Source organism: Myxocyprinus asiaticus, chromosome 16, assembly GCF_019703515.2.
Source record: "Myxocyprinus asiaticus isolate MX2 ecotype Aquarium Trade chromosome 16, UBuf_Myxa_2, whole genome shotgun sequence".
NCBI lineage: Eukaryota > Metazoa > Chordata > Actinopteri > Cypriniformes > Catostomidae > Myxocyprinus > Myxocyprinus asiaticus.
The window spans coordinates 22,409,633-22,475,172 of record NC_059359.1 but is presented as its reverse complement, the minus strand read 5'-3'; the positions used below and the strand labels follow the sequence as shown (position 1 = coordinate 22,475,172).

Below are 65,540 nucleotides of genomic sequence, written 5' to 3'. Positions count from 1 at the left end.
TGCGTAAATATTAGCCAAAATAAGATTTTGCCCCAGAATTTCTGCTAAAACAATAACGACTTCCTAATTTATCATTAATCTGTTTGAGACATTTGAATTCTAGATGCTTACTTATCAATGTAATGACCCCCCTGCTCACACTTGAGCCAGCACAAAAGAAAACATGTCCACCCCATATCATCCTAAATTTTTCTGCTTCCTGCAAGGAAAGATGCATTTCTTGAAGAAAGACTATATCATATTTCTTACGTTTCAGAAAAGAAATAACCTTCCTTCTTTTTATGGGGTGCCCCAACAAAATCAAATCAAATCAAATCACTTTATTGTCACACAGCCATATACACAAGTGCAATGGTGTGTGAAATTCTTGGGTGCAGTTCCAATCAACATAGCAGTCGTGACAGTGATGAGACATATACCAATTTACAATAACATCAAATTAACACAACACAATTTAAACATCTGTTATACACATAATTACACTCAACAATATACAAATAATAACATACACTGTACAGTATACAATACGCTGTTTTTTTTTTTTTTTTTACTATATAGATACACATTATTCAATAAAAATTAAAAATTAAAATATATATATAAAAAAAAGTATATATATATATATATATATATATATATATATATATATAGAATGTACAGTATTGTACTGTATTGACATTCAGGCTGTCGGTTGATAGTCAGTTGTTAAGAGAGACATAATATAATAATAATAATATAATTTATGACAGTCCGGTGTGAGATATAAGAGTAAGGGTAATAAAGTGCAGTGCTGATGTATATTGATCATGAGAGATCAAGAGTTCAGAAGTCTGATTGCTTGGGGGAAGAAGCTATCATGGAGTCGGCTGGTGCGGGTCCTGATGCTGCAATACCGCCTACCTGATGGTAGCAGTGAGAACAGCCCATGGCTCGGGTGGCTGGAGTCTCTGATGATCCTCCGAGCTTTTTTCACACACCGCCTTGTATATATTTCCTGGAGGGAGGGAAGCTCACCTCCGATGATGTGTTTGGCAGTTCGCACCACCCTTTGCAGTGCTTTGCGGTTGTGGGCGGTGCTATTGCCGTACCAGGCGGAGATACAGCCAGTCAGGATGCTCTCCACAGTGCAGGTGTAGAACCGTGTGAGGTTGTGGCGGTTCATTCCAAACTTCCTCAGCCGTCTCAGGAAGAAGAGGCGCTGATGAGCCTTCTTCACAACGACTTCAGTGTGGACGGACCATGTGAGTTCCTCAGTGATGTGGACACCCAGGAACTTGAAGCTGCTGACTCTCTCCACTGGTGCTCCATTGATGGTGATGGGACTGTGTTCTCTGTCTTTTCTTCTGAAGTCCACCACAAGCTCCTTTGTCTTACTGACGTTGAGGGAGAGGTTGTGCTCCTGACACCAGTGTGTCAGAGTGTGCACCTCCTCTCTGTAGGCTGTTTCATCATTGTCAGTGATCAGACCTACCACCGTCGTGTCATCAGCAAACTTAATGATGGCATTGGAGCTATGTGTTGCCACACAGTCATGTGTGTACAAGGAATACAGTAGTGGGCTGAGAACACAGCCCTGTGGGGCTCCAGTGTTGAGGATCAGTGATGAGGAGATGTTGCTGCCTATTCTAACCACCTGGCGTCTGCTTGACAGGAAGTCCAGGATCCAGCTGCACAGCGAGCTGTTTAAGCCCAGAGCCCGGAGTTTCTCATCTAGCTTGGAGGGCACTATGGTGTTGAATGCTGAGCTGTAGTCTACAAACAGCATTCTCACATAAGTGTTCTTTTTTTCCAGGTGGGAGAGAGCAGTGTGTATTGTAGATGCAATGGCATCATCGGTTGTTGCGGTAAGCAAACTGCAGTGGGTCAAGATTGAGTGGCAATACAGTGCAGATGTAATCTCTGATTAGTCTCTCAAAGCATTTGCTGATGATGGGGGTCAGAGCAACAGGACGCCAGTCATTTAAACAAGTTATTTTTGATTGTTTTGGAACAGGCACAATGGTGGATGTTTTAAAGCATGTGGGGACTACAGACAAAGAGAGGGAAAGGTTGAAAATGTCCGTAAAAACACCAGCCAGCTGGTTCGCGCACGCTCTGATGACGCAGCCCAGAATGCCGTCTGGGCCCGCGGCTTTGCGGATATTCACCCGTCGGAAGGATCGGGTTACATCCGCTACAGAGACGGAGAGTGAACTAACCTCTGTAGCTTCAGCCGCGAGAGCTCTCTCCGCGAGGGCGGTGTTATTTCCCTCGAAACGAGCATAAAAAGTATTTAGCTCATCCGGTAGAGAGGCAGCGGTGTTCATGGCGGAGTTTTTATTCCCTTTAAAGTCCGTGATGATGTTAATTCCCTGCCACATGCTTCTAGAGTTGGTGGTGTTAAACTGTCCTTCAATCTTGCTCCTGTACTGGCGTTTTGCTGTTTTGATAGTTTTTCGTAGGGCATAACTGGCTTGTTTATGCTCCTCCGCGTTCCCGGAATTAAAAGCGGAGGTCCGCACATTAAGTGCCGCGCGAACATCGCTATTGATCCACGGCTTCTGATTCGGATAGATTCGTACAGTTCTGGTCGGAATCACTTCCTCTACACACGTTCTGATGAAACACATTACGCTATCAGCGTAAAGCTCGATGTCGTCATCAGAGGCGGACCGGAACATCTCCCAGTCCGTGTGATCAAAACAGTCTTTTAGCATAGAATCTGATTGGTCTGACCAGCACTGGATCGTTCTGAGGGTGGGTGCTTCCTGTTTCAGTTTCTGCCTGTAAGCGGGCAGAAGCAGAATGGAAGAGTGGTCCGATTTGCCAAATGGTGGGCAGGGGAGGGATTTGTAGCCATCCCGGAACGGAGAGTAGCAATGATCCAAAACCTGGTCCCCTCGTGTGTTGAAACTAATGTGCTGGTGATATTTTGGTGCAACTGATTTTAAACTGGCTTTATTAAAGTCCCCGGTCACAATGAACACGGCCTCAGGGTGCGCGGTTTCTTGCTCACTTATACTCCCATACAGTTCCTTGAGTGCCCGGTCTGTGTCGGCTTGTGGGGGAATGTACACAGCAGTGATAATGACCGCTGTGAATTCCCTCGGTAGCCAGAATGGTCGACACAGAAGCATAAGAAATTCCAGATCAGGAGAACAGAAAGACTTGATAGAATGTACGTTCCTCTGATCACACCAGGATTTGTTGATCATAAAACATACACCACCTCCTCTAGTTTTACCTGAGAGGTCTTTCGCTCTGTCCGCTCGGTGCATGGAGAACCCCCAACATATTCACATTCCACGTGGAGAGAGACAATCCAATCATATTAACATTGAACATTTTGACATATTAGAAAAAATAGATTGTATAATAAAAATTTAATTATAATGACCACATTCCAACATTAGAGCAACAATCAAATCCAAAACATCCCTCAGAACCAAACAAACAGAAAAAAGAAAAATGTGTGAATTAACCCAGTGCACAACAGCGCCAACTGGCGTCCATCACTCTAAACTCAAACAGTCCATGTACGCCTACGAGAACCCCCGCGACAACTTTGCCATCGGATTGCTCAAGTCCGGTGCTTCCATACAAATGTTGTGAGACAGAATTACAAACAGAAAATATTCTATAAAAAAAACTCCAGCCAATAAGCAGAAAAAACACAAAAAAACTTGTAGATTGCCCTGAAGGTGTGTTCCTCCACAAAACAAACTCCAGCCGCTAGCGGAACCGGCACAAAAACAAAACAAAAAGGGGGCCGTTCAGTTCCTCGGGCAGTCAAACGAATGTTCAGTGAGCCGGTGCATTCGGTCATTACACGAGTGCAACACATGCCCTAATCACTCCAATGTACTGCAAGAAATATTCCACAAAACAAACTCCAGGCGATAGGAATCATAAGCACCAAGAACGAGCAGATTCCTCCACAACTGTCCTGAAGAAATTATTCTACACAAAACAACCTCCAGCTGCTAGGCGGAACCAGCACAAAGCGAAACGAAAAAGGCACTCTGTTTCTTTGGACAGTCAAGTGTATGTTCAGCAAGACAGGTCAACTAGGCGGCAACATGAAAATCACCAAATGGCTTACTCACACCAGTGTCTTTATGAAAGACATTGCTTGCTGTGGGCATGTCAATTCTCTACGGCCATCCTTAGTATCTATTCTCAGTTTGGCTGGAAACATCAGTGCAAAAGCGATTGCACCGATGATGTAAGAGTTTCTTGCATTCCTTGAATCAATCACAGTTCCCTCTTGTTGAATTCGCAAAGTCTGGGAACAAGATGTTGTTGTGGTTCTTCCAAGAAAGCCTTCCTTTACTCCTCGCTCATGCTCAGGAATTCCAGCAGTTCGGACGTTGATTTGGCGATTACGATTCTCCAAATCCTCCAGTTTTTCCCAAACACGTTGCAAGTCTATCTTGGTCGCAAGCGGGTTAGCATCTAATTCCCTCTCCGATGACTCCAGATAATCAATCCGTTTCTCGACATACACAGCTCTTGTAACCACCACCATGAGAGTGATCGATCAATGTATTACAGCAAGATCATCCAAGTCTGCGACGACCTTCATCAGCATTGCCGACACATTCATCAATTCACTCTGGATTTCTTTCAGTTCACCATCCGAATTGTGTCAGGGGCTTCCTGCCTGCTGCTGAGGGGAATCAGTCCGAGCACGGAAGTGTCTTTTAATATCTCCAGAGCCCGAGGATTTTGAATTCTTTGACATATTGTCTTCCCAAAAAATTAAGAATCAGGGTGTATTGAATCTTACCGATTTGTGACACACATATTATTAAAACTAGCAAAGTGCACAGAGCTCGCTGTTCACATGTCCGACCCTCGCATGATGCCCATGAGACCAGAAAGCTAAGTATTAAAGCGCTTGTGTTTATTATTATCTGATTTATACCATGCCATAAGCTCAGCACCACAGCAAACCAAAGGTGTCTGTTCATAAAGTCTTACGTCATTGTAACTGATAGGAAAATAAATTAAAACCAGTTTCACATTTTGCTCATTATAAAAAACAATTGGAGACATTAAACAAAACAGCATGACTGCAGACTGACTGCCAACAGAAAACTTCTGGCAAAATACAGCACTGAGTCACCATATGGTCTTTGATGACAACATAAGATTAATTTTACTGATACCACACACTGATGGGCATGAGGTAAATGTATAAATGGAAATTTCCATTCTCTGCACTCCCTCAAAAATTAATGAGGAAGGTCTATTCTCCACTAAAGACCACAGGAAGGACCTCGAGTTTGACTTGACAGCAAATAACAGGAGAGCAATACTAACAACAGGTCTTCAACTCCCCTGAGGTCTGAATGTACCAGAGCTGGGTAATGGTTATTTCCTGAATAAATATTTAATAGAATTGTATTTCCTCTGATTCTATATTTGTTTGTAAACTTTAGCCTATTCTTCATGAAATAACACAGGCACATCCATAAATGCACAAATAACAGGTAAGTCAAGAAGAGTTTTTAATCATATATTATTAAAGGGACAGATCACACAAATATGAAAATACTGTCAGCATTTACTTACCCTTATGTTGTTCCAAAACCAAATAAATTACTTTTTTATGTGAAACACAAAAAGACGTTAGGCAGAATTTTAGGGAATGACAGCCTCAGTCACCATTCACTTTCATTGAATCTTTTTTACATGCATTGCAAGTGAATGGTGACTAAGCATGTCAGTCCCTAACGTTCTGCCTAACATCCTCAGAGTTCCACGGAAGAAATAAGTTATATAGCTTTGGAACAACATGAGGTAAATGACAGAATTTAAATTTTTTAGAAGAACTATCTCTTTAACATTATTTTTCACCTTTACTACAGTAATTAATAGGAAAAGTAGAGAGGTACTCTGTAATAAAAGCATCTTTTAAGTACTGAACTCTCAGTTTCTGAGCGATCAACTTTAACAACTGTCTCCTTGGAAACAAGGAAAGCCCTAGTTGTCGTCTAGGCAACTGCATCAACAACAGGTTTCGTATGTATTTATTGTTAGTGGTAGTAAAAAGATGTTGTCCAGTCGTTTTTGAGGACAACAATGTACAATGTTTTAGACAATAGAAGCAAAGATATGATAATTTAATGTGGTTGTGAGGAATGGTTTCCCCTGCGGTGAAAATCACTTTTGTCACTCTTCAATCACTTGTTGCTTTTAAGCATCTGCTGATTTCTGGAGGTTCTGTGCTCTCTGCATACAGAGATCACAGCTCCCAGACACACGTTTCATTTCACTCCTTTATTCAAATCTGATGTTCAGATTTTTGCACCATGGAACGTATGGACACCAACATTCCTTTCATAGTTATACATGTGTGCATAGTATGTGTGGTAGTACTTATTATCCTTCCCTCATCTGTAATGTTTTGCCTGGGTCTGTAGATTTATTTTAGCAGCTTGTGCCACACCACTGTTTGTGTGAAAGCATTTAAAGATATTGATAGGTTTGATGAAACGCTGGTCCATCGTCTCACTTCGCCATGTCCTCAGCCACTGCCTTCCCTAACTTGTCCTTTAGGTAAGCCACTTTCTGCCAATCAGACTTCAGCTCCAGCCATTCAAAGTACGGCACCTGCAGGGGAGGACACTGACAATCAATAGGCTGGAGAGTGAGAACCACTAGATTTCAAACCAGAAGCATATTCAATTACAGTGAACAAAAAAAATAGAAGAACTGAATGCTGCTCAATTATAATAGCTGCCTCATCTTTTCACGACAACTATGAAATGCAACAATTTTTAAGTCTGCCATGTAGTCAGCCAAATGAAACTCTACCCCAGGATGTAGAGGGCTAACAGGATTGGCCTACATGCTGCAGACAGAGCCACAGTCCTGTTCAGCAGTTCTGTCTTACTACTGCTATTTATACCCCAAAGCCTGAGGGGACTGCCTGCCATGTAACTGCTAAGACAACAGGAAAAGAGCTTATCAGGCTAACTGCACTGGCACTATAAAATCTTAGTTTCCTGGAGAAAATAAGATGTACACTGTCATTATGAGTTAGAAAGTCCTCATTAATCCTTCAGTCTAACCCCTAATGCCCACGTAACTGATCCTAATTTAATGGAATAGTTCACAAAAATGCGTCCCTTATACTTTCATGACAGAAGCTTGTTCACAGTGGCTTGTGTGTTCATGCTAAAACTTGCATTTGTTCAGCACTAAAAACAAAACAGTTCTCACATGAACATGCGTTCCAACGGGAACAAGCTTCTCTCATAGCGACCATTAATGTGCAATGGATGACAAGGCTCTGGCTGAAAAATGACTTGAATTTGGGTTGTTTCTAACCAAAATGTATTTTATACCTTCAGAAGACTTATATTTAATGCACAAGTCACATAGTCTAATTTTATGATACTTCTGGGTCATTTAAGCTTTAAAGTGAGGCACTATTAGAGCTAAAAGTTTATGACAAATCATAATTGTCGACTATTGCCCTTGATATTGTAATCGTGATGATTAATAGGGCTGAAACAATTAGTCGACGTTATCGACAACACTGACAATAAAAAAATGACGAGACATGAGATCAGATATGAAACTATGATGACACGCAAGAGCAGCACTGCAGCTCGTGCCTGACTGAGGAGAGGGAGAAAACAGCTCACAGTCCAGATGCACTCCAGATTTTCCAAACAGCTTCAGGGGATCTAGATCACAAAGTATGAGGGAATTATACAAAAATACCAAATAAATAAATATAGGAGCACTCTCGTTGTGAAATACAGCGGAGCCGGTGCTGCCATTGCCTTAAGCACAACTTGCATGTCAGAGCATTTTTAAAGGAAACACCTCACCGTTATATCTTTAACGCATCCTTTATTAAAGTTCAAATAATAAGGAAGCAGGCCATGTAAATAAGTATAAACTCCACACTGGCATTTCACTGTGCGGTCAGCGTCGCTTCTATGAGTCGCATGAAGGGGGAGAGATTGAGACTGCACCCGGCTGATGTACAATCTGGCACAGGGACGCTTGTCACTTTCTAAACACTTGATTACAACAGGATTGTTTGCAGTGAACTTTTTTTACTGAATTATACTTAAGTCATTTCTTTTCCCCTTTAATTCAATGAATGTCATTTTAAAAGATGATTTTGTCCTCTTTATTATTAGTAAGCACGTTTATCACAACCTTTTAAGTCAAGGTACAAGCTGAATACTCGGTTAAATGCTAATGATTAGGGGCCTGGGTAACTCAGTGAGTAAAGACACTGACTACCACCCCTGGAATTGCGAGTTTGAATCCAGGGCATGCTGAGTGACTCCAGCCAGGTCTCCTAAGCAACCAAATTGGCCTGGTTGCTAGGGAGGGTAGAGTCACATGGGGTAACCTCCTCGTGGTCACTATAATGTGGTTCGCTCTCGGTGGGGCGCGTGGTGAGTTGTGCAAGGATGCTGTCAATCCGCGCATCTTATCACTTGGCTTGTCGAGCGCGTTACCGCGGAGACATAGCGCGTGTGGAGGCTTCACACTATTCTCCGCGGTAACGCGCTCAACAAGCCACGTGATAAGATGCGCGGATTGACGTCTAGGACGTGGAGGCAACTGAGATTCGTCCTCCGCCACCCGGATTGAGGCGAGTCACTACGCCACCACGAGGACTTAGAGCGCATTGGAAATTAGGCATTCCAAATTGGGGAGAAAAAAAAAAAAAGGGGAGAAAAAAACCCCCCTAATGATTAATCGTTGCAATAATCACCCGAGTAGTCGAATAATCGTTCAATTAGTCGATTATCAAAATAACTGTTAGAAATTTACGTTCACTAAGTTAACTGTGCCTTTAAGCAGCTTGGAAAATTCCAGAAAATGATGTCAAGCCAAAAAAATTTCTGACCCACTGGAATTGTGATATAGTCAATTAAAAGTGAAATGACCTGTCTGTAAACAATTGTTGGAAAAATGTCCAAAATGACTTGCCAAAACTCTAGTTTGCTAATATTAAATCTGTGGAGTGGTTAAAAAAAATTAGTTTTAAATGATTTCAACCTAAGTGTATGTAAACTGCTGACTTCAACTGTACATTTAATACACACCAAAACAAAAGATTTCTAAAAACAATACATACAGTACACACACACAACAAAATACAAAATAATATTTTATATATATATATATATATATATATATATATATACACACACACACACACACACACACACGTTCAAACTAGGAGACTGGTTGCCAGGGATGATGGCTAATTTAATTGTCTCTGATTCACCATTAACATTTCATTGTGCAATAAACATGTCTGTGATTGGTTAGAATACTCAACTGCTACAAACATGTTGTAAATTAGAATCTTTGACGCAACCGGAGTAGATTATACGGAATGCTGTAATCTTCATTTTTCACAATGACAATTTCGGCAGCCATAATTTGATAAACTGTGCATTCTTAGGCTCCATCCAATACCACTGCATTGAAAAGACAGCCCCACAACATTCATTAAAACATCTCCTTCTGGGAGTAAATTATGAAATAATTTTCATTTTTAGGTGAACTATTCCTTTACATTAGCTAACTAAATTAGCTTAGATCTATTCAAATGCTGCTAATAATTTATTACAAACATGTTTAAACATTATTACATGGCTCTCTATAATACTTGCTTCTAACAAAACATTTTGTGAATATTTGTCCATCATCCCTGGCAACCAATCTCCTGATTTTAACTGAAAAGATCCATAAATTGCATGCATGCATTAAAAACTGCTGACCTTGCAGCTCATAATACTTCCATTAGCTAAGATTGGTTTTCATCCCTTCTCCTCTTCCTTCACTTTGTATATCTCACCTCCACCACTATAAACCCAGCCAGCTGTAGGTGGCGTTTCTGCATCACAAAGCGCCCTAGAAGATCCTTGCTCCTGAGACAAAAGTTAGGAAACTCCAAAGCCACAAATGCTATCCTGCAATACACACAAACACATTCACAGTCAGAAACCATGCATCTTAATTTGTGAACTTGTGGAAAAATCATTCAAATCATTCTTCATACATTTGTGTTGTGCTCAAAAGTTTGCATACCCTGGCAGAAATGGTGAAATTTTGGCATTGATTTTGAAAATATGACTGATCATGCAAAAAACTGTCTTTTATTTAAGGATAGTGATCATATGAAGCCATTTACTATCACATAGTTGTTTGGCTCCTTTTTAAATCATAATGATAACCGAAATCATCCAAATGGCCCTGATCATAAGTTTACATACCCTTGAATGTTTGGCCTTGTTACAGACACACAAGGTGACACACACAGGATTAAATGGCAATTAAAGGTTAATTTCCCACACATGTGGCTTTTTAAATTGCAATTAGTGTCTGTGTATAAATAGTCAATGAGTTTGTCAGCTCTCACGTGGATGCACTGAGCAGGCTAGATACTGAGCCATGGGGAGCAGAAAAGAACTGTCAAAATACCTGTGTAACAAGGTAAATGGAACTTTATAAAGATGGAAAAGGATATAAAAAGATATCCAAAGCCTTGAAAATGCCAGTCAGTACTGTTCAATCACTTATTAAGAAGTGGAAAATTCGGGGATCTCTTGATACCAAGCCAAGGTCAGGTAGACCAAGAAAGATTTCTGCCACAACTGCCAGAAGAATTGTTCGGGATACAAAGAAAAACCCACAGGTAACCTCAGGAGAAATACAGGCTGCTCTGGAAAAAGACGGTGTGGTTGTTTCAAGGAGCACAATACGACGATACTTGAACAAAAATGAGCTGCATGATCGAGTTGCCAGAAAGAAGCCTTTACTGCGCCAGTGCCACAAAAAAGCCCGGGTACAATATGCCCGACAAAACCTTAACACGCCTCACAGCTTCTGGCACACTGTAATTTGGAGTGACGAGACCAAAATAGAGCTTTATGGTCATAACTATAAGCGCTATGTTTGGAGAGGCCTATAGTGAAAAGAATACCATCCCCACTGTGAAGCATGGTGGTGGCTCACTGATGTTTTGGGGGTGTGTGAGCTCTAAAGGCATGGGGGATCTTGTGAAAATTGATGGCAAGATGAATGAAGCATGTTATCAGAAAATACTGGCAGACAATTTGCATTCTTCTGCACAAAAGCTGCGCATAGGACACTCTCGGACTTTCCAGCATGACAATAACCCTAAGCACAAGGCCAAGTTGACCCTCCAGTGGTTACAGCAGAAAAAGGTGAAGGTTCTGGAGTGGCCTCCTGGCCTTAATATCATCGAGCCACTCTGGGGAGATCTCAAACGTGTGGTTCATGCAAGATGACCAAAGACTTTGCATGACCTGGAGGCATTTTGCCAAGACGAATGGGCAGCTATACCACCTGCAAGAATTTGGGGCCTCATAGACAACTATTACAAAAGACTGCACGCTGTCATTGATGCTAAAGGGGGCAATACACTGTATTAAGAACTAAGGGTATGCAGACTTTTGAACAGGGGTCATTTCATTTTTTTCTTTGATGCCATGTTTTGTTTTATGATTGTGCCATTCTGTTATAACCTACAGTTGAATATGAATCCCATAAGAAATAAAAGAAGTGTTTTGCCTGTTAACTCATGTTTTCTTTAAAAATGGTACATATATTACCAATTCTCCAAGGGTATGCAAACTTTTCAGCACAACTGTACATGAGACTATACATATTCTTTAACACTCACCGTCTTGTCCCTGCAGGTAAGGCATCAGTCCCACCTCCTCCAGGTAAATGAGGAGCTTTTATGTTCTCTAAATCAATAGACCTATTTTCTGAATCTACTACAAGCTCTCCATCTGTGGTGAACACATCAATCAACATATTCGCAGATTACCAGGGGGTGCTAATGAACTGGAATCAAACACATGACCTTCATGCTCGAGCATAATAAACATGCAGTTTCTGACTTGAAAAGTCCATACTCACCAATAGTCCAGCCGTATACTGTTTTTACAGCAGTGCGGAGGGCCTGTGTCCGACTGTTGGTCAGGTTCTGAAGGGCTGTGTGTAGGCCGCTCTGAAGAGGAGTGTTGGACTCCACTTTGCTCTGAAGAACTGGCAGCAGCACAATGGGGGATGCAGCGACAGTGGCTCCAAGAGGCTCCAGCTGAGCATAGGCAGAGATATGTAATAATTTCTGTCGATAGTTCTCGGTCCGGCCGGCACTGCCACCTGCTGGAAAGGTCAGGAAAAGATATGAAATTCAGTTTGAATGGCCTGCAAATCTTCACTGAAAAGTAAAGCTATACTGCCATCTTCTGATTCAAAAGAGACCAGCAAAGAACATTAAACTTGTATTCTAGTGTTACATAGGAACATCAGAAATGCAGATTTAGCAATATACCAAGAGAGAATTTTCTCAGAATTTTATTATTACTTTCAATCTAACATACCTGATAGTTTCTTCTGAAAGGCAGGCTTTGTAACAGAGGTGATGTAATCAGGCTTGGCCTGGTTCAGTACACACAGTGACCAAACCACATCTGTTTTCAGAAAGGGCTCTAAATTTTGAAAGGCACTTTCCAAAGCTGTATGCACCTACACCCACAAAATAAAATACACTTATTACATATATGTAAAGACAAACACATTCATACACAAAATGTATAGGCCCTTTCCCACCAACAGTCCTGGTACTTTTTCCTTGGTATCAGATGAGAGGAGCTGCACACCCTAGGAGACTTTTCCTTTCACGCATTTGTACTCACAAAGTAACCCCCTTAATGATGTCATCTAGTATCAACCATTTTTCTTGTGACGTTGTTTGAACAAGTGATTCAATTAAAAAAAAAAAAAAAAAAAAAACTGATTGAGGATGCAAGGATCGGAGCTACACTTTTGTCAGGGCTGTTTTACACAAACTTTGGCTGCATTGGAAAATGTAGGCAGCTGCCTAATCAGTTAATGCAGTGACTCTCAACCTTTTTTTGATGAATGCCCCTACTTCAGTCTCACCCCTCCCCCATATATTTGAGATAATCTGAAAGCGGAGACTTAGCTGTACCAAAAAAACAAAAAACAAAAACATAAAAACACAAAACTCAATATTTGTGAAATTTACTCAATGAAACTTCGATGCACTGCATAATTTTAGAGTTTTGTTAATATATTCAGTAGGCTTATGAGTCATAAATGTGAGACCAAACCGTGCGTTTCTTGAATTCAAGCAGATAGAGGGCTATATCTGGGGCCTATAAAATGAAAATGCGAAGAAAGAAACTAATAATAAAAGTGACATTGTTAATATATTTTACATTTGCCTTTTTGAAAATTTACATTTATTCATTATTTATTTTCATAGTTTTAACAGTGTTATTTGTAACAAGACCATAGTAAACACATGGAAGGTTGGATCTTCTTCACTACCACAGTTGGATGTAACATAATTTCTATAAAACAAACTATAGCATTTTTGTAATTATAAACAGTAGACCTACCCTTAACACATGTAAAAACACTAATACAAAAATATATAGGTTTTAACAAAAATTAATTATATTCCCTCACTCCCCAAATGTAGCCTATGACAAATGTAATAGAGCTGAATTACTGATATGAAAATATTTATTATCAATCTAAACTCAGCAAAAAAGAAACGTCCTCTCACTTTCAACTGCTTTTATTTTCAGCAAACTTAGTGTAAATATTTGTATGAACATAAATAGATTCAACAACTAAGAAATAAACTGAACGAACCTGAACCGAAGTTTCTGTGACTAACAGAAACTGAATAATGTGTCCCTGAACAAAGGTGGGGGGGGGTCAAAAGTAACAGTCAATATCTGGTGTGGCCACCAGCTGCATTAAGTACTGCAGTGCATCTCCTCCTCATGGACTGCACCAGATTTGCCAGTTCTTGCTGTGAGATGTTACCCCACTCTTCCACCAAGGTACTTGCAAGTTCCCGGACATTTCTGGGGGGAATGGCCCTAGCCCTCACCCTCCGATCCAACAGGTCCCAGACGTGCTCAATGGGATTGAGATCCGGGCTCTTCGCTGGCCATGGCAGAACACTGACATTCCTGTCTTGCAAGAAATCTTGCACAGAACGTGCAGTATGGCTGGTGGCATTGTCATGCTGGAGGGTCATGACAGGATGGGCTTGCAGGGAGGGTACCACATGAGGGAGGAGGATGTCTTCCCTGTAACGCACAGCGTTGAGACTGCCTGCAATGACAACAAGTTCAGTCCAATGATGCTGTGACACACCACCCCAGACCATGACGGACCCTCCAAATCGATCCCGCTCCAGAGTACAGGCCTCGGTGTAACGCTCATTCCTTTGACAATAAACGCGAGTCAAACCATCACCCCTGGTGAGACAAAACCGCGACTCGTCAGTGAAGAGCACTTTTTGCTAGTCCTGTCTGGTCCAGCGAACGTGGGTTTGTGCCCATAGGTGACGTTGTTGCCAGTGATGTCTGGTGAGGACCTGCCTTACAACACGCCTACAAGCCCTCATTACAGCCTATCTGAGCCTATTGCAGACAGTCTGAGCACTGATGGAGGGATTGTGCATTCCTGGTGTAACTCGGGCAGTTGTTGTTGTTGCCATCCTGTCCCTGTCCCGCAGGTGTGATATTTAGATCCTGTGCAGGTGGTCTTACACATGGTCTGCCACTGCGAGGACGATCAGCTGTCCTTCCTGTCTCCCTGTAGTTCTGTCTTAGGCATCTCACAGTACGGACATTGCAATTTATTGCCCTGGCCACATCTGCAGTCTTCATGCCTCCATGCAGCATGCCTAAGGCACGTTCACTCAGATGAGCAGGGACCCTGGGCATCTTTCTTTTGGTGTTTTTCAGAGTCAGCAGAAAGGTCTCTTTAGTGTCCTAAGTTTTTATGACTGTGACCTTAATTGCCTACCGTCTGTAAGCTGTTAGTGTCTTAACGACCGTTCCACAGGTGCATGTTCATTAATTGTTTATGGTTCATTGAACAAGCATGGAAACATTGTTTAAACACTTTACAATAAAGATCTGTAAAGTTATTTGGATTTTATAATTACTAATTCATATAGTAAATTCAAGTGTGGCAATGTAGAATTCTGTGCCGAATTCAAATGGTTTCCGCTTGGGGGCCTGGGTAGCTCAGCGAGTAAAGACGCAGACTACCACCCCTGGAGTCGCGAGTTTGAATCCAGGGCGTGCTGAGTGTCTCCAGCCAGGTCCCCTAAGCAACCAAATTGGCCCGGTTGCTAGGGTGGGTAGAGTCACATGGGGTAACCTCCTCGTGGTCGCTATAATGTGGTTTGCTCTCGGTGGGGCACATGGTGAGTTGTGCATGGATGCTGCGGAGAATAGCATGAAACCTCCACACATGCCATGTCTCTGCGGTAATGCGCTCAACAAGCCACGTGAAATCTGCGGATTAACGGTCTCAGACACGGAGGCAACTGAGATTTGTCCTCCGCCACCCAGATTGAGGCGAGTCACTACGCCACCATGAGGACCTAGAGCGCATTGGGAATTGGGCATTCCAAATTGTGGAGAAAAGGGGAGAAAAAAAAATACATAAAATGGTTTCCGCTTCTCACTGATTTTCGCAAAGCTGCGAGTTTAAGAGCTCGAGCTTTAAGAGCTTTGCGCTGGCCCTGCTCTGTCCATTGAGCCATATCCATCTACAGAGACATACAGGTGTGCCTCCACCTGTGTATTTGATGCTGCTAAACGAGATACTTCAGCTGCGTCGCTAGACTTCAAAATCAGATGAACCGCGGTAAAAATGCGTACCCACCCGTATAATCGAGAACCAACTGATATACACCTAAGTCTAGATAAACATTTTAATGCAAGGAGAAACATGACTATAGATTTGATTATTATGACTGATAAATGCCCCCCATTTGTAACCTAACACCCCCCTCTCTACTATTTTGCCCCCAGCGAGGAGTGTGCACGTGCCACTAAAAGAGAAGCTTCACGTCCTTTCAAGGGCGGTCGAAGAGCTTTGTCTCAAGTAATCTCCAGAGAAACCTGAAAAATCTCGCCTTGATGAATTGTTCGTGCAGTACAGATGCTGTCAAGCGACCGCAATCTGCAGATCTGCCCCGCTCTTCCCAGAAGTTCATAACGACCTGAAAAAAAATCCTGGATGCACCCTATTCAGCTCTCTAGCACAACGATTCCACTCTTCTCAATAAAGTGGACCATGGGGAAGACAACAGTTATGCCCAACTACCCCCCTGAAAGAGGAGGTAGCGGCACATCTCTGACGGCGAGTAGCAGGGCGTGGAACTCATTCCCCGTTCATCTTTCTAAGCCATGTCGACTAATGTCCGCACTGGCTGGAAGAGCATACTCAGAAGCAGGCCAAACTGGTTCAGCACTCCACGCGATGACGGTGCTCCAAGTTTTCCAAGCTAAGCTCCTCAAACAAATGGATGAGCAAGGCAACGATCCAGAGACTTTCAAAAGCTCCGCACCACTATGGACTTAGCGCTGCGAAAGTCAATGCACAGGCCATTGGCAAGTCAATGAGCAACCTGGTGTTTTCGGATCGTCTCATCTGGCTGACCCTCGTGGAAATGCGTGACACAGGAAAAGCCGCTCTATTTGATGCTCCGGTGTCTCCAGTTGGCTTTTTCGGGGGCTCTGTGGATGGATTTGCTGAGCACTACGTAACGACTCCGCAACAATCACAGGTTTCACACTTCAAAGCCCACACATTTAGCACAACCGCTTCCCAATGGTGAGCGGCACATTATATCTTGTAATGAATTACAAATATTACAAAAAGATTACAGCGCTTGCTGCACATGCATGAGACGCTCACACTTTTTCAATAAAGAGCTTTCCTATTTAAAAGCTCACACATTATGCGCAACCGCTTCCCAATGGTTAGCAGTGCATTATATCATGTTATGAACATACCAAATTGCCCTCTGTCTCGTTACGTGTGGTGAGGTCTTACTGGCATTCCGACTGGGTGCTAAAACTGAAAATGAATGGTGTGCATTTTTTAAATTACCTCAGCAATTGGTTATTACTAGCCAATCAGAGGGACTACTGAGTGAACATGGAGAGACTTGCTGCTTTGCCATATGGAAAATCTGGTCTAATGTCAACAAAGAACACTTTTTCCCCAGCCAGTAAATCTTCTTTTTAGGAGTTCAGGCAAGTGCACCTCATGAACGAGTGCATACAGACCATTCTTCGGTGTCTGTTTCAGTTCAAACTGAAAAAATATTACCACTGAAGTCATTTAATTTTCATGTGCTTTGCGGTGACTCGCCACTGTCTGGCTGCTCTAGCACCATGGACAGCGCCAGCCTTCTACCAACAGGATGTTATGCTGGGTCAAGTTTTCAGAAGGAAAGTGCAGACCACTAATGCATCTAACACAGGTTAGGGCGCGATGTGTAATGGACGCCCGAATTTCGACACCTGTACAGGTGCGAAAAGGCCGTGACATGTCAACCGCTTAGAGCTACTGGCTGTCATTCTAGCTTATTGTGAATCACCACATTCTGATTCATTCGGACAACACACCAATAGCGCCATACATATGTCGCCATGACACGCTGGCCCATGTATGGCCGGCGAAACTAAAGTATGTGTTTCCCCCAGTGCACCTCCATTCTGTCATGAGCGAAGTCCGAGTGGACATGGAAAAAATTCTGTTAATGGCGCCGAAATGGCCTAATTAAACCTGGTATCTGGAGAAGGTAGAAATAATGGATGGGCCTCCATGGGAAACACCGCTGAAGAAAGATCTTCTCTCTCAAACACAAGGCATGGTTTGGCATCCCCAGTCAAAGCTGCAAAGCCTACACGTGTGGCCTTTGAACGGAGCACAGTGGACGAGCCAGAACTGGCTCGTCGATTATGAACACCGTATTACAGGCTAGAGCGCCATCCACGAGACGCCTTTACACACTGAAATGGAATGTGTTCACTAATTGGTGCTTTTCACATGGCAAACACCCAGTGAACTGCCTCATACCTGAAATTCATACATTTCTTAAGAGCGATTGGACGCAGGGCTCACTCAGTCGATGCTCAAAGTTTGTGTGTCGACTATATCTGCATATCATGCACCTGAAACCGGCACTTCTATAGGAAAACATGATTTAATCATAATTCCTAGGGGGCAGGGGAGCTAAATCCCCCTTGCCCGGCTACAGCCCCGACTTGGGACCTAACTTGCGGGAGGACTTTACGGGTCAGGAGCTTCTGTTAATGTTCACATCAACCATCAGAATGGGGAAAAAATGTGATCTCAGTGATTTCGATCGTGGCATGACTGTTTGTGCCAGACGGGCTAGTTTGAGTTTTTCTGTAACTGCTGATCTCCAGGGATATTCAAACTGACAGAAAGGCTTTGGTAACTCAGATATCCACTCTGTACAATTGTAGGGAGCAGAATAACATCTCAGATTGCACAACATGTCAAACCTTTTAGCGGATGGGCTACAGCAGCAGAAGACCATGTCGGTTTCCACTTCTGTCAGTTAAGAACAGAACGCTGAAGCTGCAGTGGGCACAGGCTCACCAAAACAGGACAGTTAAAGATTCGGAAAAACAGAACCTGGTCTGATGAATCTTGATTTCTGCCGAGGTACAGAGATGTTAGGCTCACTGCAGGCTCAGCTTTCTGTTCTTGGCTGACATGAGTGGAACCCAACCTGGTCTTCTACTGTTGTAGCCCATTCGCCTCAAGGTTTGACATGTTGTGCATTCTGAGATGCTTTTCTGCTCATTACAATTTGACAGAGGGTTATCGGAGTAACTGTAGCCTTTCTGTTAGCTTGAACCAGTCTGGCCATTCTCCATTGACATCTCTCATCAACAAGACGTTTTCAATCCCAAAACTTTTTTTTTTTGTTGCCACCATTCTGAGTAAACTCTAGAGACTGTTGTGCATGAAAATTCCTGTAGATCAGCAGTTACAGAAATACAAACCAGCCCGTCTGGCACCAAAAATCATGCCACGGTCAAAATCAGTGAGATCACATTTTTTCCCCCATTCTGATGGTTGATGAGAACATTAACAGAAGCTCCTGAACTGTATCAGCATGATTTTATGCACTGCACTGCTACCACATGATTGGCTGATTAAATAAATTGCATGAATAAATAGGTGTAACTAATAAAGTGGCTGGTGTGTATATGAAACAGGTGATTCTCTTTGAATACGGTGTTGGTTTTACACTGCCTGGCCAAAAAAAAATAATCGCCATTTGGATTTAAATAAGCAGATACTTAAGAGCATGTGATTGGGTCATTATTGCAGTGATTAAATGTGATTCATTATTGCATTTCTTAAACAACCATGTCGGAATACGCATCCCTTGGTCGTGGAAAAGATGTTACTGTTTCAGAAGGGGCAAATTATTGGCCTGCATCAAGCAAAGAAAACAACTAAGGAGGAGATTGCTGAAATCACTGGAATTGGGTTAAGAACTGTCCAACCCATTGTTAAAACCTGGAAGGATAGCGGTGAACCATCAGCTTCGTGGAAGAAATGTGGTCGGAAAAAAATCTTGAATGACTGGAGATCACTAAAACGTTTGGAAGTCACATAGTAAAAAAATGACAGTAGAACTCAGGGCTATGTTTAATAATGAAAGTAAGAGCATTTCCACACGCACAATGCACTAACAATTTACAGGATTGGGACTAAACAGTTGTGTGGCCACAAGAAAGACACTTGTTAGTGAGGAAAACGACTTCAATTTGCTAGGGAGCATAAAGATTGGACTGTGGAGCAATGGGAAAAGGTCATGTGGTCTGATGAGTCCAGATGTACCCTTTTCCAAAGTGATGGGCTCGTCATTGTAAGAAGGAAAGCGCATGAAGCGATGTACCCGTTATGCATAGTGCCCACTGTACAAGCCTCTGAAGGCGGTGTTATGATCTGGGTTTGCTACAGTTGGTCAGGTCTAGGCTCAGCAAAGTTGTGCTGCAATAAAATGAAGTCAGCTGACTACCTGAATGTACTGAATGACCTTATCCCATCAATGGATTTTTTTCCCCCCCTGACGGCACGGGAATATTCCAGGATGACAATGCCAAGATTCATCGGGCTCAAATTGTGAAAGAGTGGTTCAGGGAGCATGAAGAATCATTTTCAAACACATGAATTGGCCACCACAGAGTCCTGACCTTAACCCCATTGAAAGTCTTTGGGATGTGCTGGAGAAGACTTTACGGAGTGGTTTGACTCTCCCGTCATTAATACAAGATCTTGGCCAAACATTAATGCAACTCTGGACTGAAATAAATGTTGTGACACTGCATAAGGTTGTTGAAACTATGCCATGATGAATACACGCCGTAATCGAAGCTAAAGGCAGTCCAACGAAATACTAGAATATGCAACTTTTTTTTTGGCCAGGCAGTATATGTTATTTCTGTTAAGGGAATAATAAAATTACCGCAATACTCTGAGTAGCAGGCTAGCAGCTACAAGTTTGTTTACAAATGGTGGCGGACTCCTCGCAACTCTCATTGCTTTGTGCGTTATAGGCTTTTGACCAATCACAGGTTGCAGCACCTCCCACAATCCCACTATGCCCCCAGAAGTTCCTACCAAAAAGTACTATAGTTCCTCAGGTGCGAAAACAACAAAGTACTAGTCCCGGGTAAAAGTACCTTAAACGGGCTATAGTCTCTGCAGTGCGAAAGGGCCTAATGCAGTTACTTAAATACAGATATTACATAGACATACCCTTTAAACACAAAAATGCATCGGATTAATGCAGATTAAAACAATGATAAAATAATCCTATAATTTATGTAGACCAGTTCTATTTTCCCCCTTATTGGTTACCTTTGGGAAGAACTCCGCCCTTTTGCTGAGATGGAAGTTGAGTTTGGCGAAAGACATGAGGAGATTACACACTTGCAGAGTGCTGTACTTTTCACTATTACTCAAGTAGTGCTGAAAAAGGAAATACAATGCAACAAATACATTTTCATGAAAACAAGTTGCATTATGTGCAGTGTCAGCGCATAAAGATGTGGAAAGATGTGGAAATCTCTAAGAACTAGGCTCTAACCTGAGCAAAGCCTTCAAACAGAGGAAGGTGTAGCCACTTGAGGAAGGCCAGAGACTTGGCACAGCGTGTGACGTCAAGTGAACTCAGTTCTGATAACCTAGGCAATAACTCTGCAGCTATTCTCTGGAGTACCTGTGTCTGGTGAAAATTCAGCTTACCTTTTTTTGAGAGAAAATATGAGAAAACACAATTAGGTAGGCATTCTTTATATTTTCTTGGATATAAATTCTATATTCAGTCTGTGGACTAAGTTCAAAACTAAACATTTATATCTGTTTTAGTTATTATATTTACAGTTATAATATATTCTAGGGGTGGGTGGTATGACCAAAATCACAGAGCAATTTTGTATTTATATTAGGGTGTAACAATTCAGTCATCTCACAATTTGGTTCGGTTCATGATACTGAACTCACGGTTCAGTTCGTTTCACAATTCTTTAAACTAAGCTTGAATCAAGAAAAGTTAAAATAGAATGTTTTATTTTTATTACTTTATAGACATATGCAAAACAGTTTGTTTCCTTAAAAATGTCGGTAAAAGTACTGTTCTTAAAAGTGCTAAAAAGTCCAACAGAGATGTACTTGGACTAAAAACAGCCCAGAACAGGGCAATATTGACACCAAATGGAAATATGAACTAATAACCATAACTGTCACTGTGAAATCAAATCAGACATGACATTTGACGTTAGGATTATATTCCCCCATAGCATAATTATACATAATATTCAGCATTATATATAGTAGATTTAGTATCTCTCTTAATCACTCTTGTGCTTCAAACGGACATCTCTCTCCCGCTACTGGTTTCACTTTCAGTTTCCGCAGCTTCAGCCATAAACTCATCATACAACACCTGTGACTGTTAGTGTGCAATTGTATTTTAGAGCTTCCTGTGTCCAATGAAGCGATTTCCATTTGTATGCCTGCGTATGCTCAGGACATCACGCGTATTGGATAGAACAGACACAAATATAATAATACATTTTTTAATTTAATATTATTATTTTGATTAGAAGTCTAATCAATAACTCAAATTAGAACCAAATAAGAGCAAATAAAAACCTGCTGACCATAAGCATATGCAACATCAAGCAGCAGTGGTGTTTTTAGTTCCAAGGAGGGTTTCTGGTTCAGGTGATATGAGAGTGCCCGCAACAAAGGAACGGCTCTCCTGTTTTGAGCAGCCAATGCAAACGCCACCCTGCTGATATCCTCTGCACTGAAGTTCTCAGACAACTCCAGGGCCTGGACAGCACAAGGTACAGCTAGGTGTTAGACAAGCCCCATAGAACATAATGTTAAATATAAAAGGAGTGTATTCACCTTGTCCTCTAGTTTGTCCATGAGAGATGGGGAGAGGAGTGAGGCACGGCTCATGAGAATGGTGATGGTACGAGGATCACACAGCTCAGTCCAGCGCAGCTCAAGCTGTTTCAGCAGGGTTTTGGTAAGAGCTTCATTTTCCTGCCTATCAAAATCCAAACCCCAATATTACCAGAACATAAAAGAAACTGACAAAACCTACTGGCCAAACCTCAGTCTCATGATCCACAAGTTTTTTTTTTTTTTGCCTATTTAGTCAACGGTTTAGTCAAAAGAACATTGATGTCAGTATCCTGACACACTCCAAGGAAGGCTCCATTGGCCAAAATGCATCAGCGTGCAAGTGAATGTTGGGCAGAACTTTGAAGGTCCAAAAAGCATATAAAGGCAGCATAAAAGTAATCCATACGACTGAAGTTGTTAAATCCATATCTTCAGAAGCAATATGATAGGTGTGGATGAGAAACCCCATTTTACTATAAATTCTCCTCCTTGCCCAGTAGGTGGCGATATGCATGAATGAAAACCAAAGAAGAAGAATGTGGAAGTGAAAGTATATGATTTATAGTAAAAATTTACCTGTTTTTGTCCACTTTGTGATAGGGTCTCAGCCCACTATTCATCATCATTATTTTTGGAACCCAGTCAACTTGAATACTATATTATTGTTATATTATAACATTATACTGTTTATAATTATTAATATTATTGTACAATAGTAATATAATTCTGTAATATTATGTAGTATTACTGTAAAAGAATCTTAACTTACACAGGGCATGCTGTGTGGTTCAGTTATACCAATAAGTTCTAAACAGTCAAGCTTTTATTTAGGCGAAATAATGTATGAAAAGTCTGTGTAGCTTAGTTCATATTTACAACAGCTGTATAATGTGCTTCTCATTTTAACATCTCTTCCTCTGTCCACAAATAACCAGTGCCATGGTAAGTATTATTTGTATTTGTATATTAACTTGTAGCAGCCAAACATATTTGGAATTAAGCACAAGTTAAATTAAAGTGAATCTGGATCGCTTTAAATATAACGTGCTGAGTGCTCATAGGCAAACGGAACGGAAATCAAAGCACATCTGTTACTCAAAACACAAGACAGAGTTGTGGAGTACAGAACTGCTCTGAAAACACTAATAATTCACTAACATAATACAGGACAGAGCAGTGCACATAAACTTTGAAGCAAGCAGCACAATCAGACTATTTATTTAATTAAATCGCAGTCCTCTGCGGTTAAATGACCACACAAGGTCGTATCGCGATTTCGATTAATTGTTCAGCCCTAATGTGACTGTGAACCCTACCCTTTACTGCGCTGAAACGCTACCCAGTCCACCAGGTAGGCAAGGTGACGGTAAGTGAGGCGTCGAATCCTCCAAAGCACTTCATTCTGGAGAGAGTGGAGCAGAGGGGCATCAGAAGGGAGACCCAACATAGTGAGAGCACGCAGGAGAGCCACTAGAGACCCATTCCATACTGAAGACACCTGATAGAGAAGGGTAGGAAGAAGACAAAGATTATTCACCACTGTCTCCATCTCATCTTGTTCACTGACAAGTGGATCAGACCTGGTTGTCATAGCTACCTGAGAGTTTACTGTCTCCAGCATGTTTTCACAGCATGGGTCCTGCAGAATTCCGTCTCCACCCTTCTCCATGACCCTCAGACTTAGCTGGATCAGACACCTGGCTGCATCACCAGCAGATCCACCTTGCTCTGCCCACAACTGAAGCACTTCCTGTGGAGTGGCTGCCTTTTCAACAAGTCCGACTATTTCTGAGCGTTCATATGGAATTGGGGACTCCTCCACCTTGGCCAGTTCACTGCTCTGACAGAGGTGTCTAGAAGCAGACTGGATCCAAGAAATGGTCAACGAGCACGCTGGCCCTGTGGAGTGAACTGTGGGCATCTGTAGTCGGGCTGACGCTGCAGCAGCCTGAGGGCAGTGAGGAAAATGTCGTGCCCATCTGCACAGCAGCCTGGTGGTCATTTTGGAGACGGGACTTCCGGTGTTCAATAAAACAATCAAAGCATTTGCACCCACATCTCACCTGGCCACCTGAGAACGAATGACATAACATGTTAAAAAAGCCTAAATTCTGAGTAAATCTATTCTTACAGCTCATATTACCCTAGATAAAAATAACACCAGTAAAATATAAATATGTGCTGTTGTGTTGCGGTTCTGCAATTTTACAATCAATTATATTTAACAAATTCTATTTTTACACGAATACTGTTGTTTTCAACAGAAGATTACTGAGCTTCCTCACTTATCGATTATACTGCATACAAACACCTTATACAGATATATAAGAATTACCTGACAGTCTGTCACTGAGCTGAAGTCTATTCTGACCTTGCCGATTTGAGGAGGCGCCGCAATGAGCTTACGAAACTGTCAACATTACCAACAAGAACATTTGATGACCTAGAATACATTTATACACTTTAATAAACATTTTAACGCAGCTGAACACAATTTGAGATGTCACTACCTACAGAACAAATACTGCTCTCTTACCTTGTCATATGAGTTTTTATAAGACACCGGTGACGACATTCACATGGGCGAAGGGATCAGCAGGAGTCGCGTAGTTTTTGCGTCAGTGAACCTGCAACACGTGGTTTCAACAGCACATCTTAATTTATTTATTTTTTAATTTATTTTATTTATTTATTTATTTATTTTTTCATGGAAACACATACAGTTGTTTATTCTGAGGCAACAGCACATCTTAATAGACCTTTTTCACAGACTGTGATGACGCTCAGACGCACAGTTTTTTTATATTATAGTTTTTTTTTTTTTTTAAATATTGAGTGTAAATTTATACATAATGCTTTGTGTTATATTACCCTATTACGAATAATGTGAATCGCCAAAAAAAAAAATAAAAAATAAAAAAAAATGTGAAAGTGAAAATGGAGATTCACAGTAAAAAAAAGGACTTAAATATTGATCTGTTTCTCACCCACACTTGTAAATACATGGATTTAACCACTGTAATTTAATCATGCTTTATTTGCTTTTGGAGCTTCAAAGTTTTAGTACCCATTTACTTGCATTGTATAGACCTACAGAGCTGAAATATTCTTCTAAAAATCTTCGTATGTGTTCAGCAGAAGAAGGAAAGTAATACACATCTGGGATGGCATGAGGGTGAGTAAATGATGAGAGGATTTTCAGTTTTGGGTAAACTATTCCTTTTAGCAGAATTGGATACGAGTTAAAGCAATGAGTTTAAGCAAAGAATTTAAAATGTTCAATTAAAAATGCACTTTACACAAACGTTACCTACAGGAACCACCCTCTAATGTTTTTTTTTTTTTTTTTTTTTTTTGCAGGAAACAATCACGCAAATAACTTGCACTGTATGAGAGACTGAAGCGACACGTGAAAATGATTACTAGCTTGCCTCCATATAAACTTATAAGACATGATAACTTGTAAGATCTATGCTAGCTCATGTAGTGGACACTAGATGTAGTGGACACGAAGATGGGGAAAGATATTTCTCAAAATTGTATAAGGCTAATATATTTTACCTTTCAAAACAAAACCTTAACCATATGGAATTAAAGCTCGGTGACCAATAGGGTCTGTAATTTTTTTTGTTCTCTGGGTAGTATGACTTTGTGCAAAAGAACAGCTTTCCTCAGCACAATTAGAGGGGTGATCTATGTTGTCACGAGGAAATGATTGTGAGTTCTGAACCGCACTAAATATGCAGTTTTAGAGACAACATAAGTGACATTCCACACGCTTTGGTTGGACAAGTTTTTAATTATTTCTGACCCATGTACAGGTAAAGGAGTATAAGGAGCTCACCCTGTCATGTCTGCACTTAAAGACGAAGATTTGCCCGAGCCCCAAGGTAAATTTTAAGGTTATAAGACGAAAATAAGTAGGTATTCATTAAGAGCACCAGCAGGTGGCGACATTGACTAGTTTATAGTGCAGTTCTCGCCTGTTCAGTGAAATCACTATTGGCCAGCGAAGTCTGTTGTTCCAAATGAAATTTTACATTATTATTGTGTGATGAAAATAGACATAGAGCAATTACTTTATCAAAAAGCAGTCTTTATTGAAATCATATTTGGGAAAGTCTACTGATTTGTAAGCTCAGCCACAAAGCTCAATTTTTTTTCCTGTACTGAACAATATACAGTAACTGATTGAAAAGATCAAATCTTTCGTTAACCGCTCCAGTAGTGTTATTCCTAATCAGAACAGGATGCACATGCACAATAGAGGTCTATTTTGAGTTCAGTAATAGACTGAAAGCAGCGAAAAGTGAAATCCACATTTTGCATCATTTTGCGAAACATAATTTCCAAGAACATAGAGAATTATACAATCTGTTCACTCAGAAAGATGTCCTAAAAATACGTTGTTTCCGAAGGTAGTTAGACTCATTTATTTATTTATTCTACATTTAATTGATTATTAGGTCTCATTAGGTGATTATTATGGGATATTTTGGTTGTGTAATACAGGGTTTTTAGATATAGTTATAGTAAGTATAATTTCCTCCGGTACAGTGAAGAAGTTATAGTCTTTTCAGATGGTGCTGTATGAAAAGGTCAAAGTGGATTTTGACATAGTGCTTTCAAACTGTAGGATCATTTAGGAAAATGTAGTGTGTTGTAGGTCTAAGGTGAGATATTCACAGTGATTTGACTGCATCAGGGGCCAGAATACAGGAATTTGGGATCTGGTAAATTCCCTGTGGAATGTATAATGTTAAGTTAGATGCTACAATATGTCAGCATCGTAACATCTTAAGGAAGTTCAGATTTGGAGTGATCACAAAAGAAAGAGCATTAAATATTGCCAGCTTTCTTGTTTAAACGGGTCATATGACAGACAAGGAAGGAGGAAAATGGTTACATTTCTTACAGGGCTGTTCTTTTTTTAATGAATTTTAAGAGAATGAAAAGGGCAAGTGAAAACATTTTCAGCAATGAGAAGGCTCAATCGGAGGTGAATGGAGAAGGTAAACTTTTAGAGGCAGTGCAGTGTGCAGCAGCTCTGTTAACTACTTTATTCTTGTAAGTGGCACTTTCTTCAGAGAGAGAGAGAGAGAGAGAGAGAGAGAGAGAGACAAAAAGAAGAGAGAGTTACAGTCATAGATTGAACCTTTATGTTATGATTTACACACCATTCCATCAGCTCTACTCAGCGCACATACTCATCTGGTTAATGGTGTGCTTTACATTAATGACAGCCCCTTTTTTATTATCTTAAATGCACACATCAGAACTTTGGCATGCTTCATGGTAAGTCAAGTCAGATTTGATTTGCGTAGGCTGAACATCATCTACGGATATGTACCTCAAGGTGCTTCAAAGACAGCTAACTCAGAAGCCCTTAAGATACAATTTGTGTAATGTCTCATGCTGTTTGAAAAAAGGGCTATTTTGGACAACCTTTTAAAACTCTTTTTATATATCAAGACTGAGCTAAGTTCATACCAAAGGGACTCTGACATACTGATTTAACTGAGAGGGTAAATCTGTAAAAGGCTTTAAAGATCACAGTCAATGGAATACTAAATCCATTTAAGAGTCTTTCACCCCTGGAGACAGGCTAGGTCCACACTTAATATTAGCCCACTGACCTCTGCATCGTTTGGCTTAAATTAAATTAACCAATTTATACCGTAAGTATGAAACAATTGTTTGTGTGTGTGTGTGTGTGTGTGTGTGTGTGTGAGAGAGAGAGAGAGAAGAGCAAGTGCTTGTGATCGTAAACTCTTTACCTAAGAAAGACACACAGTTCTGTCAACACTTTTTCAAAAATATTAATAACATAACTTAAAATCTATTTATTGATTTATTATAAGTATGAATCAATTTAAACATTTAATCATACGTGATCATATAACTTTTTGATGACTGTGTTGAATTTCACTTGGACTTTGTGCAATATAATTAAATTCTCATTTCTCCCTTTGTGATCAACAGAAGAAAGAAAGTCATACTGTTTTGGAATGACACGAGGGAGAGTAAATGAAGACAGAATTTTCATTTTTGGGTGAACTATCTCTTTAAGTCAAGAAGTGTACTGGTTTAGTATTTCCAATAAATAAATAAATCTGTAAAAAATTTCCAATAAATATTTTTTTAATAACTCACCAGTCGGATGTCCTGCAGATGTTTTGTTTGGTCACTCTCTGCAGTGTACAAAGGCTTTTGCATTTTGCAGTATAGCTGGTGTGTATGTGATTGTGTATGTGTGCATTTACGCTGTATTTTTTGTGTTTCGCATTGTCCTTTTGGTTATGGTGACCAAACACACTCTTACACCCCCAGATTGCTTTTCTTGGGTAATGTGAAAGCAATGTATAGGCTTCATCTCCACTGGAGCGAATCAGACCCCATTCTTTTATTCATCCTCTTTTTGCTCTATCTCTCTTTTTTCAACTCTCACTCCCTGTATTGTTGTATCACCACCTCTAACTGTAAGGTTTCTGTTCCCTCACCTCATCTCCTGTCTATCTCAGTCTGGCATTGACAAGTTCCATTATACTGTGATGATGGCTCTGAGAGCCTTCTGAATTGGCATTCAAAAGTTTGTCGTTTTTGTGTATCTTTTATTTTTCTTTCATCACAACTTTATTTTTCTGTCCCTAGATGGCATGGCTCTTTGTGACCTGTTTGGTGAGAATTCAGACAGGAAGATGTCAGCCCTGAATTTCAATTACTCTGCAATGGCATGCCTTGTTGAAAAGGCAATGATTGAAAAGAATGATTTCACTAGAATATGTTGTGTTTTGGATGCTGGTCCCCAGTATGGGATGCTGGTGTGCTGGTGTCGCAAATAGGCTCTAGGAATAGTTCACCCAAAAACTAAAATTCTTTCATCATTTCCCACCTTCATGTTGTTCTGAACCCGTATGACTTTCTTTCTTCTGTGGAACACAAAAGAAGATGTTAGGCAGAATGTTAACCTCAGTTATTATCAGCTAGACCAGCACAAACCAGCATTAATTTCCATGCTTGTCCAAGCTGGTATTTCCAGCAGGGTACTCACTCAAAATATGTGTTGAGAAATATTTTCACCGTACTGTATGTTCTCTCTAATCAGGATTTATTACTGCTGTTTATCATTTTCTGCTGTCAAGCTGAAAGTAACAGTAGTGATAAAACAAAGTTTTGTGCATGTTCCACCTGCAGTCCATTACATATCTGCTGTTTTTCCTCACATCATTGGAAGAATTCATTGGTGTCTACTGTCTATGAATGAGCCAGTATGGCAGGAGTTGATTTAGACACTGTGGCTGTTCCCAAGGAAATCATTCTTTTTAAGCCAGAGGTTTTAAAAAGAGTGACTCTTAAAGTCATTGTATTTAAGTGGATCTACTAAAGTGAAGCCAAAACTCTATTAATACTGTGTAACTGTGGTGTTTTATAATGCTGTTCCGGAATATAAGTGGGTTGCTTCTAATTACTCAAATCATGTTTTGTTTTGTTGTTTTTTTTTAGATTAATGACTTACTACTTTTATGCAACCAGGAGCTTTACTCAGTCTATAAATAAATTAAAAAGATCTACAGTACTATGCAAATGTTTTAGGCAGTTGTGAAAAATGTTGTCATTTTCAAAAATAATTCCATGAATAATTTTTATTTATCAATTAACTTCATACAAAGTGCAGTGAACATAAAATTATTATTATTATTTTTTTTCATGGTTATTGGCAGATAGGTTGTTCCAAGCATCTTGAAGAACTTGCTACAGTTCTATTTATTTAGGCTGTCTCAGTTATTTCTGTCTCTTCATGCAATCTCAGACTGACTCGATGTTGAGATTAGGGCTCTGTGGGGGCCATACCATCTCATCTGTTGCAAGACTCCTTATTCTACTTCTATTTTATTATTTTTTGGCAAAAGGAATTTGGGACTATAAAATTGATATTCCCTATATTGACACACTAAAGCAAAAGATGTAAAATAACCATCTTAAGACAAATGTTTTTGTGAAACATCTAATAAGCATTAGCCTTTTGCACACACTATGTAGGCCTATTTAAAATATAAGTCATGCACCTATTTTTTGAGGGGGCCCCAGTGGCAGTCTACTGTGTACTTGCTTTTTGGGGGCCTTAAGTAAAACTTTGTGATAGGGGCCCCATCAGAGTGTTTGTAACCTCCAAAACGATTCCCCCACCCCTTAAGCCTTTCTTGCAGATAATTGTTTAAGTAAATCAACATACAGGGAACAGGGAATATTAAGAAACATTAATATAATTATATAATTATAATATATATTAACATAATCTTTACTTTTTATACTGACAACAAGCCAGTGGTATCCATGGTTTCAAATTTCAATAAATTAAAGGAAAAGGAACATAAGGCCAGTTTATTCTGGCTGTACTTACCGGGGTCTGTGCTATCTTACTGATGAATGTGAGAATTTTCCCTTAGGGCAGATAAAAAAACAATTTGATTCTTCATTTAAAATGGCCTAACATTAATGTCAACAAAAACAACTATTGATTTTAAAAATATATTACTAAAGTATATATTGAAATTAACATTAACTAAGATTAATAAATGCTTAAAAAGTATTGTTTATTGTTAGTTCATGTTAACTAATGTTGTTAACTAATTTGAACAAATGGAACCTTATTGTGAAGTGTTACCGCTAAGGTTACATTAATGACAAAGTATTTTGACTTTTTATAAACTATAAACTTTTTTATTTTATTTTCTAAAACATAAAAAAGATCAAACATAATAAAACAATGAACAAGAGTAAATAAATACAGGCTTAAAGACAGATAGAAACATATTAAAATAGCTGTAAAACAAATGAACAATAAAATAAATGAAATCAAATTTTGATTGACAGCTAAATGCTTGCAGAAAATAACGCACTAGCACCATCTAGCTTTCTGAAAAATGATAACATGCATATTAGAGATTTTCACAACTGAATGCTTTTCCAATGGTATAATTTACCGAAAAACATGAAATATATTTTTTGTCTCTGGAAATATGAAGTAAACATATGAGAATACATCAATATTTCACTAAATGTGCAAACTCTGGACTAAATGTTCTAATAGATATTGTTTGTTGAAGCACTGACATTACATTCAGCAGAGCTTGCATGATTGAACAGGTATGTGCGTCACCGGTCCTACTCGACCCACCTGAGTGGGATTCGAACTGGCGATTCCCGGCATGGGAGTCGAACTCGCTAGCAACGAGGCTTTAAAAGCCATGGCCTTTAGCCCCTCTCGTCTCTTAATGCTAAGAGAGTGAGGTTTACACACTGCACAGCTTTTACGTACCAGCTGGTTATCATTACATGTGCTTCTTTATTACATTCTAAATAAAAATGTCACGTTTTGATTTTGCATGCTTTGATGTGTACTCCTGATACAAATGGAAATGGAAATCATGCCTTAATAATGATTAAAATTGCCTTAAAAATAGTACATAAGCAAACTGTTATTTTCTATTATTATTGAATGAGGGATGTCTGCCACAGAGTTTTAAACAAACACTTTTTAACCTAAATTATACAACTTAATTATCAAAGATACAAACTTAACTAGTAATTGCATTCAAAATCAACATGGCTCAAAAATCTGAAAGGGCATGTTTCCCCTCAGTTAGAATGGGTTCTTATTTGACCTCTGTACCTTTTTTCCACCTCTGGATCTCTTAGGGTTTGATCTTACCCCTTTTATTTTTTACTGTGGTGACAATGGTCTTATATTGAACAAAATAAGCTCTGGAAGAACATCATGTGGATTTGTGGATTCTATCCTTGCTTTGAAACCATTTGCAAACCATTTTTCATTCAGTGGGCTGGACTGAACCTTTTTGAATTTTAAGAACAGAATCCACTTTAAGTGGCTGAACATTCTGTGACCTCAGCATTACCTTACCACTAAACTGTGTGCAAATCTGACCTTTTTGTCACCTGCAATTTCCACACACACAAGGAAGATTTTATAAATCTGGTTAATCTGTTATATGGTGTGCCCTTAAGATAATGCATTACATTGCAAAGGTGTGTGATTACTGAGTGTAAGATCTCTCTCCCTCATATACACACAAACATCACACATCCTCTTTCAAGCAGGATTAAACCTTTAGAGACGTGACCTTCATCTCCACTCAGGAAAAAACAGTTTGAAAGAAAATAAGTCTGAGAGAAAGAGGGACCAGTGGGACAGTGTGTGGAGTGTAACCTCTAAATGTGAAACTCCCTCTGTGTGTGTGGTTGTCATGATTTCACTCCCTCTTAACATTTTGTTAAACTTTGATCAACAGTGTGTAATTTGAAAGATTTAGAGAGTAAAATCTTCTGTGTGCAGTTCCCTGATGTCAACAGGGAAGAAATGCTTAAGACAAAACTTCATATTCTGATTCATCAAAGCTTAGCCTGCTGTTAGAATGAGACAAAGAAGAGAGAGTTACAGAAAGTCAAAGTGCAGGTAGTGTAGAGGACAGCAAAGGAAGGAGAAAGAAAACAACCTTTAAAATTAAAGGTCTAAAATTAAAATCATAGACGGTAAAATTAAAAAAAATTTAGTTTATTGAAACTAAAAGGTGCTCTCAATGGCTGAATACAATAGTGTTAAGTAGGGAAGTGCAGCTGAGCGTTGTGAGGTGGTCAACATGATGAGATTGCATAATATCCCTTTACAGCTCTAAGTGGGTAGACATCAAGATAAAAGTGACTGCATGGAGAGATAGATAAAGCTCTACTTTGCACAGATACATTTTAACAGTAAGCACAGAAAAATGACCGCACATGATCAACTCCAAATATCCAATAAATGTCACTCTTAGTTCCCCGTCCTCATGCAGACAGACGGAAAAACTATTTCAGATTTAAAGATAATATCTCAGTCAGTATTATCTTTTCACTTCACACTGAATTAATTATTTTTTTGTAGTGAAGGACAAAATGTTGCAATATTGAACCGCTGTAGATCCGAGGAAAATGCCTGATTTTTCAGCCAAAGAAGAGAAGAGCAAACCCGGGGGTTGCGATGCATTGTGATAACCTTGGGTGAAAGAATGGTAGTAGATAAGGGACAGACAAGAGTTTGGTTGGGTGTCGGGCAGGGGACAATGTCTTTCCCCTCGAGAAAATAAGATGTCTAAAATGGATAAACCTGTTTTTCAAATGAAAGAGTGAGACAGAGAGAGGGCAAGAGAGAGAGATGGTGATAAGGCATGAAGAAAATCAACATCTGTAACCCTGAGCTGATGACAATAAGGGATAAGCAGAAAAAAAAAAAATCATGAAGGAAGGCTCTGTTCGTCTCTAGAAAAAGATGGAACAAGTACAAGCATGTTGCAAAAAGAAAGCAGAAAAGCACAGAATTGAACAAAATTGAAGAGAAAGGAGAAAGAGAAGAGAGTGTTAACACTTTACAATAAGTTTCTATTTGTTGTTAAGATTAGTTAAAGCAGTTCTTGAATTAACAATGAACAATATAATTTTTACAGCATTTATTAAATCTTATTACTATTAATTTATCAAAACAAAATCAAAGCATTGTTCATAATGCATTGTTAACATACAATATACTTTTAATTTAAAAAATGTATTAGTAAATGTTGAACTTAACAGTAACCAATTTTTGAACCAAGAAGTGCGGTAAAAATATTATTCATTCATTGCTAATTCATGTTAACTAATGTTAACCGTATTATAAAGTATTAACGAAAGAGTGTTTGGAAATGCTGCTAGAAAATCAACTGCCCATATGAACACACACTCTCCCACACACACAAAAGCATCCATACTGATATGTATTGGAGAAAAGACAAGCTGTCAAGGGAGAGGAGAGTGCCAAGTTGAACCATGTTTCCTCATTAAAAGATACATGCCATTTCCTGGTTTAAATGGCTTCACACACAGGCTCAAGAGGCTGTTGACCATCTGGGCTACAGCCATCACTAGTATGGAAATTCAAGGAAGCTTATAGCCTTTGATACAAGGCTATCTTTGACTTGGAATATATATTTATGCATTTGGCTGACACTTTTATCCAAAGCAACTTACAGTGCCCTGATTACAGGGACAATCCCCCTGGAGCAACCAGGAGTTAAGTGCCTTGCTCAAGGACACAATGGTGGTGGCTGTGGGGATTGAACCAATAACCTTCCACTTACCAGTTCAGTGCTTTAGTCCACTACACTACACCACCACCACTCCACTGGAATAACAAGTCAATCTTTGAGATCACTCTCTCATTTTAGATAAACACACTAGCAGTCATGTAGAGCAGAGGCCTCTAATTCCCACAGATGTAAGAGTCTGCGCTGTGGTGTTTGACTTTCACCTCTAATAACTGATGGTTGGAGATCACATGCTGTGCTGAGTGTGTGTGTGTGTGTGTGTGTGTGTGTGTATGCATTCAGCATTAAAAGAAGCAGGGAACATAGTGTTTTGTAGTTGTTTATGTGATAGTTTCTTTGAGTTTGGTGTGTGTGTGTGTGTGTGTGTGTGTGTGTGTGAGAGAGAGAGAGAGATTGAGAGCAGGTGCAACTAATCTATATGGGCAGGTAGGGCAGAGCCCCTCCTAAATATTCATCCACTTGAAAACATAGATTCATACTATAAACTGCCAATTATGTAATTTGTCAGCCCATAAATGTGTTTAAAATGCTGGCAAATGTATTTAAAAGCAGGCCTAGTATAAGTTTTTATCCTATTTTTACGTTGAAAAGTAGCTGAAAGCTCCATTACACAGTGTTTGGTACAGATATTCAAGCATGTGGTTCAGAGAGTCTGCTGACCTCCAATACTCGACAGCACCCCTCAGTTTTTCCAGTGGAAATCTTTGGTCAAATATGGTACTGCTATGAGCCCTCAGTGAGGCAGAAATTAATCTGCCCATAAACGTAGATCCAAACCAAAGGTAACATTAGTATTAGCAGTGCGACAGATCGCGAACATGGCGAGCACTATCGATGAATGTGTGTGTAACAACGTGTCGTTTCTACAGAAAATACAAGACAAACTGACCATCAGACAACTTTGTCCTGAAGAGCCAGACATAAAAAAAAAAAAAAAAAAAAAAATATTAATCAAAAGATAAGGGTAGGTGATAAGACATTTTATGTTTTGTATGTTGACAAATTGTATGTCAAAAAGCCTTAGTTCTTGAAACATTCTGTTTTAAATTTACTGTGATTTAAAGGGGTCATGAAATGGAGAATCACATTTTCCTTTATATTTAAACATATAAGAAGCAACTGTACTATAAAAATATACTGAAAATTTCTAAAAAGAGCATTTATAGTTGCCACTCTGCTGAAACGTCTCATTTTGGAATCTCTCTGCATGTCGTAGGATGTTTACACAACCCACAACATGCGTCATCACTCCCTTGGTCCTGCCCGCTGGCGTGCTGTTCAAGTCAAGAGAGCAGGCCTTGTGTGGCTAACTATTCCTAACATAACACCTAAGGGGACCCATCTGGACTATTTTGATTTATTTTGTATATAAACATGAACTACACATACTCTTTGACCGCTGCCATGTATCTCACTGCTTTTAAAATACCCAGTTTCAAGTTATAACTCTGAAAGGGAGAATTCTCTTTCGCGTTCTTTCGCCCATCTGCGCTATTTTTTTTATTGTTGGTGTATGAAAACAGACTAAACTGACATATTTGACCGTTTCAATGTGTTTCCAGCAATGTGCACCTCAGTGCACCTACAGTATGTGTGTGTGCATCCTTTCACCGTGCTTTGGACTATGATGAGTGCATTTATTTCGGCTCATGTCAGCGTATATTGCTTGTGAAGCAGTCATAATACGATTCAACCTTTGCAAAGGCACTGTTATTGAAGAATGGGGAAGTTAAAAGCAAATGAACCCTAACAAAAACGTAAGTAAACTGTTTCATTCATGAATATTTCAAATGTCATGACTGTTTGATAGTTTATTCTGCCCCGTTTTAACAGTTGTGCTTGAGATGAACAGTTTAATATATACAGATTCAATGTGTTGGATGTGCATTATGTGTAAACCCTGAAGTTTTGTTTTATAATGTTGTAGGGTTGTTCATTCTCTTCCGATTGAGTTTGCTGAATTTGAGGGGCTGCATGATGTTAGCCAATCATAACAGTGGGTGTTTACATTAAAGTTTTAAGGACACTTAACGTTATAAAATAACATTTAGATTTTGATCTACAACAAGTCAACAATTTAAGATAAATCGTTCTTATTTAGAATATTAGAATCAACATTATGTTCTTAAGGTGCCGCCTTGTAGTGGAATAATGCAAGGACACCACATACCATGCCAGTGCTTTTGTGTTTGAATGAATTTAATGAATAGAATAATAGGAAAAAAAGGGGGTGGGGTGGGCTCTGCCCCACCTATATCTGTGGTCACGTGCCGCCACTGAGGGAGAGATAGGAATATATGATTTCTTGACCTCTTTAAACTGTACATCAAATGGGAAAGTGAAGATAGTAAACTTTCCAAACCTTACTGAGCTATTTGCATCAAATTACTTGATCAATGCTATCAGTAGTGTCATGCCCATTCTAATGTGCACCGTCAGATTTTTGAGTCAAGTGAATTTTGAATTCACACTATGCACACTATCCTATCTAACTTCACAAGCAGATCAGAGTAAAACTTAATACATCTTAAATGGGGGAATTTGAGATGAATGAAACATCTAAGTGTAGGCTAAATGGAGGGAAAAGATGCTTACCCTCTTTCCAGTTAACTGGATTTACATGATGGTGTGGAGTTGTGCGGCCACATCACAGCTGACTGAAGCTTTGATACCTACTCCCCCCATTTTTGGGAGGCTGTTAACATAGCATGCAAGAGGATCAGAAGCTTTGATACACAGACATGCCATTTGTGTATATGTAAGTAAGTTTCCTTAGAAGCTCTCTGATCACAGCAGAACCTATATTTTAGTTTCCTGTTGTGCTGTCCTTAGACTGGATATTAAACAGAAGAATAAAATCTCTCAAGACTCTCCACTGGGCACCCACTCTCACTGTGTTTGATAAGGTGTGTGGCTGTATGAAATTTCAGACATAAAATATGTCAGCTCATGCCACTCTTACAGTCTATATTGGGCTGTGTTTGTGTGGATAATTGAATGGATGTGTTTGTAGGGAGTATCTGAGACTATCTTGGATAGTATCTTGGATTCTCTGCAGCTACCCTAAAAACAAATGATTAAAAAATATATATAAATAATTAAGGCAACTTGCTATGGATTCAGTAAAATCAAAAAGTATTACAGACAAGTTTATGAAGCATTTATATGACTTTATAAATGGATAGAAGGATAGATAGTGAGATAGATAGAGGGTAGGTAGGTATAGGTAGGTAGATGGATGGAAGTTCCTCTTGCCTATCATTGGTGTGCAGTGCAGACTCATTTATGCACTTTTGCCTTTACTGTAGTTATATTTAGTTATCTTTTTCCTTTTCCTTTTCACACGCTGCAAGTTTGATTTCCAGAAGGGAAAAAATCTGTATTTGTCCTGTTAGTGCATAGCAGGAACATTTGTCATGTTGTAACCTCTCCTTAATATCGTCTCTTCAACATACTCTTTTTCTTCGCACAGGGATGATACTATAAAACGTCACATTCAATTAGGTTTTGTATAGAGCCACTCCAATAAACTAGAAGGAATTTGGCCCGGAGCATTATAGAAGTCTGATCTATAACATTGAAGCTATGACGTGTACAGAACTGGGGCAGCATATATTTCATGATACTGTCATACTCCAAGATACTTCAAAATATACCATGGTTTTACTATGACACATGTCAAAACCATGGGATAATCACAGACCATATCTGGGGAAAAAAAGTGTAAAATATGGTGCTTTTTGTTAGGAATATAACACAATAGGCTATTATTTGTCAAGTAGGAAATAATGGAAAAAATTATGTTTATAATACAAGAAAAATCCTTAAATAATCAAAAGCAAAGAATTAGTTAAAGGTGCAGTATGTAAGATTCAGAAACCCTTGTTATTAATGACACCTGTGGCCATTAAGTGAACTGCAGCCAGCTGCCTGTTGCTCGTGATCGCGGGCACACACTGCATAGGGACACGAGCATCGACCAAAACAAAGAGACTGAATGTGATTCACCGGCATCATGCTGACAGTTGAGGTAGCATAATTAAAATTACACAGTTATGATTGTTTTACTACAAACTCTGAGACTGCATATTATATTTGACTCTCCAGTGCTGGAACAGGGCTAAAACAAAGTGTGGATATAGGTCTGACTATGCAAGACTGTAGTTTGAAGTAATCACTTTTCTTTGCATGATACATTAACTGCATTTATATGATAGCCTATGTCGGCATTAGCTAGATAGCCAGCTTTATCAATAGCAGTTAGCTAAATTTGGTGGATGATGACAGTAGCTGTTTATAAAAGACTGTACATTATAAATATGTTGACACAATTCAGTATTGATGTGATTCCATCACAACTGTCATTTTTATATATCGATGCGCTATTGTTTTATAATAACAGAATCTATATATTTTCTGTATAACCAAGTTACGTTACACTAATGAATGGAGCTTTTTGCATTATCTTGAACATTGTCTAGCATTCATTTAATGTATTATTTTAGTTTACCTTGCTGAATAATTACAGATTAACATTGACCTTAACCTGACTTTTAGTATAAAGAGAAGATCAAGTTAGCTAAAATTACACAGATTAATCCTTATGGCACTATATTTCACATGCTTTGCAGCTATGTAAGCTTACCTGTCCAATAAGAAGAACGCCAATTCAGAGTCGGTTTTGATCCCTCCAGGAATCAAATGCCCTGCCGATGTTCACTCTAGTTTTCGCTCGACCACGATCACGTTCCGCTTAGCCAGACGGGATTCAGTAAATAAATGTTTTTTGTTTTTTGGCTCACTCTGAGTTTGTGTAAGAATAGGTGTTGTGCTGGGAACTGGACGTTTGCTGGATTCCATCTCTAAGATAACGTTACTTAGTGTTGCAGTTTGTTGACGCTGTTGAATAGCGGAAGAGATGCTACTGTCTGAGGCAAGGCTCTCGGGACCACTCATAAACGTCACATCCTTTGGATTTTCCTGGCAAAAGCGACCCGCTCCCTTAACATGAAAATCAGTCTACAGGCTTTATTAGGCAACCTAGGAAGTCCGGGAAGGGCTAATTTTTTTAAGTTGCGTTACAAGCCGTTCACACATTGGCAAAAAATAAGGTGAATATTACATGAAAAATGTTACATATTGCACCTTTAAATATATATAAGTGCTACTCTTCAAAAAGAAATACATTTAAAAAAAAATCAGTGCCAGTCGCCCTTGTTCCTGCTGAGGTCTGTTCACGCCACTGCATGTGAAGCCACTGTCTGTCTCTTATGAAAAACTGTCATATAGCGGCACTTGCTCCTATATATTATAGATGAGTCTTTAAAAATGCATTGGGAGTTTTGTTTCCGAGCGAAAAGGCAGAAAAGAGGCTCTATTAAATATGAAGATTTGGTAATGAGGGCTAGGTGTTGTGTTGCCGTGGTAACGCGGGTTCGCTGGGGATAAAATCTCTTTGATGTTGTCTGCTGTGCGCTCACACAGGACATGCTGTTTGACTGGTATTTTATTATATTAGTATTTGATATCATTACAAGAAATCAATTATGTTAAAAAGAAACTTGTGTGTTTCTAAGACAGTGTTTGAGTTGGAATTGTGGTGTTTATTGTCACAAGCACACCATCCATCTCCAGCTGCAGTCGGTGCTGGGTTCCCCTCTCGAAGCTTTACCAGCCTAGCTGTGTTTGTTAAATAAACTGATCACTGTTCTTTGCACTTGGATCTTTTGTCTCATCCTTCCTGACAGTTTATAATAAAAATAATGAAATGTGTACAGTATAACAAGTCTATTTTTTTAATGTACATAATATTAAAATGCAACAGCACACACTTAAACTCATTTAGGCTAACTAATTTTGACCATCCTCTGTGAACCTCTAAAAGAGTGTTTGTGTGCTTGTGTGATAGACAGACGGTGTATTGCTCTGTGGGCCATTTTTATGTTTGATTCATTATAAGCAGTTGTATCTGTTATCCCCATGAATTCCATTTTCTTCCCAACCACTCCCATGGTACCATTTTGCAAAACTCAGGAAAAACTTTAGATTACTTTAAGCAACATCAATCTTAACATTGAAAGGAATGTAATGTTTTGTCCTTCCCACCTCTGGAAAAAGTAATTGCTCTGCCCACCTCTGCAAAATTAGAACAAATATCAATTGCTACATGTTCACTGCTCAGTACTGTTGTGGCAACAGTTTGAAAGTATTTACACTGACTGAATATTTAATACTGAATGAATATGATATTCTTATCTGACCCATAATGGCTCAAATGGCTTACTGTATCTGATAACTCAATTTACACTCACTGAGCACTTTATTAGGAACAATATGGTCCTAATAAGGTGCCCGACGTGGTGTTCTGCTGTTCTAGCCCATCTGCCTCAGGGTTCGACCTGTTGTGCATTCTGAGATGTTATTCTGCTCACTACAATTGTACAGAGTGGTTATCTGAGTTACCGTACCTTTCTGTCAGTTTGAACCAGTCTGGCCATTCTCAATTCTCTGTTGACCTCTCTCATCAACAAGGCATTTCCCTCCACAGAACTGCCGCTCACTGGATGTTTTTTGTTTTTGGCACTATTCTGAGTAAACTCCAGAGACTGTTGTGCGTGAAATCCCTGGAGATCAGCAGTTACAGAAATATTCAAACCAGCCCATCTGGCAACAATCATTCACGGTCGAAATCACTGATATCACATTTGTCCCCATTCTGATGGTTGATGTGAACATTAACTGATTCCTGACCCATATCTGAATGATTTTTTGTATTGAACTGCTGCCACATGATTGGCTGATTAAATAACAGCATGAATAAGTAGGTGTTCAGGTTTTCCTAATAAAGTGCTCAGTGGGTGTTGTAATGTTGGTGTCTGGAGTGGAAGAGAGGACACGCAGGAGTAGATTCTTTTAATCCTTTAATAATAATAAACGTAAGAGTGGATAAATAAGATAAGATAAATAAGAGTGGAAACGCTCAAGCTCAACATGCTAACGTAACAATAACTCAACATAACACTTCAAGGACTGACAAATGAAAAAATTAAAGGGTATTTATACACAAGGAAACTAATGAGGGAATGGAAGGCAGGTGCGGATGATGATGAGCAGATAGAAGTGATTAGGGAAGTGAATTCTGGGAAACGTAGTGCAGGGGAAAACTTCAAAATAAGAGTCCTTGAAGAAAATGAGGGAGACAGACTGTGACTGGTGTACATTGAAGTGTTTGGCCAGTGCTTTTATCAAAAGTGGTTTGGTGCATGCAAGGTAGCCTATGCATCATTTCAGAATGTGAGTTTCTGGAAACTAAACCTATGACCTTGGCATTACAAGCAGTATTGTTAGTGGTTGATTGCTAAGCTCTGAAAGCCGTTTACTGCATGACCATGTAAGTAAATAAATGGTTTATACAGTAAATGAATGGTTTACAAGGACCTAACAGGACTTTGACAATCTATTATTTTAATTCTCTACCCGATCTCCCTCCCTAAAATGGATTTGTAAATGTAATCATTAAATGCCTCAAAATTAGAATGGTGTTTTGAAACTGTCCTCTCTGGAGGTCATGTTCCTGCGTCACTTTCTTGCGTCATGTTCTGAGAGTCTGTACTCACTGAAATGTACTCATCTGATGTAAGGCAAGATATTTAACCAGCAATTCACCAAAATAATGAATCCCAGTTAATCAGAGGTCTTAAGTGCAGGGCAGGCCTGTACCTGCTTATGAAAGCCTCATACTGTATGTACAGAGTTGTCCATGCTTAGATCGTTTTTTAATGTTATTTAGTGGGTTTATTGAATCCTGACTGTGATTTATAGTATATACATTGACTGAGCACTTAATTAGGAACACCTGTACACCTACTTATTTATGTGATTATCTAATTAGCCAATCATGTAGCAGCAGTGCAATGCATAAAAGCATGCAGATACAGGTCAGGAACTTCAGTTAATTTTCACATCAACCATCAGAATAGGAAGAAAAAAAAATCTCAGTGATTTTGACTGTGGGATGATTGTTGGTGCCAGACAGGCTGGTTTGAGTATTTCTGTAACTGCTGATCTCCTGGGATTTCCACGCACAACAGTCTCTAGAGTTTACTCAGAATGGTGCCAAAGACAAAAAATATCCAGTGAGCAGCAGTTCTGCGGACAGAAACACCTTGTTGATAAGAAAGGTCAATGGAGAATGGCCAAACTGGTTCAAGCTGACAGAAAGGCTACGATAACTAAGATAACCACTCTGTACAATTGTAGTGAGCAGAATAACATCTAAAAAAAATAATTATATTTACATTTTCTTGAATTATTTTTTAATTAATTAATTTATTTACATATTTTACAGACCATTGCGATGCCGATGGAGTCTGTAATAAGGTAGAGAGAGGTTCCCTGTCAAAAGGACACAGTTTGTATCTTTGGGACTGGGAACTATAGTTGCTCTCTTGGGTTGCATTTAATTCAGTCAAATGCAACTTTGCCCCTGCTCTAAAAGAAAAAGTGCTGGTAGACATCAGCAAATTTCTCAAGAGGGGTCTGAATCCAGAATTCAATGTAGGCTGCTTCCAGGGGCAACTGTGTTCAAAGCCTTCAACACCATTTCAGCCTGGGCACTGCAGTCTGAGGGACTGGATGCTAATAGACAGGTAAACAAACACACAGGTAAACAGACTGCACCCTCACAACCACATGAACGCACAGTGGTCAGGCAGACAGACGCTGGCATTTAGAAATGGCTTGCAGAAACTTGCTGGAGAAACCAAAGTAGGATTTTTGAATAGACATCCATTACATAATCAAAAGCATGTGGGTGTGTGCATTATTCAAAAGCGATGGAAAAGATTAAAAGCAACTCAAGAATGGATTCTGATGTCCCAGTTGATGTGTTACACATACCCCTGCTCTTTGCTCATAGCTCTGCAATCATTTGGGCAAAATTAAAACAGTTTAACTTTTTTAAAACAATTTAATTCAACTCAATTTGCTGATAGGCTACATTGTTTAAGAATAGCCACATAATGACAAATGGTGAAGTTCTATGCAGAAATATACATTATTTCAGTTTATTTCCCCACCTTTGATTTGGTGGATTTCTTTTTGGAGAATAGTAGAAACATTATCTTATTCATAAAAGGCTGGTCTTGTATCAGGTTTGATTATCAAATCAAAATAACATCTTTCAACATAGAAAAGCAGTATTTTGACTTGCAGTGAATCAGCAAAGAGCTTGAATGAGAGAGAGAGAGAGAGAGAGAGAGAGAGAGAGAGAGAGAGAGAGAGAGAGAACCATTTTTTGGGAACCCATCACATGAAACACAGACAGGTCTGCATCATGGAATCCAGAACTGATTAGACTCATCTATTTTCTGTGAAGGAGTAACATGGATGTGTGTGCGAATGCAATAGAGAATGAACTGGAGAGTTGTTGGGGGATGCTGTATTCTAGTTGTTTTTATAGTATCTATGAAATGGGTCAGCTTCATTCTGCTAAAGAGAGCTGATTTTTTTTGAGGAAATATACACAGGCAATAGAGAAAAAAACACACACATACACATACAGAATCTTCAGTACTGAGGCACCTCTGAGTTGTAACCCAAACAGCCTTTCATCATTTCCCTCTATGACGATATCTTAAATCACTGGAGAGATGTCTGTGGTGAGGCCACAACAACTGTGCCTGGTGTGTATGCTGCCTGTTTGATCGCAGTCCTAAAAGGCTTCTATTTGGCACACAGTTTCATTCAAAGAGACACTCGTTCGCCTTTTTCTCAAGACTAAATAATTCAAAAAGACTATTATTTTCCATGAAAGAGAAGTGTCTGTAGCAAACTGAAAATTGACCCCACTCAAAATAAATCAAAATGTTTGATGGTCAATTTACTCTTAACGCTTTTCCACCATCAGGCCAAAAGGTTCTGAGCACAGTAATTAACGGTTCCAGTAGCATTTCCACTTGAGTACAGTTCGGTATGGTACACTTACAAACTGTTCTCGGCCCTGAATGTTCAGCACAGTTACTGAAGCTAACTGTACGCAGGGTAAAGGATCATTTTGATGCAACGCCAGTACTGACGTGGCAACTCACATTGGTACATCTATTTATGGTTATCCTTCTAGGTCAATAAACTTGAAAAAAGTGTTTGATAAAGACCCTAATGATGGGTTAATGATTTTTGCGTTAATTATTCAACTGATACTTAATATGGTAATGATAATGGAATTTCATTAATAATTAAACTCTGAATCTGTTTTAGATATCAGAGCATAGATGTTTTTTGAGTCAAGAGATTAAAACATACAGTAGATTAAACTGCCATGACAATAAATCAATAATGTGCACTGCAGTATCTCTTTCTTCAAATACATTTGATATTAAGTCAAATGATATCACAAAAGTAACTTCAAAATTGAATTGAATATCCAATCTTTATTGAGAGAGAGAGAAAGAAAAAAGAAAAGAAAAGAAAAACCCTCTCACAATGCTTTGTGTTTAGAAAAAGCAAAGTTATAAGTTTTCTCCACAGTGTGCACACAGGCAATGCTTTCAGTAACATCCGGCACAAAATGTGCTTTGCTATTTTGGTTTGAGATACACTCTGCAGCCTGCAATTCTTCATAAAAGCACTATACAGAAAAGCCCATCCACCAATGGAGGTACTTGAATGCTGAAGTGATTGACAGGTCCTTTATACTTCACAAGAGAGAGAGAGAAAGATGAGCTTCCTGCAGACAGGAATGCCCAGACCCAGAAACAGATCAAGAAGGAAGTTGCTGCTAAGTTTTGGATCGATAATATCTAAAGGGGAAAGCCTACTGGGAGGCTCTTGAGGGGAAATTGCTCAGGGGAGCAGGTAGTAAATAAGACAAGTGAAAGTATTTTGTGTAATATAGAAAAGCACAATTTAATAAAAGCACACCACCAAAATGGCCACCTTTGCTAGCTTTGTATTCTTTAAAAGAGGATAGAAGATTTCTGACATTTACTCAGATGATATGGATTGGTTATGTTGTAAAGCACTGTGAAACTATGATCATAAAATATGTATGCATTTACTTATTTCCCATGGTCTGTTAACTGTTATTTAAAACTGCCATTCACCAGCAAGGTGAGCTTAACCAGGAAAGACTTCCTGAGGGGCCATTCACACCGAATGCGTTTTTGTGTCCGTTCTCAAAGTTTTTCAATTGTTTTCCTATGTAAACATGCGTAAGATGCACAGTGACCCTTGCACAGTGTCTCGCTGTGTTTTCAGTATTTCACGCAGGAATGCCGCGTTTTTTGGACACTTTCAATTTAAATAGATCTTCAATTGTTAAAAATGCATCTCGAGACACCTGCGTTCATGGCTCTGTGTATAGCTTTTTAAGTACAAGGACATTTGCGTTGTGAAAGGCCTCTTAGTCAACCTACTTCACCAGAAAGCCCGATTTTTTGCTAGTGAACAGCATGGCTATCCTTATCCACCAGCTGGACAAGCACCAAACCAGCATAAACTAGCCTGGACCAGCATAGATATCCATAGACCAAAGCTGGACTTTTAAACATGATCGGTTCATTAAACAGGCAGTGTTCAAAGAGAGCCTCAATTTCAGGAGCAATGTTTAGGGCAAGTCCAACACTCAGTTTTAATAAAGGTGAAAGATAATTTTCTTGGTTTTGGAAGAAAACTATGCCATGAGTGGATGGCTGGTCTTTGTGTCTCTGCAGTTTGCCAAATTCTTGCTCTGTCTCTCCCAGCCTTGACGGATACGGGTAACCTTGCGGTCTACACATGGAGTGATCAGGATCAACTTCAGGATCAGAACCACACATGGGACCACCAGAGACAGCATGTACGCAGGAGGCATCCACCATTGATATGATGTAGGCTTCAGAAATCTATCCCAGCCATAAAGGAATGTGTGTGCGGTACAGAGCAGCAATGTGATGTAGCCTAGTTTAGACTGTGTAGAGGACAGGAATGGTTAGAGTTTAACAAACATCATTATCTGTGTATAATCACTTCATGATCATTTTTAGAGTTTTATATAAATAAAAAAAGTTTAAGGTTTAAAAACCTACAGAGGAAAAAATAAATAAATAATAATAATACAAGTATCCAACATAGTCCACATACAGTATATTGTATAATGTCATATTATTTCTAAAATAATTAGTAATATCTATCCTAATGCCAATCAGATTGATAGTTTTACAGACTTTGAATGTAATTACCTGTACAAAACGGAACTCTCTCCAATTCAGAGAGTTGCTAACAGATGGAAGGGATGTAATTCCTAACAGGAGAAACAGGCTAAATCCAAGGATTCCCATGGAATAGTAGGAGTCATAACGCCAGGCTGCTGTGTTGTCAAACTCGTAGGTTTTATTATCTTTAACCTGGAAAACAGATTTGACTTTAAGTAACCAGTGTAAACAGCAATTTTTTTAGTCAGTTGTCTTAGACTTAAAGGTGCTGTAAGTGATTTTAGTTGTTCTGCTTCCACGAGACTGAGCTGTTGGATTAGCCACGCCCTCTCTTTCCAAAAACCTGTACTCCAAAGATACCAAATGAGCATTATTGAGACCGACATCGTGCAGAAACGGTTGTTAAAAACAACCTCAACTGACAACTGTATGAACAGCATGGCTTAAAAATGTCAGTAAGTCTCAATAATTTGCAGCAACTACAACAATTGAGAACATGCAAAATTATTGACAGGTCGAAAGCGTCATTGTTCGCGATCCGTGAACACATTTTTGTTTGCTGTTTACAGAGTCTAGAGCTGTCACAAAGACTGGTGAGATATCTTATGACACTTATTTCAGTAAAATCTCTTCGGGGAGTAGTTAAATTTTTTGCATATCTTTCCATGAAAAAAATCGCTTACAGCACCTTTAAGATGTGTCTCAAATTGCATATTTCTGCTCTATTCAATGCCATTTTGTAGTGTTAATAGTGTGTTCATACTTATAATGCAACAGAGAGTACTATAGGTGCATTCAAGTCCTCCTGGGAAGTTCATATTTATGAGGTCGGAAATCATAAATATGATGTGATGTGCTTGGAATGAACGGACCACTTTTGCAATTTCATACTAATTTCTCTCATTTTCACATACTAGCGAAGGTAGGAAGCTTTTTTAGCACCAATGCAACAAAATGAAGAGCAAAGCCACGCAGGTGTGAAATTAATGCTTTATCTACCTATTATATAATTCTTGTGCAGCCACATATAATGATGGGGAATGTAGTTATCTATTGCAAAAAAAAAATTACATTTACACATCACATAGATTGGATTTTGAGATACAAGACTTTTGTCCTGTCTGCTTACACTCTCTTAATACATTATGGGTTGTGTTTACATTAATATCACATCAAGAGGGGCATTTTTGACCAAGAAGCGTATTTGACTGTTCACGCGCCCAGCATATTCACAGCAGTGCCATCTTTGATTTTTGATGGGAATGAAAACGAGGTTGTGAGGGCTAGACTTACCATCTCTTCATTAGCCACGTTTCCACTATTGGGCCAAATGAGGGTGTGCTAATGCGTGCCAGGGCCAATTGCATTCCCACCGTCCATCACTTCCGGGGCTTCATCGTGCATCCTCAGGGCTTTCTTGGGGCCAATGGCCAATGGACTTTGGCCGGCCGATTACCCGTGGACCCAAACAAGGCCAACTGGGGATTGGGACGATTTCAAAGACTGAGTTTCGGCAAACTTGCCGTGTTGTGTATCCAGCGCAAAATGGTACACGTTTGGGAAAAATTAAAAAATTGCGGGTACAGTACAAATCCATAAAAATGCATAATGGACAAAGTGGTGCCCAAAGAAAGAACATCGTCCTGCTGTTAGTGGAGAGACCACTCAAGACACCATGGCAGTTACAGTCGGTGAGTTGTCAATGCTAACTTATCGATATTCCAGATAACAAGAATACATGATACCTCAGCTTGAGTTTCCCTCTTGCTTATGAAATGGGCAGGGTATGTAACATTGGCACCAGGGCAGCGTGTTAAGGGCGGGTTTTAGAGCAATGCTGTGGGGCTATTGGCCCAATGGTTGGAACGCAGATCGATTTTGGTCTCGCTGCTTGAGGTCCGAGACTACTGGTCCTCGCACTGGCCCGATAGTGGAAAAGCGACTAATGAAATGCATAGTTGTGACGAGGAGGATGGCGTGGCTGGGCCGTGAGGGTGCACGGGCAGCTCTGAATCAGCTGATCAGCGGTAGAGTGAGATAAAGGGGAGCCGGAGATGCCGGTTCAAGGCAGCGTTGTGTGTGTCTGTTTGTCTTTTGTTTTATGTTTTTTTAAGTTGAGTTTTACCATTAAACTTACGTTGACTATTCAGCCGGTTCCCGCCACCTCCTTGCCCGTCCTTATACTGTTACAACTGTATAAAGCTATCAAAAAGCTCATAGATCACATCTAATCACACAAATTTTCCATAACTCATATTGTCTGGAGTTTTTTGTCTACTGAAATTTCTTGGAAAATTACATTTTTCAATATTTGTCAGCAGAATGATCCAAAACACTTTCAACCTGTAGCTCTAAACTGGTTGCCCACTGAAGCTAAGCAGGGGTTGAGCCTGGTCAGTTCCTGGATGGGAGACCTCTTGGGGAAAAACTAAGGTTGCTGCTGGAAGAGGTATTAGGGAGGCCAGCAAGGGCTGCTCACCCTACGGTCTGTGTGGGTCCTAATGCCCCACTATAGTGATGGGGATACTATACTGTCCTTTGGATGAGACATTAAACTGAGGTCCTGACTCTCTGTGGTCATTAAAATTCCCAGGGCACTTCTCGTAAAGAGTAAAGGTGTAACCCCGGTGTCATAGGTGGAACGTGTGTAAGGCTGGGTGAGGCTTAGCCTTCCCCTGGCCAGTAAACTCTCATATAGCCTACAAACTTTAATTACTAGCGGGAAGGGAAAGCTGACTCTAGATCAGTGGCCATGGCCAAATTCATCATAAAACGTATATCGCTTGAGTCACTGGGTGGGTTGTCTTTATTTCTGAAAGAATTTAACATTTTAAAACGTAGTGCAATTCTTACATTAATACATATTTATTAGATTATATTTGCATTGAAACGAGTGTATCCGCATTTGTAACATTCCATTCCTTGCATCCATTCTAGAGGTCTGCACGGGCCTTAAAATAAAACCCGAACCCGACCCAACCCGACCCGAACGATACCTTTAGATTTTAAGCCCGAACCCGACCCCAAAATCACTTACTCTCTAATTTCTTCTCCAAGCAAGTACTGTTGCAATAGGCTGTATTTTATGTAAGCATATAGGCAACATTCGTAACAGTACTGAAACAGTTAACATACACAGTTTTAACAAGGCACAGCAGCCCCTTAGTACACTAGAAAAAGCACTGCCTTACCGTTTATTTGCTGAAACTTCACTTGGTGCAGAACAATGTGGAGTAAAATGAAAAATTGCAACAGTCCTCTCTTGGTGCAGAACAATCTGGAATAATATGAAACACTGCAACAGTCCCCTCTGTGCAGCCTGAACTTGTTCAGATTGTTGAATCTTTGTGACAACTGCACTAAAAACAGTCTGACGCAGTGCAAAGAATGAAACAGGGTTGGGTTGCAGACCTCTAATCCATTCACATTTAAATCAATAGCCTAAGCATCCAATCACACTTAAAACAATCCAGCATGGAGATGACTGAAAATATTTTCATCATCGTTCCTTGAGCTTGTAAAGAAGACTCTCTCCACTGGATTTTATTTTAATTTCCAAAATTTAAAATCAACTGCATGACATAAGCCTATACTGTAGACGTGGGACCACTTTTTTTCATGAATTGGCTAAATCACTCCACTCCATTTTGTCTTGAATGCAGGGGTTAAATTGAGATTTTGGAGCCTTACCCTGCAGTTTGTTCACCCTCCGCCTATGCTTGGTGTCCTGGCCAAATTCCCCCCATAGGCCCTTATCAATGATGGCCTCCTAATAATCCCCATCTATAAATTGGCTATATCACTCTACTCGCTCCTCTCCACCAATAGCTGGTGTGTGGTGAGCATACTGGCGCACATCGCATGCCATCGCATGCCATCGCATCATCCAGGTGGATGCTGCACACTGGTGGTGGTTGAGGAGGAGTCCCCGTTCACAATGTAAAGCGCTTTGAGTGTAGTGTCAGAAAAGAGCTATTTAAATGTAACATTCATTCGTTCATTCATTCAAGAGCCAATCACCTTTTAGATACAGACATTGCCTGTCAATTAACTTGAGAGCACTATGCTCATTAGCTATAAAAGCTGGAAAATATTCGTTTTTTAGCATAATCTGAGGTAAAGAAGCACAATTTATGATACCAGTGTTGTCATATTTTACTGCTGATTTGAAATATGTTCTTTGATCATAATCTTGACCAACTATTTTTAGATTTCGGTCTTTCCCCATTCAAGTAGATAGGAGCTGCACTTTCATGACTGGAAATAGCTTCCCGTGAGCATTCCAAAGATGGCCGCCAGTGGACTGACTAGCTAGAAAGACTTTGATAAGGTCTATTTACCACGAGCACTATACAGAGCGCACGCAGACATATGCGGGTGAGTGTTTGAAAACAGCCGGCTAGTCAAACAGCGTGCAGGTACCGAATTGAATCAATACTCGGTACTGCTGGTACTTTTAAAATCAGTGAACCGAGCAGAGATTCTGCAGCACCCCTTGCCAGTCGTGGCAGCACCCAGTTTAGGAACCACTACACTAGATGGCTGAGTGCATAGTATACTGTAAGTGCACAGTGTATGGTGCATCATTTGGGACACAGGTTTAAACTCTTTATGCATGTTTGTTGATGTTATATGTGCATATACTGTATGTCCAGATGAAAAAATTGCATACAACTGTAATATACTGTAGTAAGGACTATTGGAATCTTAAGGGGCTACTTTATGGTAAATAAACTGGAGGCCAATTTTAGAATAAGTTAGCCTTAGATATTTAAAAGAATACAACTCACCAGTGTTATAACGTAGGCATTTATCCTGTAGCGTACATAGTATCTGATGGGAATAACTAAGGTGTAGAGAACATGCAGAAAACCGAAGGCCAGAGCTACCAGTCCCAGTTGCTTCCTGCACAGCATCCAGCGATCCAGCCAGTTAGGGAAGCGACGGTATTTAGTGCCGTAATAAAGCTGCAGCAATCCCGCCAATGCACCCGGCAGGTAACAGAGGGACAGCATCACCAAGGAAACAATGGGAAAGACCTTATTGGCTAATGAGATCATAATGCGAAAAGCAATGTCTTTTCCATTGATCACACGCTCATAGATAACAGATCTTGTGAGCACATAGAAGAAGATAAAAGCGGATAGACCAATGGCGATGTAGAGAGGAAGTCTCCAGAGAGGAAAGAGTTGCAGAGGCACGTCTTCCAGCTCAGCAGCTGCTCTGAGGGAGCCTCTGTCCAGGGCAGTGAAACCAAGACTCTGAGCGATGTCTACCACCAGCTGTTTAGCATCTGCCCGGTCTCCACAGATAAGTACCTACTCAAATGACAAAAAATAAATTAAAATTAAAATTAAAAAAAGACAGAAAGCAACATAGGGTGTCATCATAGAAAACAAAATTAGTATTTCAGTATTTGTTACTTCAATTGAAGTAACAAATACTACTCTTGCAACAAGCTACCATAAAGTAGTTTGATTGTTTAGCCAAAAAAAAAAAAAAAAAGCTTTAGCCTAAGGCTGCTTTAACTAAGCTGGTCCTCAGTTGGTTTAGCAAGTGCCCCAAACCCCATAAAACCAGCAAACCAAACCAGCCTGAAAAGGTTAAGACCAGAAAACCAGCTATGGCTGATTTAAGCTTCTTTTTTAGGCTTATTCTAACAAGTTGCCATATTTTATTGACCTACAATACATTCAAAAGTATAAAAGACTCCTTTAAAAGTTTTGAAAAGCAGTAAAATATCCTCTGGTAATCGAATTTCTTCACAGCAATATGCTGTATAAGCCTGAACATAAAACATTGTTGTCGCAGTTGGCCTTTAGACAAAAACAAGAAATTATAATCAAAACAAGAAAAAATAACAAATAGACTGCTTGGCCGTGTTTGACAATTCATTTTTATTTAGACGCACTTATTTATACAAACACACACACAAACAGGTGACAGAGAACATAAGCAGCGATAATAATAGTTTGCAGGAGCTCAGATTCCATCTGGCCAGTTTTTCAACCACCACCTGCTGATGTGAATATGAGATTCCTTCCAAAAAGGCTCTACTTAGGAAGAATTTCACAGACAATAGGAAGCTTTAATGGAATATTGGAAGACATGGAAGACATGGACAAAGACATTTACTGTAAATACACTTATGTGCATATTAATGCCTGTTTTGTACCGTGTAGAGCTATATGTTATCCTTTTTGTTTTATGATGTGTGTTAGCTTACATTTAGCTGCCTTTCAGCTGACTTTAAGTAAAAATGGAGCACTATGGTATGCTTTTTGTCATGTTTGATTTGTCTTCTTCTTTTAAAAAAAAAAAATGTTATGTACTGTAAGTACACAATATCATACAAACGCATAGGCCTATATGTCTGTTCAGGGCTGTTATGGGAGACAGTCCTGTTAACACTACAACTGGATTCATTACATTTTAAACAATTCTCTGTTCTTTTCTGTTCTTTGCCCTGGCTGCTTGAATGATTCACAACATTATGTAACATTTTAGGATTGATACATGAGAATTTACCTGGTTTCTCTCTGGCTTAATTATTCTTTCTCACTAATTTACAGCTCTTGGAGCCTTTTTTTAAATTATTATTATTAAACATTTAATTTGGATTTTACTGCAGAATACATCGATTGCTTTATACAAAACATGTCAGTATAACTTTATTCATTCATTTTATTCATCATTCATTATTGCATGTATTTTAAACATTTATTATTTTCTTTTTATATGTCTTTTTACCTATCTGTTAGCATTCTGTCTCCCCAACTGAGTGATTATGTGTGCATTTGGTTTTGAGTTCTGTTTAAATGTGTATGTGTGTTTGTGTACTCAGCTACAGTTCAGGGACAAAATTGTTTTCAAAAGTGAGCTAAATTTGAAAAAACCTTCCTTTGGGGACACTCGGGAAAGTCTTCATTTGGAAAAACAATTCATTTTTGTAATTCTTAAAACACAAAAACTTTTCTCTTAGGAGTAAGATTAAGGTTTAGGTTAAGGTTATTTTATAGTAATTATAATTAACTTTATGTAAACACAAAATAAAGTCTAAGTATTTCCTAATTTAGAGAAAGCTAAACAAACGTGTGTGTTTACCTGTCTGTTGGCATCTAGTCCCCCAGACTGCAGTGCCCAGGCTGAGATGGTGTTGAAGGCTTTGACCACAGTTGCCCCTGGAATCAGCCTGCTCAGGTACTCTGCATTAGATTCTGGGTACAGACCCCTCTTGACATTATTGCTGATGTCTACCAGCACCTTTCCCTCGAGATCAGAAGCCAGGGAGTTCAAAAATCCATAGTGCTCCCTCTGTACAGCCACGAAAATCACATGTGCCTCGTGAGCTGCTGCAGCATGAGTCATGGCCTTTGAACCCTTGGGCAGCAATGAACAGTTTTTAGGGTCTCGGGATCCATATACAACATTGTACCCCGACTGAAGCAAACAAAGCCCCAATGAGCGTCCAAAGTCACCTGTCCCAAATATACACACTGTATCTTGTTTATTCTGTATTTTTCCAGGAAGGTCCATCATTGCAATTGAGTCTGACTTCATTTCTAAAAAAAAAAGAGAAGACACCATAAACCATAAGGGAAATAAACGTATATGAAACGCTCAAGTTATGACTATTACAAAGTGCATAACACATACACTTTTGTTTTTGTCTTGTTTCCAGATTCGGTACAAGCTCTGTGGCTGTAGATGATTACATTTCTGCTTCAGTGATTTAAATGCTTGTTTTTTTGGGCCACCACAGGCAGTGTTGGTGTAATAAAATTTAATTATGGTCTTCACACAGTAGATTTGGCTGCACCAGTTAATTCATGGTTTATTTTGCACTCTAAAAGCGCATAGATTGATATATTGCAAATAAATAAATAAATAAATAAATAAATTAATTAATAATAATAATAATAATAATAAAAACAACACTGAGGGCAAGAAAAGACCTAAAAACATTGTTAAAACAATCCAGTATCAGAGTGTTTGTAAAGGTATCAAAGGCCTTTTGAAATCTGCTTAAGATTCATAGAATACTCACAGGTACAGCTGCAGTGAATTTGTTTTCAGGAACGTGTGCACCAGTCCTCGGTAAAATCCACAGATCCGCGGATCCTCTTAACAGTTAAAATGTCTCACTTCGAATGTGATTTTATTGCAGAATTTCCAAGTCTTCTGTGTCAATAACTGTCATTATTTCCACAACAGCAGTTTAGCAATGCAGTGTGATCTTCAAAACTAGTACTTACTCTTCTTCTTTAATTCTGATGCAATTTCAGAATGAGTGAGTCAGTTTCCCGCATGAATGAGTGTGTGTGAATGCACACATGTGCAAGAGGTATTTATTTAGTCTCTGACCTGCCCACAGCTCAATGGGGGTTTAGATTTGGGAAGAGGAAGGTTGTGTTGAAAACAGATAAAGTCCAATGTGGGAAACTCCGTGTCTGTCACAGCTGTGTGTCTGTCTGTCTGTTGAAAGGAACAGTGTGTTTGTTTCAGTTTACCTCCTCTTTTTTTGTTTGTTTTTTGGAGGCCAAGGCCTTCCTGGAAGTTTATTGCACAACAGTGGAATAACTGTGGCAGTCTTGCCAAGTATTTCAAAGCCCACAAACACTTTTTGTTCCACTGTACCATTTTTAATCTATCAATGTTAACTTGACTTAAAAAGGGTAACATTTTATTTCTTATTTGTTTTGTTAGTACATTTAGTAACAGTGTAAAAAGAGGTCTTTTTAAAAGTGCACTATGTAATTTTTTCTTCATTAAAAAGTTGTATTCCTAGAGAATGTATAGTACTTTTGAAAAATATGTTTAAATCATGTAAACCCATATAAGATCCAGTCATGTAAGACACACATGAAGAATACAGTCTGTTTTGTTTTAAATGGAGCTGGGCTGCCTTATGGAGGAAGGCCATGTTGAGATCACATGACCCGCATAATACTACTTATCTTGGTAATCCCCCTATTATCAGTAAATAAAAACGATTACTTTTACATGATGCAGCCTCCATGCTGCTATGTGTCAGTATAAATCCAAGATGACCACCATTTTGGCCAGTGCAACATACACAAAAAACAAAAAAACAAAAAATTGTTGAGTGTACCTTTAAATCAAGCGCTGGAGTACTAAACACTTTAATGAGACACTTTTTTTTCCTTTCCATGCCTTTATTTGCTCTAAGCCACCTGTGTGACGTTCCAAAAAAAACTAGCTTCCCAGAATCCTGAACGATACATGGAGTACAGTTATCACAGCATGTATTACACACTGCACACCTTTACTGATCTGCGAAACCTACTAGATCTGTCATCACCCAGAACCGCATGACAATTATTTATTACATGAATAAATCAGTGGACACCTCATTGCTTTGCCGGGGTGGAGACCTCAGGGGTGCAGTCACAGCATGACTCCTGCAGAATTAGCCATACATCACATAGCTCCAATATACTGCTGTAGCACTCAAGTACACAAATGATGCCAAAGGCTGGTGATACCGGATTTAGTTTATAATTACAACTGCTTGTGCTTTCCTGCAGGGTGGGCCACCCTTTACGGTATGTACCTCTCTTGAATGTGTGTGTGTGTGTGTGTGTGTGTGTGGGTGTGTGTGTGTGTGTGTTTGTATTTGCACAGGTAAAAACCTACATGACTATTATGTCTGCATGAAAAATGTATGTGTAATGTGTGTTTTAAATTAAACTTTGACCCACATTCACACAAGCACGCACATAGTTCTGATATGCATGGGATTCGAAGAGCCCTGCTGAAAAGACCAGCTTAGACCAACATAAATGTACCCACCTAACAGGAAATGTTCCAACAACTTTGGCTAACGTAATGTAAAGGATAGGAACATACATTGTTAAAAACTGTTAACGTTAATGGAACATCCTTATGACTGTTTAAGGAAGATTTCACATTTTCAGCAGGGTGCAAATAATACATTGACATTCGGGGGGGGGGGGGGGGGGGTCTTTTGGAAGCACAGAAAACAAGATACACTGGTGGCCAAAAGTTTGGTATAATGTACAGATTTTGCTGTTTTGGAAGGAAATTGGTACTTTAATTCACCAAAGTGGCATTCAGCTGATCACAAAGAATAGTCAGGATATTACTGATGTAAAAAACAGCACCATCACTATTTGAAAAAAGTTATTTTTGATCAAGTCTAGACAGACCCCATTTCTAGCAGCCATCACTCCAACACCTCATCCTTGAGTAATCATGCTAAATTGCTAATTTGGTACTAGAAAATAACTTGCCATTATATCAAACACAGTTGAAAGCTATTTGGTTCATTAAATGAAGCTTAACATTGTGTTTGTTTTTGAGTTGACACAGTATGCAATAGACTAGCATGTCTTAAGGTCAGTATTAGGTAGAGTTGGGGTACTTGATTCTGAGTCACAAGTCCAATTTTAACGGACTTTGACTTGTCATGGACTCGGATGCATTTTTACTCTGACTTGACTCAGACTCGAGCCTTTGGGATTCTGGATTTTTTTCAGAGTCCAACCGAGTTCATGGCATTTGATTTTTTATGCAATGAACAAAATAAATAAATAAAAATAACAAAACAGAAATAAATGGACACTGTCTGCAAGCAGTTGTAGCAACCCCTGATGCAGACATAGCCAGAGTTTGTTTCACCATGTTGAGCAAACACACCTGCAGAGTGGCACACTCAATCAACCAATATGCTTAAATGTTACTACGGAGACTGCTGTATAACATCGATTACTGAGGTGGCTGGCACAGCGAACACATAAAGTCAGGTATGTAGCCAATGTACAAGAAACTACACGGCAGTTTCGCATGGCACGGGACCTGACGACTGGTAAAATTGCTTGTGCCCTTTGTGCAGCCAAAACGGTGCTCGCATCACGGTTTTGTCGTGGTTAAGAACTTCATTAAGTCAAGTCACCCACATCATGTCTCTCACAGTTTACTAAAACAACATATAAAAATAAAAATTCAGACAAATATTATTAATATTGGGCTATTAAGGCTTTTTAGGTGTAACGTATCGACACATGTAGGCATCTGTAGTCTCTTGTGGTCCACGCAGTGTTACTTAAACTGGTTCTTGATTAATTAACTGTAACTTTTTAAATAGCTGGGAAAATAAATTTATTGCTAAAGCAGACTGCAACTCTGAAAAACAGACAAACAGCACCTATTTATTGTTTTTCTATTTTAAAAGCATTGACGAGCTGCTTAAAATTTGCACTTTTTTTTTCTTTTACAGTTTTTTTACACAATAAAATGCACAATGAAATATGAAGTTATTTTGGGCAGCGAAATGTTTTGTATATAATTTAATTATAGATTGGGTGACCAGACGTCCCGGTTTTTGGTAGGGTCACTGATTTTTTTCTTCTTAAATTAAATCTCCTCACTATTATCTCTGGTATCATTGATTTGACGATATATTCATTCTAGTCTTCAGCAAATCAGCTAAAATGTGTCTGGTTACCATGACAATGATGTCATGCGCTCTATGTCGTCCTCTCAGTCAGCCCAAATGCCCAAAATAATGCAAAAATGTGTTCCCTATCTGTCACTCACTTGACGTTGTGTCGATGTAGTGACACTAGGGGTCACTCTTGGGAGCCCGAGACACCTCTGGTCTTTGATAAAAGGCCAATGAAAATTGGCAAGTGGTATTTGTATGCCACTCCCCCGGACATACGGGTATAAAAGGAGCTGGTATGCAACCACTCATTCAGATTTTCTCTTCGGAGCCGAACGGTCATGCTCATTGAGCTGAATATTACTGATTCATTCACCTCTGCTGGATGGCGCATTTCAGCGACCTCCCTACTCTGCACTTGTGCACTGCAGAGAACGCCCCTGGGTGCTTCGGCAGAAAAATAGAGAGTATATTTTCTGAAAGAGCCTTTTTCCCCTCTAAAAGAGTATATATTTCTCTAAAAGAGTGCACACACGGAACGTCTTTTTAAAGATGCATCTTTTCAAAGATGCCTTTCCGATTGTGTGTTATTCCTGGTTGCGGTAGTTATCTCTCAACTTCGGATGGTCATGATCGCTGTCTTTCGTGTCTGGGCGCGACCCACACGGAGGCAGCATTTGTGAATGGTTCATGTTCTCACTGCGAGAACATGACCATGGCAATGTTGCGGTCGCGGCTTGCTTTCGTAAGAACCACCCCGGCAGCTCCCCACCTCGGTCCTTCTACCTATGGGTATGAGGCCAGCGTGGCTAGCACTGGGGGCGATTTGGGGACCCCAATGGGATCGTCTCCGCCGGGTATCCCCCCGCAACCTCCCATTCCCCAGCACGCTCGTCTGCCCCAATCGGGCTTCCGGATGAGTTCGCTGACTCATCTCATGGCGAGTCTGGCTTCTTGTTCGGAGCCCGTGAAGATGATGAGCTCTCGAGCACAGCATCGGAGAGCGGGCTTGTCCAGTCAGATGCAGAAGCATCAGCTGGGCTTCCCCCTTCGGGGACGATCGCCCAGTCACTGGCCGATGCCGAAATGATGGACATGCTTTCCCGGGCGGCCGCGAGCGTTGGGTTGGAGTGGAACCCTCTGCTCTCCCCTTGAACCCTCGCGGCTTGATGATTGGTTTCTGGGCTCTCAGCGCCACTCAAAGCAGCCGTGCCCTGCTCCAGTGCCATTCTTCCCGGAAGTGCATGAGGAGCTGACAAAGTCGTGGGAGGCACCTTTCACTGCCCGGCCCCAACTCCGCAGTTCCCCCACTCTCACTACCCTCGATGGCGGGCCAGCCAAGGGCTATACGGCGATTCCCCCGATGGATAAGGCACTCGCGGTGCACCTATGCCCGCAGAGCGCCGACGCCCTAAGCTTCCGTCCAAGCCCTGTAGGCTCATGTCGTCCCTGACGGCTAAAGCCTACAGTGCTGCTGGACGAGCCGCCTCTGCCCTGCACACCATGGCTCTCCTGCAGGTCCACCAAGCCAAGGCGCTGAAAGAACTGCACGAGGGTAGTTCCGCCCCAGATTTGATGCAGGAACTGTGCTCGGCGACCGATCTCGCCCTCTGGGCGCCGAAGGTCACGCCGCGGTCTCTCGGGCGGACGATGGCCACACTAGTGGTCCAGGAGCGCCACACGGTTCCTTGCTGCCCCCATTTCCCAGGAGGGCCTGTTTCGGCGACACCGTCGAGGACTTTGCCCAGCAGTTCTCGATGGTAAAGCAGCAGACGGAGGCAATCTGACCCATCCTTCCCTGGCACGGCTCAAGATCCTGCACTCCGCCGCAGCCCGCCCCTCCGGCCCGGCGTGGAGCCCACCGCAGGAAGCAGACGCCACCCGTCTCACAGCCGGCACCAAAGAACCTACGGAGGTCCTCGAAGCGCCACTGAGACGGGCAACCCAGGGATGAGGGAACCCACTCACGTGGAGCTGGTAGGAAGACCACTCCATCCCCCGGTGGAGGGCCGGGTGGAAAATATTTTGTTGCCTTTTTGTTTGATTTCACCGCACGCCCAAGTGGCTGCGGTACCCAACAGTTCAGCAAAAGAGCAGCTCCCTTCCTCCCTGGGTCACATACCCGGTGCGTACGGTCGTCACCACGACTACCGTCCACGGGCTTTTTCTTGCAGGATTGGCGCTCCAGCAGTGCCCTTTCTGCCCCTGAGCGCCCAGCTGTGGCATACAGCCACCCCTGATGTGGCAGTCTCCATGGGTTATGAGGACAGACCTCTTCCTCCCCCATCCCAGACTGTTTCGGGGGTGGTCACAAGGAGCCAGGTAAGTGCTTTGATGTCCTTAGACTCAGCACGGCCATGACGTGCTGTGGCACCTCATGCTCCACCCCGCCACGAGGCCCCACCTGCCGGTACGTCCGACGACGTTGTCCCCTTGGTCCCCCTCATGCGGACTTTGGACGCGTGGCTCGCGCATTCCAATCCATCGTGGTGGCTGATCCGGACCGTCCGACTCGGCTATGCGATTCAGTTCGCCAGACGCCCGCCCAGGTTCAGCGGTATTCACTTCACCTTGGTCAAGGGCGAAAACGCTGCCACCTTCACCCTGGTGAGCGTCCGGCATCAAGATTGGTTTGCGGCGGTAGAGCTGAAGGATGCGTACTTCCACGTCTCGATCCTTCCTCGACACAGGCCCTTCCTGCAGTTCGCATTCAAGGGTCAGGCGTATCAGTACAAAGTCCTCCCTTTCGGCCTGTCCCTGTCTCCTCGTGTCTTTACAAAGATCGCAGAGGCTGCCCTTGCCCCATTAAGGGAGGTGGGCATTCGCATTCTCAACTATCTCGACGACTGGCTAATCCTAGCTCACTCTCAAGACGTGTTGTGCGCACACAGAGACCTGGTGCTCTCACACCTCAGCTGACTAGGGCTTCGGGTCAACTGGGAAAAGAGCAAGCTCCTCCCAGTTCAGAGCATCTCTTTTCTCTGTTTGGAGTTGGACTCAGTCTCCTTGACAGCGTGTCTTATGAATGAGCGCGCCCAGTTGGTGCTGGCCTGTTTGAAGGCGTTCAAACAGGGAACAGTGGTTCCACTGAAACTTTTTCAGAGGCTCCTGGGGCATATGGCGTCCTCGGCGGTGGCCACCCCGCTCGGGTTGATGCATATGTGGCCACTTCAGCACTGGCTCCAGACTCGAGTCCTGAGATGGGTATGGTGCCACGGGACACACCGCGTGGCCATCACATCGGTCTGTCACCGTCTTTTCAGCCCTTGAACCGACCTCTCATTTCTACGAGCAGGTGTTCCTCTAGAACTGGTCTCCAGGTGCGTCGTGGTCACGACAGATGCCTCCAAAACGGGCTGGGGCGCTGTTTGCAACGGGCACGCAGCTGCCGGCATCTGGACGGGCCCGCGACTGCATTGGCACATCAACTGCCTCGAGTTGTTGGCAATTCTGCTCGCCCTGTGGAGGGTCCGGCCATTGATCCAGGGCAAGCACATGTTAGTTTGGACAGACAGCATGGCAGCGGTAGCATATGTCAACCGCCAAGGCGGTCTGCGCTCTCGTTGTATGTCACAACTCGCCCGCCGTCTCCTCCTCCGGAGTCAGCAGCACTTCAAGTCACTGGGAGCCACTCGCATCCCGGGCAACCTCAGCACTACAGCGGACACGCTGTCATGGCAGGTTTCCCTCAGGGGAGAGTGGAGACTCCACCCTTAGGTGGTCCAGCTGATTTGGAGTCGATTCAGATGGGCACAGGTGGACCTGTTTGCCTCCCAAGAATCCTCCCACTGCCCACTCTGGTACGCCCTCACCGAGGCTCCCCTCGGCATAGACGCGCTGGAACACAGCTGGCCCCCTGGCCTACGCAAATATGCGTTTCCCCCAGTGAGCCTGCTTGCACAGACCCTGTGCAAGGTCAGGGAGGACGAGGAGCAGGTCATCCTGGTAGCACCCTACTGGCCCACCCATATGTGGTTCTCGGATTTCACGCTCCTCATGACAGCTCCCCCCTGGCGAATTCCCCTGAGGAAGGACCTTCTTTCTCAGGGACGGGGCACCCTCTGGCACCCACGCCCAGACCTCTGGAATCTCCATGTCTGGCCCCTGGATGGGACGAGGAAGACCTATGCGGTCTACCACCCGCGGTGGTAGACACGATCACTCAGGCTAGGGCCCCCTCTACGAGGTGCCTGTATGCCTTTAAGTGCTGTCTATTCGCTAAGTGGTGTTCGTCCCGACGCGAAGACCCCCAGAGATGCGCAGTCGGATCGGTGCTTTCCTTCCTGCAGGAGAGGCTGGAAGGGAGGCTGTCCCCTTCCACCTTGAAAGTGTACATTGCCGCCATAGCAGCACACCACAACGCAGTCGATGGTACGTCCTTAGGGAAGCACGACCTGTTCATTAGGTTCCTAAGAGGCACCAGGAGGCAGAATCCCTCCAGACCGCGCCTTGTTCCCTCATGGGATCTCTCCGTAGTTCCTCAGGGTCTACAGAGAGCCCCCTTTGAGCCTTTGCAGTCAGCCGAGCTTAAGGCACTCTCCTTGAAGACTGCCCTCCTGACTGTGCTCACTTCCATCAAGAGGGTAGGTGACCTGCAAGCGTTCTCTGTCAGCGAAACGTACCTGGAGTTCGGTCCAGGTTACTCTCATGTGGTCCTGAGACCACGACCGGGCTATGTGCCCAAGGTTCCCACCACCCCTTTTAGGGACCAGGTGATGAACCTGCAAGTGCTGCCCCAGGAGGAGGCAGACCCAGCCCTGTCGTTGCTGTGTCCGGTGCGCGCTTTATGCATCTATTTGGATCGCACGCAGAGCTTTAGAATCTCTGAGCAGCTCTTTGTCTGCTTTGGTGCACAGCGGAAAGGAAGCACTGTCTCCAAGCAGAGGATCGCCCACTGGCTCATTGACGCCATAACTATGGCGTATCTTGCCCAGAACAAGCCACACCTGGTAGGGCTACGAGCCCATTCTACCAGAGGTGTAGCGGCTTCCTGGGCCCTGGCCAGAGGTGCCTCTCTAACAGACATTTGCAGAGCAGCGGGCTGGGCAACACCCAACACCTTTGCAAGGTTCTACAACCTCTGGGTGGAACTGGTTTTGTCCCAGGTAGTGGCACGCAACACAAGCGGATAAGCCCGGGATAGCCGGCTGGGTGTATCGCTTGCACATAGCGCCTTCCACCTCCCTTGGAGCTGAAGACGTGCGCCATTAATTCCCAGTAGTGTTCACAAACTTTGTTCCCTGGTTGACTTGCTCTGAACCCTGTGGCAGTCGAGTTTTCAGAGAGACTCGCTGCCGGCCCAGTACACGTGCTAACTAAGAGCCCTGTTCTGGGGTAGGTGCTCCGCAGGTGGCGGTTCCCTGTAAGGCTAACCCCATGTGATATATATCTTCCACTAGTTCATTTCCCTGCTGGCAAACTGCGTCTTCCTTGGGCAGAACCCCTCTGCCCCAGTCTCCATGTTTGTAGTAACTCCTCCCTCATTGGGCAGGATCTACCTTGAAGGCTCTCCACATGGTTGGAAAGACCATGTGACGTATTCTTCCACTTAAATATCCCCCCCTCTCTTTGGGAGATGTGTGGTCTCCGTAGTGTCTTCCCTTTGGGAGGGACACCCCCTGACTAGACCTGGCGGCCCAGTCGGATAATCCCCCTTCTTTTTTAGGGAGTGGAAAAAGAGAAGGGGAAAAGAGGCCACGACTGGGTTAAGCCTGTCTCTATCTTTGGGTAGTCGACTTGTCCCCAAAAAGGGCCGTTCGACACTCATAACTGTGTTGGGGGAGGTTACGTGTCGACCTGGTGTGCTGGCTATGAGGCACACAGCAAGTCTGCCCACCACACACCGCCAGTTCACGTAACACAGTTCAGCCTTGTGGAGTTTTGTATAGGGACCCATAGTGTCACTACATCGACACCAACGTCGAGTAAGTGATAGATAGGGAACGTCATGGTTACTGGTGTAACCTCCATTCCCTGATGGAGGGAACGAGACGTTGGTCTCTCCTGCCACAATGCTGGACTACCCACTGAAATGGCCGGACCTTATATCGGCTCCTCAGCGTAAAACCTGAATGAGTGGTTGCATACCAGCTCCTTTTATACCTGTATGTTCGGGGGAGTGGCATGCAAATACCACTCGCCAATTTTCACTGGCCTTTTATCAAGACCAGAGGTGTCTCGGGCTCCCAAGAGTGACCCCTAGTGTCACTATATCGACACCAACGTCTCGTTCCCTCCATCAGGGAATGGAGATTACACCAGTAACCATGAAATTTTGTTACATTTATGTATATTGACAATTGTGTTTTCTTAGTTGTGAAAGTTAAAATAAGCTTAAAATATTGATGTTGAGTTTACGATTACAATTTGAATTCAGATTCATGAACAGATTCATTCGGACTCGGACTTGAGTCCGACTCGGCCCCTTTTGGACTCGGACTCGACTCGGACTCGGACTTGGGGGCCTGGGTAGCTCAGCAAGTAAAGACGCTGACTACCACACCTGGAGTTGCAAGTTCAAATCCAGGGTGTGCTCAGTGACTCCAGTCAGGCTTCCTAAACAGCCATTTGGCCCGGTTGCTAGGGTCGGTAGAGTCACGTTAGGTTAACCTCCTCGTGGTCGCTATAATGTGGTTCTCACTTTCAGTGGGGTGCATGTTGAGTTGTGTGTGGATGCCGCGGAGAATAGCGTGAGCCTCCACACGCACTACGTTCCAACGATAATGTGCTCAACAAGCCACATGATAAGATGCGTGGATTGACTGTCTCAGATGTGGAGGCAACTGAGATTCGTCCTCCGCCACCCGGATTGAGGTGAGTCACTACGCCACCACGAGGACCTAGAGCGCATTGGGAATTGGGCATGCCAAATTGGGGAGAAATGAAAAAAAAATAAAGACTCGGACTTGACTTGAACACAACACTAATATTAGGTCAAAAATGGCAAAAAAGAAACAGCTTTCTCTAGAAACTCATCAGTCAATCATTGTTTTAAGGAATGAAGGCTATACAATGCTTGAAATTGCCAAAAACTGAAGATTTCATACAAAGGTGTACACTACGGTCTTCAAAGTCAAAGGACAACTGGCTCTAACATGGACAGAAAGAGATGTGGAAGGCCAGATGTACAACTTAACAAGAGGATAAGTACAACAGAGTCTCTAGTTTGAGAAATAGATGCCTCACATGTCCTCAGCTGACAGCTTCATTGAATTCTACCCGCTCAACATCAGTTTCATGTACAACAGTAAAGAGAAGACTCAGGGGTGCAAATCCACTCCAAATTCCAAAGGCAAGACTAACCCAAAAGCATTAGAGAATAGATCGAGTGCATTCAACAGTCCAGTGCGTTCGACGGTCAGACGTGCCAACATGGTCACCAAGTCGAGTTCCATCCCCAAGAAGGAAACGTTCTAATTGGGTACCAACAAACTCTTTGCCCAATTGATCCAGATGCTCCAAATG

The 65,540-nt window shown here is 41.1% G+C and overlaps 2 protein-coding genes and 1 long non-coding RNA gene across 6 annotated transcripts; 1 reads left to right on the top strand and 2 right to left on the bottom strand.

Moving 5' to 3' along the window:
* Positions 1–5,478: 5,478 nt before the first annotated feature.
* LOC127454445 (FAST kinase domain-containing protein 4-like) lies at positions 5,479–25,429 on the bottom strand. Of its 3 annotated transcripts, none has more exons than XM_051721644.1 (13): positions 24,863–25,429; positions 24,662–24,769; positions 23,924–24,397; positions 23,643–23,824; positions 22,324–22,468; positions 22,071–22,245; positions 20,996–21,153; positions 20,767–20,877; positions 12,387–12,531; positions 11,920–12,168; positions 11,678–11,789; positions 9,827–9,941; positions 5,479–6,597 (listed from the first exon to the last, which is right to left on the bottom strand). In XM_051721644.1, exons 3-13 carry the CDS (start codon positions 24,326–24,328, stop codon positions 6,496–6,498), a joined length of 1,899 nt encoding a protein of 632 aa, XP_051577604.1. In that variant the 5' UTR covers positions 24,329–24,397; positions 24,662–24,769; positions 24,863–25,429; the 3' UTR covers positions 5,479–6,495. The 3 variants fall into 3 exon arrangements, with proteins under 3 accessions (XP_051577604.1, XP_051577607.1, XP_051577605.1); XM_051721647.1 differs by having other exon boundaries at positions 24,662–24,736; XM_051721645.1 differs by lacking the exon at positions 24,662–24,769.
* LOC127454456 (uncharacterized) lies at positions 21,044–31,851 on the top strand. Of its 2 annotated transcripts, none has more exons than XR_007899543.1 (3): positions 21,044–21,189; positions 22,336–22,447; positions 26,148–31,851. It is a non-coding gene; the product is annotated as an uncharacterized LOC127454456 (long non-coding RNA). The 2 variants fall into 2 exon arrangements; XR_007899542.1 differs by lacking the exon at positions 21,044–21,189 and adding an exon at positions 22,120–22,259.
* A 13,019-nt stretch (positions 31,852–44,870) lies between these two features.
* steap4 (STEAP family member 4) lies at positions 44,871–55,070 on the bottom strand. The gene is made up of 5 exons (XM_051721649.1): positions 54,699–55,070; positions 53,756–54,213; positions 51,442–51,969; positions 46,679–46,843; positions 44,871–46,407 (listed from the first exon to the last, which is right to left on the bottom strand). Exons 2-5 carry the CDS (start codon positions 54,209–54,211, stop codon positions 46,132–46,134), a joined length of 1,425 nt encoding a protein of 474 aa, XP_051577609.1. The 5' UTR covers positions 54,212–54,213; positions 54,699–55,070; the 3' UTR covers positions 44,871–46,131.
* Positions 55,071–65,540: the final 10,470 nt, after the last annotated feature.

Excerpts from the sequence above, each read along its gene's own strand:
- LOC127454445 (XM_051721644.1), bottom strand. The coding sequence starts at position 24,328 with ATGACCACCAGGCTGCTGTGCAGATGGGCACGACATTTTCCTCACTGC. Across the intron at positions 12,532-20,766 it reads GGGCGGAGTTCTTCCCAAAG|GTGCATACAGCTTTGGAAAG; the intron begins GTAACCAATAAG and ends TTGTGGGTGTAG. Across the intron at positions 6,598-9,826 it reads CTGGGTTTATAGTGGTGGAG|GTGCCGTACTTTGAATGGCT; the intron begins GTGAGATATACA and ends CCTCCCCTGCAG.
- steap4 (XM_051721649.1), bottom strand. The coding sequence starts at position 54,211 with ATGAAGTCAGACTCAATTGCAATGATGGACCTTCCTGGAAAAATACAG. Across the intron at positions 51,970-53,755 it reads GACTAGATGCCAACAGACAG|GTACTTATCTGTGGAGACCG; the intron begins GTAAACACACAC and ends TCATTTGAGTAG. Across the intron at positions 46,408-46,678 it reads GAGAGTTCCGTTTTGTACAG|TCTAAACTAGGCTACATCAC; the intron begins GTAATTACATTC and ends TCCTCTACACAG.